Source organism: Hibiscus syriacus, unplaced genomic scaffold (genome assembly GCF_006381635.1).
Source record: "Hibiscus syriacus cultivar Baekdansim isolate YM2019G1 unplaced genomic scaffold, ASM638163v2 tig00110864_pilon, whole genome shotgun sequence".
Lineage (NCBI taxonomy): Eukaryota > Viridiplantae > Streptophyta > Magnoliopsida > Malvales > Malvaceae > Hibiscus > Hibiscus syriacus.
Window position 1 is genome coordinate 1049455 of NW_024062893.1, and position 72089 is coordinate 1121543.

Sequence of the window (72089 nt, forward strand, 5' to 3'; positions counted from 1 at the left end):
GAGCACTTCTTAAGTTTGTGACAACATAAAGAGAATTCCTCCAGTTACTGTTGTTTATTGACAATAGAATGAGAGTATTCAAGATAAACAGATTTATGTTATCTCGAAAGCCATTTCAGACAGAAATGATCCATGTAGGGCATTCTTGGAAGCTCATCTCAGCAAGAAGTAATGCTGAACGCATTTTTTAACATATGTATCAGCAAATGTTGGGGCATTTTAAAGGTTATTTCAGACAGATCCATGTGGAACATTTAAAGGATCAGCAAGAAGCAAATGCTAGGGCATGTTGAAAGCCCATTTCAATCAGAATCATGAATGTTGATGTATTTTGAATGTATGTATCAGCAAATGTTGGGGCATGCTAAAGGCTAATATCATCTTGTGTCAAGATTATTGCCTTGAACAAATATTTCCGATAAGATATAAAGGTGTGAAAAATGAAAATGGTGAAACAGTGACAGTCGAGCTGACTATACATAATTGCTTCGTTCATCAAGCAGTTACATATTGATCATGTTGTTGAACAAATATCTACTCAGCAAGTATGGTTTCAAATACCCAATCTTCTTAACATATGTCACATGACAGTGTATTCTTTGTTAAGCTACATCACATTTGCATGAATAAGGATGGTCCCTAGGCAAACCATTCGATCCAAGGTTCAATTCCTCAAGATCTCGGCTTTGAATTTGGTCTTTTGTATGACAATAATGATTGAACATATTTCTTTGAGATTTCTGGCAGTTAGTTTCAACCGTGTTGTTGACACCACGAAGCTGTTTTTCAAATCAGTGTTTGTTTACTTGATGATATTAAATGAAGAGGCTCAGCTTATGTTATTCTTATTCCCGTTGTTACCAGGGTTATCATTACCAGCCAGGGTGAACTGAGTTTTCATTTATTCTATTTATCCTGTGTGTTTCATCCCCAGCAGTGAGAATTCCATAAACCTCATTTTGTACATGGATCCTATAGCTGAAGTGTTTCTACTTTCTATAATGCTCATTTCGAAAGAAAACGTGATCGATATCACACTTGCCCTTTCTCAAGATGATATCAAGATCAGTTGGCATCTCTTATTCAACTCAGCACTAGCATATATCATGAATTTGATCAACTTTTTGGTCATACCAACATCTCACTTGTATCCCCATTGAGTTTTGTTCGCAAGTGGTCTTGTGACATCATACAAAAGCTTTGAACACTATGCAAAGAGCTTCATTTGATTGAGAAATTTGAGCATAAACCACAGGAAATGACGAATGTATTGTTAAATGTTTACGAAACATCTGTGCAGAAATCACAAGAAATGATGAACGTGTTGTCAAAGGTTTTACAACAAGAAACTAGTGGAGCCAACTAAAGTTGAATGACAAGTTGCCTTGTTCGAGATCCAATTAGATGTGGAGACATGAAAGGAATCAGGATACATCATCCTTATAATGTGTTGCAAGAGTCAAATTAGAACATACATTATTCTCCTAATTAATCCCTGCTGAGTATGACATATCTACATTTACACTTTTCAAAGATGATAGACTATTTCTTCAAAGATGATAGCATATCTCTTTAAAGATGATATATTCTCTTTTCAAAGATGAAAGCTTTATTGGGTTTCTACACAAGTCCATACAAAGAAAGTCTGTTTTATCCAGACAAAATGGGGCATAAAGATCATAATTCTGATTACGGCAAGAGTTCCGTAAATGAAACATTTCTTCTTAGATTTTAATACAAGCAAAGAAGATACAAAGATACAAAATTGCTCAGATGGTTCTTCAACTTTATGGCATAGGTTGCTATACTGATATCCAAATATAACCCTGTCAATAAATGATGAAGTAAAAGAAGACCAAGTTCACCACTTTGAAGTCAAATGAAGATTGCACCAACATTCATGCATTCATAAGAACATCATTTACACAATAGACAATGCATTACATCGATACATCTGAGTGCATTCAAACATGAAATTTTACAGATCTTCGTATGAACAAGAAGATTCATGGTGAAAAATACCTTACAAGAAGAAGGTAGAATTCAAAACCTTAAATGCAGGATTCACGCAAACATCTGAAGAATAGATGGACGCAATTCACAAGAATGAGCATTATCTTTATTTTGGGGCATGTTACCCAATCAACAAATTATTTCAATGAGAAAACACTTTCCAAAGTTTTTCATTTAATCTTTCCTGAAAATAAAATTGTTAAATAGTAAGAAAACAATCTCTATAGTTTCTTACTTAGTAAACTATTTCCCACATCTGTAAGCCCTTCAGTGCTTGATGTTTTCAAAACCTTCGGGCTATCTGTAAGCCCTTCAGTGCATGATGCTTTCAAAACCTTCGGGTCATCCGTAAGCCCTTCAGTGCAGGATGTTTTCAAAAAGCCTTCGGGAGATTTTTGATATTTTCAAAACCTTCGGGTCATCTGTAAGCCCTTCAGTGCATGATGCTTTCAAAACCTTCGGGTTATCCGTAAGCCCTGCAGTGCAGGATGTTTTCAAAAAGCCTTCGGGAGCTTTTTGATATTTTCAAAACCTTCGGGTCATCTGTAAGCCCTTCAGTGCATGATGCTTTCAAAACCTTCGGGTCATCCGTAAGCCATGCAGTGCACGATGTTTTCAAAAAGCCTTCGGGAGCTTTTTGATATTTTCAAAACCTTCGGGTCATCTGTAAGCCCTTCAGTGCATGATGCTTTCAAAACCTTTGGATCATCCGTAAGCCCTGCAGTGCATGATGTTTTCAAAAAGCCTTCGGGAGCTTTTTGATATTTTCAAAGCCTTCGGGTCATCTGTAAGCCCTTCAGTGCATGATGCTTTCAAAACCTTCGGGTCATCCGTAAGCCCTGCAGTGCAGGATGTTTTCAAAAAGCCTTCGGGAGCTTTTTGATATTTTCAAAGCCTTCGGGTCATCTGTAAGCCCTTCAGTGCATGATGCTTTCAAAACCTTTGGGTCATCTGTAAGTCCTTCAGTGCATGATGTTTTCAAAAACCTTCGGGTCATCTGTAAGCCCTTCAGTGCATGATGTTTTCAACATTTCCATCCTGCTCAAAAGAAGCCAAATGAAAAAATTATTGTCTTTTTCATCTTTGCTCGATTCTTATTAACATAAGGATGAGCAAAGAGGGGCAGCTGTAGACATCAATTTTTTCATTTTAAATTTAAATTTAATATTATTATTAAAATTAAAATTATAATTATTATTATTAATATTATTATTATATTATTTATTAAATATTACAAAACCCAAAACTGAAGCCCGGATACAAATCCCGGAATCCAAATCACGGCCTATTTACAAACCAAAACCCTGATAGCCTAATTGTAACCCTAAACCTAATTAGGGTTTCTATCCCAACACCCAGCCACCGCAGATCCTCAATCGTTGGATCTAATCTGATCCAATGGACCTTATGCAGTCCAGCAAAGAAACCCTAGGGTGTCATAACCCTAGGGCCACGTCCCAGCCGCCGCTGCTTCCAGAAGACTCCAGCCGCCTCTCCAACTTCCAGATGCCACTGCCAGGTGCTCCACTCCGATGATGCCACCACGCTGCCGCCTCGCTAAATACTCCAGAAGCAACCCCACGTTGAAGCCCTATGGTGAGTCACCACCATAGCTTGGTGACTCACCGCCAAGAGCTCTATTATCCGGTCCAAGGCGAGCTCGGTGGTGGCTATAAAAGCCACCACACCTGCAAAACAAAAAGGGACACGGACAACAAGCAACAGAGACCAGAAACCAAAAGGAGAGGGAGATACGAGAGCAACAAAAAGGAAAAGAGCAACCAAACAACAAACAACCATTCGAAAAAGAAAAGGAAAAAGAGCTGCGTACCTTCGGAGAACCCAAACGCCGCCGGAAAACCTTATATAAATCGAGGTAAATCCTTCGGTTATAGCTTAGATCTATCGATTTTGAGAGGGTTTTAGGCTTAAAAGAGGTTAGATCTAGGTTTTGGTGGAAAAGAGAGAAATTTTGCGGTGGCCGGCCGAGACTGAGTTCTCTCCGGCGGGAGAAATGTAAAGAGAAGCCAAAGAGAACTCTGGTTCTCTCATTTTAGAGAGAGAAGAGGGAAAGAAGAGAATGAGGAGAATGACCCGATGGGCCAGTTTTTGGGCTTCAAAACCCCTCCCCGAATGACGTTGATTTGGGGGAGGGGTATGTCCGTAATTTCACCACTGGACAAACCCTTTCCGCGGCCCTTCAGGTTTTGTAAACAATTAATTTTAGTCACTGAAATTGACTTTTATGCCTTTTAATTTGTTATTTAAATTTTGTGTTTATAATTTAGTCACTACAATAAACTTCCATATATTTTAATTCAGTCTTCGAATTTTATTTTATTATGTTTTAGTCCATACCAGTGTATAAATATATATTAGGGTAAGTACCCATTTTAGTCCTTCATAATTTAATTAATATTTATTTTAATCACCTATTAATTAAAGGTCAAAACTATTAATACATATTTTTAATAATTCTAATTAGGTCTGCGAATTTTAATATTTTACATTTAATAACTGATGTTTTTATATAATTTTATTTTAGTCCCTAAATTAATAAATTGATAAAATAGCATATCTAATCCCTGTAGTTTTAACTAATTAATTATAAATTAGGTATTTAATTTTATTTGATTATAATTTAGTCCCTAAGATTAATATTTTCATTTATTTTACAAGCTTTATTACTTTTTACATTTTAATACTATGTTTTAATTTTATTAATCATATTTTACTTTCATATATTTATGATTATATATATATTTATCATTAGTATTAGTATTACTATTTATTATTTATGTCAATATATATATATAAATAATATTTATCTAACTCTTATAAATATATTTATCAATATTAAGAAAGGACAGTATTAAAGCAACTGAATGTCCATTTTCTGATATTTTTAAATAAAAAAATAATAAATATTTGTAATATATAAATCTATTTTTATATTTTTATTAATATTAAAAAATGAGCTGTCTTAAAGCACATAGAAGCCATTTTCTGATATTTCTAAATAAATAAATATCTTTTTTAATAAAATATATATATTAATATATTATCTTAAAATTATATTAATAAACTTAACAGAATTATGAATTAAATATATTTTTGAACTTTTAAATTTCCAATAATAGAGACAATTTATAATTAATAAGTACCGATTTTGGGCGTTGTAGGGGGTGCTAATCCTTCCCTAAACGTAACCGACCACGAATCCCTTTTTATTTCTAAAAAGAACGAATTTTTTGGTTAAACGCAGATCAATTTATCTTTTAACTGATGTTTTCTTAAAAACTCTTTTAAAAGATAATTTTTAGGTATTCGACCTACCTGACCCAAAAGGCTGATGGCGACTCCCAGAACATTTTTTTTTTCAAAATCATTTTTTATCCACTTTATTTTTCCCGCCAAATAAATATTTCGTGCCCGGGCAAAAACCGATTACGACATAGTCTATTTTTTACACTGTTAATCTTTTGGTTAAATGTTTGATTTCACTTATTAATTTGCGATGTGTTTATTTTATTCCTTGCATTTAGTTTTAATTTTTCATACTTTGATCTGCCATGTTTGATGTTTGTTTATTTAGGCCATAATACTAAATTATAATGCGTATGCTTGCTAGGTGTAAATATAGTTACATTAGTGCATGGATCATGTTCGTATCTATTAAACTTCCCATTTTTATTCTATTCATGTTTTCCATATATATATATATATATATAAATGTATGTGCATTGTGATTTATTTACTTTACTTTTCCAATTAAATTCCTATTTTACAAATTATATATGATGTATTTTGGACTTATTTTTTTATGTATATAAGTGTTATTTTAATTGTATTTATGTGTGTATTTTTGTGTGGAGCCCACCTTTGTGCCTTAGATACATACATTTGCTTTTCATCCATGATTTATACTCATATTAATTGATCTTGTGTCAGCACTTTATGTATCTCTCGCATTCGGTTAAATATTTTATAACTAATTTGAACATTTTCAAGAACAACGACTCGTAGAATGATCGTGGAAAGCATTGCTTGATCGAAGTAGTGCGATCCGATGCGACATTCGAAGGAAATGTGTACTTGAAATAAATTGATTTTATTTTGCTAATTAATTCATTTTTTATTTTATTTTATGTTAAACAATGCAAAGTATGTTTTGTTAAATAGCAATTTATTTTATTGCAAAATGTCGATGTACAAATTATATTCGATTTGCATTTTTTAAATCAATGAGGAGGGAATATTATTTTACAGATAAGAAATAGACGAGACAACTTTCCTATGGAGGATTGTTAATCTTGAGATTTCTTTTCCAGTTAAATAATTTTCCCTGATAATAATAAATTCGAAGCAAATTAATTAACTTTAATAAATGGATCATACTTTAATTATCGATGCAAATTCACAATTTTCACCATTTACAACAAAGTGTAAGCAACACAGTACCAATTTTGGACGCTGTGGGGGTGCTTACCCTTTCCCACTCGTAACCGACTCCCGAACCCTTAAAAATGAATTTTTGATAAACGCAGACCAAATTTTGTCTTAAAAACGATTTTTTTCTTAAAATTGTTTAAAAAGATGTTTTTAGGTATTCGACCTACCTAATCCAAAGGTCGATGCCGACTCTGATCCAATTTAATCCAAATCAATTTATAAATCCCCAATTTTTCAAATAAAAATCATAATTGTTTTATAAAATAATATTGAATTATTTAAAAAAATGATTATGACACTTGTCATTAAAAATTAATAGAATTGTTGACATGATACTTTTTGTTTTATTTTTCAATCATGATGTGATATTATCTTTTGAATCATAAACTAAACATTATGTATGCTTTTAAAAAAAAGATAAAGTTTTATTACCGAAATAAAATAAAACTAATAGTTTAGTTACTAAATTTATAGTTTTACCCTACAAATTACAGAGCAATAAGCTGTAAAATCTTCGTACTTTCAACATAAAATATTGCGACGAAACCATAACTTCACAACAAAAGTAAGTTAGTTCTACTATGATTGTCAAAAAATTATTAAAGTGATCCAACTTCAATTGAGTGTCAATTTTTAAAGGCAAGCAATTAAGCAATAGTTGTTTGATCTTATATTTAATTTTAGTATATTTAACACAATATTATTTGCGGATGTATTTTGAGATTTGAAAGAGTAACATATTTATTATAATTATGTAATAATTATATATTTGACACTTTTTAAAATCGTATTTTTTATTATTTAATTTAATTTCTAATTTTTTATTTGTTATTTGATAAAAATACTAGAACTAATATGCATATTTAATGTTATAATTTATATATTTTTAAAATAAATAAATAATAAAAATTATATATAAAACTTAAACTCGATCTCTGTTTGTTTAGCTGTAATTGGTTTTCCAAAAAATGAATTACTGGAATTTGAATTACTGGAATTTGAATTACTGGAAAATGAATTACTGGAATTTGAATTCTGGAAAATGAATTACATTTCTGTAAAATGAATTACATTTCTGGAAAATGAATTACATTTCTGGAAAACATCTAGAAAACGTTTTATGATGTTTGGAAGATGTTATTTAAACATTTTTTTGGTATATTTTAGTGAAATAAAATTTTATAAATTATATTAATTATTTATTAAAGTAATAGTACTATATTATATTTTAAAATATTATTAGTATATTTTAATATCTTTACTAAAATATTATTGAAATATAAATAATATTATTCATTATTAAATATAAAAAAATTTATTATATATTATTAAAATAAAAATATAATATCTTATATTATTATATAATTGATTATTTTATATATATTAAAAATATAATATTATATTATTATAAATATTAATAAATATTTTAATATTTTAATAATTAATATTTTGATGAAATGATATTAAAATATTTTATTAATATTAAATTCATAAAATAAAATTATTTTGAGTATTTTTGCTTTGAAGTGAAAAGTTCGGAAAATGACTTACGGAAAATGAATCCGTAAGTTATTTTACAGAAAACACAAAGGAAATTCTGTTACTAGGAAAATGAATTACATTCCGGAAAACGAATTACGTGAAACAAACACGGGAAAACGTTTTCCGGAAAACGAATTACGTGAAACAAACACGGGAAAACATTTTCCGTAAAACGAATTACGTGAAACAAACACTGAAATTCGGGGAAAACCAATTTCGTAATTCGAATTACGGGAAACAAACAGACCCTAAATTCGGACTCCGTCCATGATTACATGCATCGGATGATATTTAATTTTTTTAAATAGTATCTGAATTACTTATAAGCTCGAAATCTTTAAATTTAATGTTATTTGCTATCTAAGTAAACTATGACCCACTGTCTACTTCATGTTATCGTAACAGTAAAAATTGAGTTAAGATACAATCATCATGATTTTAAATATTACGAGTACTATTAAGGGAAAAATAATTTTAATTTAAAGAATCCTAATTCAGTTTTTTACTTATTTAATATGATATTCTATAAAAAAAATCAGTCTATTAAAAGTTTTTGAACTATATCAATAAATTTATTTTAATTTCTCTATTAATATAAAAAGAGATTTTGGTTTATATATTTTGGTCTAAAACGTTCAACTATATTTAATCAGTATATATTTTTTATTTAATTATTTTTAAGCCCATATTACTTTTAAATTAAATTAAACCATATTTAAAAAAATCTAGTTTAATTACACTTTAGGCCCTTTTAGTTTTTCATTATTATTTTTATTTATAAATAATCTATTTTTTAAACTTGAGTCTAATATATAATCAAACTTTTAATGTCAATACTAATTATTTATATATTATTTACATCTATTTATTAATAATTAATATTCATATATTTATATTTTTATAAGTTAAAAAATAAACTATAATTAATATAAATTTCAAACAGGAAAATATTAAAACAACAAAGTCAATTAATAAATATTTGATCTCTTTACATTTGATCCTAGCTCTTTCATACACTTATAAATTAATAAATTAATGGTAAAGAAATCCAGTATTCAAACAAAAGTTACAATAATTTACTATTAGTTTATGTGTTAAATCTTAGAAAAGATTTTAAACAATTTTAAAAATGAATTTAATATAAATTTAAAGAATAATTTCAGCGAATAAGTATAATATAATTTTTAGATAACTTGAGTTTGAATGGTTTAATCTACAAAAGTATGTGAATTTATCTGAACATAAAATTAGGTACAAATATTTTATAATTTAATTAATTGATATAATTATTATTAAAATATCTAAAAAATATAAATTCAAATACATATTGTTATTCAATTTTAATATTTTTAAAGGATTCTGCCTGTTTAATGGCAAAATATCAAACTGTAAAATTTAGTAAAAAGAAAAAAAAAAGATTAAGTACTAATTCTATTTTATTGAAAATTATAATAATAATAAGGGTAAAGTACACAAATGATCCTCTAACTATAGGATATTACTTTGTTAAGTCATTTAATTATTAAAAGTTATAAAATAGTCCTTCAATTATATAATATTATTTTGTTTAGTCATTATGGTATTAAAAGTTATAAAACAATCACTCGATTATACATATTTTACAAACTCATCCTTTTCACTAAAAAAATTTACAGTCGCCTAAGGTGGAGTTATGAAATAGTCACTCGATTATACATATGATAAAATTTAATCTCAGAATCGTTTGAACTGTATAGTTGTATAAAATTTTAAGATCAAATTTATTATATCCCAGTTAGAAGATTAACATCCAACACAAAGAGTCGTCAATTTTTTAATAAAAAGGATATATGTGGAATATATGAATAATTAGTTAATCATTTTATAACTTTTAAAAATTGAGAGACTCAATAAAATAACAATCTATAATTAAAAGATTATTTTATAATTAGTAATAAATATAACACTCAACAAAATAGTACATTATAATTAAGGATCATTCGTGTACTTGCAGTGGAGATAGAAGCGTCCATCAGTTCAGCAACGACAGCCCATCTTTGGATTCTCTCTCTCTGACAAAGAGAAAAGAAACCAAAACAAAATCCGTAGCAAAACTTAAATTATTAGCAATAAAATATAGAAAGTTTGAGAAAGGAAAGTGAAAATCCGAAAGGGTCTTCTTTTTAAGAGCGATCTGAGCGGTTAGACGCTACAAATGGGGACTCTTCACACATGGAGAAAAGCGTATGGCGCTCTTAAGGATTCCACCAAAGTCGGTCTCGCTCATGTCAATAGCGATTACGCTGTAATGTTTCACAGATCTCTTCTCTTTCCCCTATATTTAGCATGTGGAATTTTATTGGATTTGATTTTGTTTTTTTTGTGAAATGTTTATAATTAGGATTTGGATGTGGCTATAGTTAAAGCTACTAACCATGTCGAGTGTCCTCCTAAAGAAAGGCATCTTAGAAGTGAGTTCTTTTGGATTTTTTGAATTGCTATTTTACGGATCCAATATAATTTTCTGGGGTTTTCAATTTCTGGGATCGGATATGTATGTATTTTGTTTTTCTTTGTAGAAATCTTGTTAGCCACATCAGCGGTTCGGCCTCGAGCAGATGTTGCTTATTGCATTCATGCGCTTTCCCGCCGATTGGCCAAGACTCATAATTGGACGGTATTATTTCCTTGATATTTTTTGTTTTTGTAATTATGATAAGGAAATATTAGGACTTCTTGCCTTTAAAATTGATATGAAATCAATGTTCATCTGGATGATGGTGTTTCTGCTTTGAAATGAAGTGGGGGTCTACAATTGCTATTTTAATGTGCATTCAACACTAATGTTTCCAGAGTTAAGTTATTTGTTTTTTTTATTGCTTTGTCAACTGGCATGTTTATGTATTAGAATTTTTTACCATCAATTATACCTGGTACCACTGTGCATCATAGCATATGTTTTGCTGTAATACTTACGGAAGAGTGCAACATTCAAAATGTATACTATGATGAGAGTTCATTTCAGTATCTTCCATTCGTACCTTTTCCCTTCGGCTGATCTTCATTATTCTAATTATGCATGCATTTTGGGTGGTTGTTTGGACTAGTTTCTAGTTGCATATGTGTTTCTAGACACTCTGAAATGATATTGACTACAAATACTGTTTTAGGTTTTTATGTAATATTTTCGATTTTAGCTTTGACATGATCAGTGAATCTTTGGTTTTTGGTGAATGATTAATTAATCTTCTTGGGCATGAGATTTACCCTGAAAGATGGTTTATTCATGATTTGGATTCTTTAAGTCTTTGAATGCATCATAATTATCATTAATGACTTAACAAATTACTTTGTACTGATGTTTTATGATATGTCAACATCTAGCTATTGTTTTGATATAGGTAAATGAACATGTATTGTAATTTTTCCTCTTCCTTTATTTTATAGGTTGCATTGAAAACTCTTATAGTTATCCATAGGGCTCTGAGGGAGGGTGATCCTACTTTCAGAGAAGAACTTCTAAACTTCTCTCAAAGAGCACACATTCTTCAACTTTCTAATTTCAAGGATGATTCTAGCCCTATCGGTGAGCCTTTAATCTCTCTCTACTCTTTTGCCTATTGGTCCATGCATTTGTCTCCGTCTTCTGTACATGTCTTCTTGTCATGAGCAAAAACTTCTGATTTTTTTGCGTATTCATCCTTGCCCCCCCTTTTTGTATATGCTCTATAGCATGGGATTGCTCTGCTTGGGTGCGTACATATGCATTATTTTTGGAAGAAAGACTTGAATGCTTTAGGATTCTGAAGTATGACATTGAAGCTGAGCGTCTCCCAAGGCCTTCCCAGGGGGAGGACAAGGTATCATTCTTTTGGGAATATTTGTTCCGTAGCATTACATAGGTATTTGATTGTACCATTTTGGGTTCTTGGTCTGCTGCAATTTTGGTTCTTCTAAATTGGCAGGGTTACAGCAGAACAAGGGAATTGGGCAGTGAAGAATTGTTGGAGCAGTTGCCTGTTCTGCAGCAATTGCTTTATCGTCTCATTGGTTGCCGGGTATTATTATATTTTAATCTTGTCTAATATGAGTTTTGTTTCATCAACTGTTCAGATTTTGTTATTTTTATTTATCTGGAAAGTTAATGGGCTTCTTTGCTATCCTTGCAGCCAGAAGGTGCTGCTGTGGTAAACTACGTTATACAGTATGCCTTGGCTCTGGTACGTTCAATTTCTTAGTCTCTCTTTGTTTTCTGTTCGTGTCATTTTATTTAGTCCTGAAATCTTATTTTGAATCATCACTAGTGGCATCTTGATGTTTTCCTGGCATCTTGATGTTTTCCTGGCTTTCATGCAGTATGTCTTCTTTTTGATAGAAAATTAGGCCTCATTAAAAACCCCCTTCATACCCTCCATGTTACAACAGTAACATGAAGGACATTGGAAGGAGGAAAAGAGTGTCTATGAATTTTATTAATCAGAACAATAATACACAACCAGTACCAAACAACCTACTGTTACATCATAACACTAATTACATAACACTGAAACCAAAACACCCTTCAGTAATACAAACATTTCACAACACCTTAACAACCCAAACACAGAGCCTATTAATCAATCTATACCATCTTTAGCTAACTTATCAGCTTCCCAATTCGCAGCTCTCAGGATATGCCTTATAATAATATCATGTCCTTCCACACGAGTAGCTACATCTTTCACCAAGGACTGAAACATAGGGGTACATATATTCGGGTTTTTAATCCACTTCAATGTAGTACTAGAATCCGATTCTAGAATAATCCTTTAACTTGGGACAGATCCTGATTCTTCAATAAGAAGCAACCCTCTTTTGATCGCCAATATCTCTGCAAGTATAGGAGGACCACCCCCAACCTTCTCTAAAAATGAACCGAGCATCATACCTCTACTATCCTAAATCAGTCCACCTATTCCTCCTTTATCCCATCCCTTTACCATCACACCATCAACATTAAGTTTTATGAACTCATCCAGAGGAGGTACCCACCAAGATGAAGGAGAACAACCCTTTTTCTGTCTTCCCAAAAAATCTGCTGGTTTTATATAACCCACTAAGGAGTCAAAAGGAGTATGCACATCCTTAAATCTAGCACCAAACCAAGAAGCAATTCTAAATTGAACAAGAAAAAACAACGCAATATCCACCTTCCCTTTCTTAAAAATTATCTCATTCCTACACTTCCAAACCGACCACAGTCCACAACACTGCCCTTGGAATGAATTTCCAAATAATGGAGCTCGGAACAAGATCATCCCACAAAATTATGAAAGGAATCAAATTCTTTGGAACCACAAATGAAACAGTCTAATAATTCAAAAATCTAGACCACAAACCCCATACCACCTCACAATGCAAAAAAGATGTGAAACCGACTCCACAAACTTACCACACATCGGACATAAGGAATCATCAATCCCATCCACTTCTCGCTTCAACAGTTCCTCCTTAACCGCCACTCTTTAATGTGCAACTTGCCAAACAAAAGTTTCCACACGGGGTGGTGCTACCCCCTACCCATACATGCCTTTCCCAAATACCATCATTCCCCTCATTACCAACCCGATCAAAAAAATTCTTAATGCATGATTTAGCTGAAAAACAACCATCCATTCCCTAACCATATCCAGCAGTCTTCTTCTAATGATGTCGTTTTTCCTTAACCTTCGCCACTCCAAATAGTCGAGAGTGAGCATGTCTTTGCAGCTACGACTTCCATTCAGAACACCCTTCTATGACTCAACGACTTCTTTGACATTGAGTTTTGGGGTATGCTCTAATTTCCATCATCTTCCTGTTTAGGTTCTAAAAAAGGTTTCCGAGTTCTCATTGCTGGTGCCCCTTTGGGCTTGCCAGACCCTTAGTCTTAAATCTATTACAGGCTCATGTGGATTAAGTTAAACTCGAGAGAATACATTCCCTTATGCCCGCACGGAGAATAAATTCTCACGAAGACATAAAGTATATGAATCCGGAAGGCTACTTTCTAAGCTCGTACGAAGAATAAATTTTCACGAAGGGCTTCCCTTTCACCCCCACTTAAACAGTGTTCAGAGCTCGAGTATAGAGCCTTAGATGGAAAAACAAGTTTGATAAGCTGAAACCACTGAAAGAAACCGTCAGTACAACTATTTATTTGAAAAGATAATCAAAATTAAGTAATAAGGATCGAAAAAGTTACCTTAAAATTTAAACTTACAATTTTTATTAAAAAGACAACTGGAAATTAACATCAGCCTGACTTACAACAGGAGTTTATTCCCAAGCAGAGTCGCCAAGTTGTCGCGATCGTCTTTCAGATAGACTCAGAATTGGGCTCCGACTTAAGAAAATGGTTAGAGTCGCCACCGATAATTTATTTTAAACAAAAGAATGAGTTGATCGAATATCATGATTTCTTACCTGATCTGCGTCTTACCAAAGATATGTAAGATTCGGGAGTCGATAACAGTTAAGAAAGGATTAGCACCCTTAAACTGTCCTTTCGGTACTAATTAATTTTCAATTGTCTTAATTAAGAAAAATGTAATTTAAATTGAAAGATAAAAGTTCGATCTGAATTGCTCACTTTTAATAGATTTAAAAGCGTGCCCTTAAAAAAAGTCAAAAAAAATATTAGCTAAAGTAAAATGCAGAATCAATAAGACAATAACTATAAAAATGTCACGAAATAAAAAGAAAATAAATGCAAAATATATAAAAAAAGTAAAAACCAAATAAGTTAACTAAATTAAGAAAACAAATTAAATAAAATAAAAGAAATAAAAAGAAGAAAAATAAATAAATAAAAGGAAAAAAATAAAACTCGAGCCACATGCAAGCGGGAACCGAATCAATATAGGTAAAAAATACCTCTGTTATTTGCGTATTTACTTTCGAAGAGTATAACTTTGCTCCGATTTGCCTTATTTTTTTTGTATTTTCTCTTTGTATTTCTCTCGGGTATTCATATGTAATCTCTAGTGATCTTTGTATTTCTCTTTATATTTTTTAGAGACTCCTATTTGAACTAATATTGTTTGTTTGTTGGTTGTTCCCTGATGCCTTGAAAATCTGTCGTTGGAGGCGTGAGGAGTGGGGAGTCTGCGGCGGGTGCGGCGCTGGTGAGAAATGGCTAGAATGAAAGATAGGGTTAGGGTTTTGAAACCCTAACCAGTTCGGGTCGCTCCAGTGAACCGGGTCCCGGGTTGCTTAAGTGGACCGGGTTGCTGCTTGGGTCCACTATTGTAGTAGACTTTTGAGTTTGTAAACACTGGGCCTCTGGATTTGTTTGTATCAGTTTACCAGTTTTGTAATGGGCCTGATTCTGTAAACAAATGAAAATAAGTTAGTAATAATATAATATATGTTACATAATTATAATATAGTATGTATATATTATGTAATATAATACAGCTACACTATATACTATAAATAATAACACATAAATTAACACGTAAATGCCATATAATACGATCGGACGAAAATATGTGTCGACAAGTTAGAAGAAAGAGGAATGCTATGAATGCTCTAAAAGTCGAGGGAAAGATTATCCAAGACCTGACTGTTATCAAGGCCATTGTCAGGGATCATTTTTTAAAATCTTTAATGTTCGGTCTATCTTGGAAGTAGAAGATATAAGGTTGAATTTTTCTATAATTTCCTTGGAGCAAAGTCTATTTTTAGAAAAGGAATTTTCAGAAGAAAAATTTTGGGATACATTAAAGTTGTGTTATAGTGATAAAGCTTCGGGGCCAGATGGATTAAATTTGGGTTTTTTCAAAAGGTTATGGCATGTCCTTAAGGATGAAATTCTGAAATTTTTCCACAACTTCTATTTGGGGAAAGATTGGGAACATGGTATTAACCACACTTTCATTACTCTCATTCCAAAGGGCTCTAACATTGGTGATTTAGATGACTATAGACCTATAAGCTTAGTAGGAGGGGTATATAAGATCCTATCTAAGTGTCTTTCGAGGAGGTTAAGAAGTTGTATTAGAGACATCATCAGTCCGACACAATTTGCTTCAATCCCTGGTCGTCAAATATTGAACTGTTCTCGTATTGCTAATGAGGGAATTAATTTTTGGAGGAAAAACGGGCTCAAGGGTTGCTTTTTCAAGGTTGACTTCAAGAAGGCATATGATACAGTTGATTGACCTATTTTGTTCAAGGTAATGGAGAATATGGGCTTTGGATCCAGATGGAGTGGTTGGATAAGGAGATGTGTAACTACAACCTCTGTTTTAGTATTGTTCAATGGAGTTCCTTCTGAGGAATTCCCAATGGCAAAGGGTTTTCGCCAGGGTTGTTCTCTGTCTCCATTGTTGTAAAGTCAATTTCTGAGGGGTTATTTTCTAGAATAGTTATAGGAAGAGAGGAGGGGTCTTTTAATTTAACTCACTTGCAATTTGCTGATGATCTTATCATCTTTTGTGGAGCTTCGAAGATGCAAATTTTGAATGTGAAGAGGGTTCTTAGAGTGTTTGAAGTTATGTCTGGTCTTCAACTGAATCTAAAGAAAAGTAAATTGTTTGGAATTAACTCGACTCAAGAGGAAGTTCAGGAGTGGGCAAAGTCTATTGGTTGTTCCGTTGGGTGCTTTCCTTCAGATTACGTAAGACTTCTACTCGGTGCTAATAGGAATTCATCAGGTCTATAGGATCCGGTGGTTCAAAATTTCTACAAGAAACTTGCTGGTTGGAAGGCTTCTACTCTTTCATTAGCAGGGAGATTGGTATTGGTTAAGTCGGTCCTATGCTCACTTCCTACTTATTTTTTGTCGATGTTTAAGATTCCAGCCTCGGTTTTCAAAATCCTCAATTCAATCATATCTAAGTTCTTATTGGGAGAGAGCAATGGTAAAAACAAGATACATTGGGTTAATTGGTCCAATGTGTGTAAACCAAAGAATGAAGGAGGCCTGGGTGTACTGAATCTTAACAGTATGAACAAAGCTCTATTAGGGAAATGGTCATGGAGGTTTACTAATGACAGAAACTCTGTTTGGAGGAAAATTATTTGCAGTAAATACAATATTGATTCATCCTTATTATTGTTTGACAGAAAGGTTCCAGTTCAAGCTTCTTGGATTTAGAGATCAATGGTGAATAACCATTTCAAAGATGACCCTTTCGGTTATAAGTTTCGAAGCTTGTGTAGTTTCAAGTTGGTGATGGAAAGTTCATTCGGTTCTGGCAAGATATTTCGGCTATGTATTATCCGCTTTTGGTCATTTTCCTAGATTGTTTTCTATTTCATCAAACAAGATTGGCAAATTATGTGAGTTTGGTGAATATCGATCTATGGGCTGGATTTGGGATGTTCAATTGAGAAGAAATTTAAATGATTGGGAATTTGAACAATGGTCTAATTTGATGGATATCATTTCAAATTTCTCACTTTATAAAGAATCCAATGATGGTTTGATATGGAAAGGCAATGGGGACGGTGTGTATTCTGTTAGCTCTTGTGATAAGTTGTGTTCTTCAGGTTTAAAGGAGGTTCATTTCCGAAAAAATATAATTTGGAGGGGTCTGCTACCTCCAAGAGTGGAATCATGTGTGGCAAGGTGTTCTTCAGAAGCTAGCAGTTAAGACTGAACTGGTTAAAAGAGGAGTTCAGGGTATTGAAGATGTTTTAGAATTTTCCATCCCATTTTCCTCACTAACGCATGGCTCTCACCTTCCACTTTTGATTCCTGTAAAAATAAAATTAAAGGCTTCTTCTCATCAACAAACCTCCTTACAACTCGAGCTTTAACCCTCCTACCCAAACCCCTAACTTTCCAAGACATTATCGACCGCTCAACCATCATCATCGTACCATAACCTTATTAACCTTTTCCGATTATCTTCCTCCATACAAATCTCTCTCCTTAACCAAAGGAACCGCTTTGTCCATGAATGTTTTCTCACCTCCTCTAAACTTACACCCTACTAACATTCCAACATTTCAATGCCTCTGCCACTCCCTCTGCCTCATTCAAAGTAAAATAATCTGAACCTTTTTCAATACAGCTCTTAACTCCCCACCTCCTAGACCTTGAATAAACATTATTATAAAAACCCCTCTGCTTTACTAACCGACACACTTTTACCAGAATGTAGACTGTTCAACATTCTTCACTTATGCAGTATGTCTTCTTAGATTCCAAATTTTGCTTTCGAGCTCCCCTCTTGTTTATTTATGATTTTCATTCTACTTGATCTATTATATGTCTTCATCATGTCGTATGATGAATAAGAATGAACAATCTCAAAATAAATATCTTCTGCTCAGACCCTAGAAAAGGAATACATGTTGTATGGCTTAGAGCACTTGTAATCCACTAGTTCTCTTCTCTCTATCTTTTTACTGGTCTCCAGTCACTGAACTAATCTACCTTGGAAGTCTTTGACCGAATGGCACATGAAGAGTTGTGAATTGATTGAACTGTTGTGTGTTGTTATTAATAAGAGCCACATGTATGATTCTTATCTAGTCCCCAGTTCTTGTTTTGAGTTTTTGATTAGTGGAATCTGAGTTCTACTGTTAAAATCAAAGTTTAAACGTATCAGAGGCTTTTCTTTTCCATTTGCACAATGTACAAAGTTTACTAAATTATTTATCCATTGAAATAACAACTAACCAACTGGAGGAGGAATCCACTGAACAATCAGTCCTCTGACACGTTTACAGTTTGCAGATGATCTAATCTTATTTTGCAGAGATTCTCCAACACAGATCTTAAATATTAGGAGAGTTTTGAGGGTTTTCAGCTTAATGTCAGGGCTGCATTTAAATCTGTCTAAGAGCACTTTGTATGGGGTTAATATGGAAGATGACATGCTAAAAGATTGGGCAAAGGAAGCGGGCTGTGGAGTGGGGTATTTTCCTATGACATATCTTGGTTTACCGCTTGGCTCAAAGAAGAATTCAGAGGTTATGTGGGAACCGGTAATCCAGAATTTTAATAAAAGATTAGCATGATGGAAAGCTAATTCTTTATCGATGGCTGGAAGACTTGTGTTGGTTAAATCAATGTTGTCCTCCTTGCCGATGTTTTACCTCTCTATTTTCAAAATTCCATACAAGGTAACTCAGAAGTTAAATTCTCTGATGGCTAAGTTTCTTTGGGGAGAAGATCAAGCTAAGAAACGAATTCACTGGGTGAATTGGAAATCGGTTTGTCAACCATTTGAAGAGGGTGGGTTGGGAATCTTAGATCTGAGTTTGATGAATAGAGTCTTGCTTGGGAAATGGGTTTGGAAATTCGCAAATGAAAAAAACAGTCAGTGGAAAAAGATGATCTGCTGTAAAAATAACGTTAGTAACTTGTATCTTTCAATATCAAAGGTTGTTTCTCCACTAGATTCATGGATATGGAGTGGTATTCTGAACAATTATGTGAAAAGGGATCAGATTGGAGACTTTTTGAGAGCTAATACAAAGTTCCAAGTAGGGAATGGTCGGTCGATAGAATTCTGGAATGATGTTTGGGTTAATAATTTGACCTTAAAAACTCAATTCCCTAGAATATTTGCTCTATCGACTAATAAATGGAGGAAATTAGCTGAGTTTGGTGGTTTTGAAAATAATGTATGGGTTTGGAATATTCAGTTAAGAAGAAATTTATGCGATTGGGAATTGGATCAGTGGATTGCCTTAATGTCCTTGATTGATAATATAGTTTTGTCCGATTCAGTGGATGACTTTCTTGCTTGGTCGGGAAAGGGGGATAAACTGCTCTCGGTCAAGTCTTGTAGATTGACGTTATCCTGCGGTTCTGAAGGAAGGTTTGAGTGGAATAAGTGGGTATGGTCTGGATTGGCTCCTCCTAGAGTTGAAACATTTATTTGGCAGATTTGTCATCGTAAATTGGCAGTTAGAGGGGAGTTGAAGAAGAGAGGGATTCCTTTGGAAGATGTGCTTTGTCCTTTATGCCATATTCATGAAGAAACAATAGAACACCTGTTCTTCTCTTGTTTTGTTGCAAGAGAGATTTATAATAAATTTCTAAGGTTATGTGATATTTCTACTGCTTTGCCTCAAGACCCCATTTCCCTTCTTTGTTCTTGGTCGTATCTAAGGAAAAATTCTCCTATTTGGAGTTTTATCCCGGGTGTTGTTTTCTGGTCAATTTGGAAGGTTAGGAATCTGGTGGTGTTTGAGATCGGGAAATTTGATTGTTCTGCTCTATTCTTCATCGCCAGGTTTAGGTTGGCTAAATGGTATTTAGCTAAATACCCTACTGTTCGTATTCAGACAGATTTACTAGTAGGAGATCCTTCGCTGGCAGATAAGTTTCATAATTCTCCTTTCGCAAAGAAGGTTAATTGTTGGATTCCACCTCCACCGGATGTGTTTAAATTCAATGTTGATGGGGCAGTAAGAGGAGATGAGTTGCAGGGTGGAATTGAAGGTATTTTAAAAGATTCAAACTGTTATACTTTAGCCACTTTCTCGACTGCTGTAGGGCCTGGTCCTCCTACTTTGGAAGAATTGAAAGCTATTAAGGAAGGAATTGATGTTTTCTATTCCTCTGTATGGGCTAAGAAGGGAAGACTTATTATTGAGACTGATTGTAAAAATGCAGTGGAATGGATTTCAAAGCCGCACTCTGCCCCTACATTTTTCAGTGCTTTGGTGGAGGAAATTGGGGGCTTCAATTTCTGATAAGGATATCTTTCTTAGATTGATTCCTAGGAGTTGTAACATGGAGGCCGACAAGTTAGCTAAGGAGGGGATTGGCTGATTGTTACAGGCTTATTGTTTAAATGTTTTGTGTTCTTCTTTGGCCTTTGTATAGGCTTAAAGTTTGTAAGTGTTACTAGGGTGGTAACAGGTCAAACAAATAGAGGTTGTTGCCTTAGCTAAGTTGGATTAGGCTAAGTTAGTTTGTTGTATTTGGTTGTTTACGGGTGTTTTTTGGTTTTCTGATTTTGATGGGGTGGTTTTATCTGGATGTATCTTATGTTATTTCATGTTGAATGAAATCCTAAGGCACTCTTTTCCTTCTTTCACTGATTAAGGAGCTTACTTACAAGCTCCATTAATCAAGAAGGGGTTTTTTAACGAGGCCTTCAATTCTTATAAAAAAAAAATCAGTCCTCTGAACTTCGCAGCCTGTCTCAAAACCATTTTAGAGATAAATTGCACCAATCCATAACATTTCTCATCGAACTTTGAGTCCCTTGATTTTATGAACCCGAACTGTTTACCTCTTATTTTAATTGACTAAACTTCTTGAAAATTTCACTGTTTTAATTTGGCTGAATTTCTTAGAAGATCATGGCCAAAATCAACAAATTCTTTATAATTTAATTCTAGCGAGTACATGGGTCACATTTGAATTCCTAAAACGGGTTACGAGCAGGAACATGTCTGCTAAATTTTGCTACCCATAGAATCATGTTAAGCTGCCTCCTGAAATGGAGGGATAGGAGCGGAGATGTTTGATTTACAGACGATGGGTTCCAGTTTTGAGTTTAAAAGTTATGCTTCCTGCATGTAAATCAATGACTGATGTTAATAGAAGTCCTATCATTAAAAAATTGATTGTGTCATCTATGGATGTTCAAAATTTTAGATTTAGATTAAGATTTTTAGACCCTGTTATGCATCTGCACCTTTGTTTTTACTATAAAGATCGTAAGAGATTTTCCTGTGTTAAAAAAAATACTGGAAATCTATTTTTGTACTTCTCTTAGGAATTCCTTTACCTTATCATATGAATTATTAAGATTAGAAGTATCTGACAATGGAAATACTTTGCTTTTGAAACTACATTAACCTCACAATGCTGCACTTTTCAGGTATTAAAAGAGAGCTTCAAAATATATTGTGTTATTAATAATGGAATTATCAATCTTGTTGACAAGGTGATGTGTTTTTTATTGTTTAGAAAATAATTTCCTGGTTTCAGGTTGATACTTTTTTTAATTATTTTATCCCCCCTTTTCACAATAGCTTGATTTGTGATTTCATTGCAGTTTTTTGAGATGCCTAGACATGAAGCTGTCAAAGCACTTGATGTATACAAGCGAGCTGGTCAACAGGTGAAGATATAATTTCTTAATAGTTACATTTGTATCAAATATTTAGCCAAGTAGTTACTTTTCTGGTTATTGAATTACATTGTTATTTGGTTAGTAGTTGTGGTTGGTTTGGTAAAGATATAATTAATTCTATGATGCAGGCTAATAGTCTTTCTGATTTTTACGAAGTTTGCAAAGGATTGGAACTTGCTAGGAACTTCCAGTTTCCTGTTCTCCGGGAGGTATGGATTCTATGGAGGTGAATTTTTGTTTAAGTTCTCTTATGTGATTTTTTTTGTTCAATCCTTTGATGTTAACTAATCATTATCATTGTTCCAGCCTCCACAATCTTTTCTTGCTACCATGGAAGAGTATATTAGAGAGGCACCACGTGTGGTTTCTGTCCCAACGGAACCGTTGGTTAGTACTCTTTCAACTATATTCCTGATAAGTGATAACACACACAAATATGCATGCGTACATGCATGCTACATATAATAGAGATTTATTCACACTAGTGTAAAACTAGTTAACTTACACGCCCTGTCAATTTTTTTTATATGTTTTATATATTTTTTAATCTAATGGTTGTATTTCATGTCTAATTCGTGCAGGTTATGCATGCTATTTGTTCAACTGTTAAATATATATGACAAAAATTGTATTGTCTATCAATATGATAGGGATTTCGGGTTGTTTTTAAACTTTATTTGCATGATGTGTTAGATTATATTGTTAAATCTAACAATTAACTGGACATGAATTAAAATGAACTCTGGGAAATATGAGGAATGTTGCTAGAGATTGTTTTTCATTACGAAAATGTCGAAACCAAAGATGAAAATAATGTTATAGAAAGTGCTATCAAGACTAGAGGAAGCTAGAATCAAATATAAGCTGAGATGGTAAGACCAAACATGATTGATTGCTATTGCAAATGTAATGGCAAAAGTTTACTATATAACTTGGTTCTGGATATTAGGATCCTTAAGATGAATGACCTTTTAAGTTGTAATTTTTTCCTTTTTTCTCGCCTTTGTGTTTAATATAGAATTCTCAAATTGCCTTGGAATTTAGAATTATTTTGATCTGATATATGCTAAAGAACTAATGGTGTCAATTATTACAGCTTCAATTAACATACAGACCTGAGGAAGGTCCTTCTGAAGATAAAATATCATCCAATGATGAACCTGAACCATCTGCACCTGCTGATGATGTTCCTGTTTCCAGTGTCGAGACTGCTCCCCCTCTAGCACCTCAGACCAACTTGGACACTGACGATTTACTGGTATGTTTCTTTTCGAGTTTCATAGCCTTATCCTATTTGTCTATTTCTTTGTTTTGTTGACTGCATTTTGTTGGGTTCAGGGATTGAATGATTCTGCACCTAATGCCTCAGCAATTGAGGAAAGTAATGCTTTAGCACTAGCCATTGTTCCAACAGAATCTGGTAAACTATGTTTCTTAGTCCCTTGCCTTTGCCCCCCTTCCATTATTTGATGGCTAATATAATCTTTTTGGCGTTGCAATGCTAAGAAGGTGCACTTTTTATTATTTTTTTGCAGATCCTGCTTTCACATTTAATTCTAGTGCCGGGCAACCAAAAGAATTCGATCCTAATGGATGGGAACTTGCCCTCGTCACAACACCAAGCACTGATATTTCTGCACCAACTGAAAGGCAATTGGTATGCCCTTTCTGTGCTTTCACTTCTCATGCCCGAAACATATAATAATAAAAAGAACATTTTTTTAAACATACCTGTGTAAGACATTTCCAGATCCTTCTCTCACCTAATTTTGAGTAACACACGTCTGTGTGAAATATGACTTAGTATTGGAAAACACTTGAGATCATTAAATTAGTGTACTTGTATGAAATAAATATATGCTAATTCTAGACTTGTGTATTTCGGAACAACGGCTTCTTAGTTCTGGTTTTAGTTTGTAGTAAGTTTTTTTATCAAGTGTCATTCTTCTTGCATTCAGTTTAGATTTCATTCCTTGTGCCATTTTAATGATGTCATGCATGCAACTGAGACAGTTCAAAGTCTCTGAATGAGAATACACTGGGGACCCGAGTCAGTAGAATAATGCTAATTATCTGACCGATTTTTTTATTGATGATTTCCAGGCTGGTGGATTGGACTCGCTCACTCTCAACGGTCTATACGACTCAGCTGTATATACAGCTTCCCAGCAGCCTGTATGTGGGAGTGCAGCACCAAATCCGTTTGAGGTACAGGATCCATTTGCTGTGTCAAATAACGTTGCTCCCCCTACAGCAGTTCAAATGGAAGCAATGGCTCAACAGCAAAACAAATCCTTTTGGTTCTTACCAACCAACTACCTATCCGTTGCCACAACAGCAGCAGCAGCAGCAACATTTGATGATGGGCCCATCAAATCCTTTTGGTGATGCAGGTTTAGGGGCATTTCCAGTGAACCAAATGGTCCCTTATGGTGAACCACATGCAAACAATCCATTTGGTGGGAGCACAGGCCTCTTGTAGTGTTAAATATGAATAGTCAATCTGTGTGTTTTTGGTTGGTGCCATCGGTTTCGATGTTGTTCGAAGATGAGAAGCATGTGCAAAGGATGAATGGGTTTCATCATCAGTGTTCTGCATTTGTATGGGTTATTTAAGTCCAATGTTGAACGCACGAATTTTTTTTTTCAGCCAGTGAATATTAAAAGATGTAATAATATTAACTTGGTGGTACCACTTCATTAATGCCACAAAATTATGTTGAGCTATCACTTTTGCACTGAATCTCAAGTGCATAGACTTGGATCAACTCAGAAATGTCATTTTTCATTCATTTGCATCGAATAGCCTTTTAAATTTTATCTTTTAAATAACATGATGAGTTCTTTTATTTTTTAATATATATATATATATAAGATCTTTTATTTTATTTTTGAAAGAAAAAGGTAACATCCAAACATTAAACATATTTCATTGCTAATTTTTCATGAATATTCAACTTTTGACATTATTGCTTTCTTTTAATTAATGAATTAAAAATGGTTAAAAGTAGCGAAGTATTCTATGAATGACATTTGTTTCCTAACCGGACCTTGTTCGGTAGATTTTGTAGGCGTATAAGCTTTACAAAAAAGGGCATGGTCTTGGAGGTTGCCACAGAACCACCTGCTATCTGCATGATACCAAGTTGCGACCAAACGGAACAAGCAGAGCTATCTGCATGATCCCAAATTGCGACCAAACATGCACCGGATCGTTAATATGCTGTCAAGGAAACCTGAACATCTAGATGAGCCAACGAGACCTGGAATTCCAGGTACGTGATACATAAAGATCCCGCCTGCCTCCTGGATCGACATTGACTGCCGGAGATTCTCATTTATCTGAATCAACCTTTAATATCAATACTAATACTGCATCTGCTTCAAAATCGGCCAATGAAGCTCCTCAAACTCGGTTCCCATGGGGAGCACCAGATGAAGAGTTAATTTTGCGGGGAAGTTTTTATGCTATGGCTCAGCATTATTTTTTTTTTCTCCTAGCGGTCTAAGAAGAGTTTTCCACATACGTTCAATATGTTTATGGTCATGTTGCAGTATGCGTATAAATTAATTCTGTGTCTACCCAACTCTCAAAGATTAAACTTGAAGTCACGGTTCATCCAAACTGTCTATTCCATTCGTTCGTTGAGGCACTTGGCATGAAATTAGACAATTAGAATTGCCGTTGGTATCAATAATTATCTTACAAAAAGTTATGACCGATAATTAGTCCATCACACTAATTTATATGCCCAAAAACTTTCATTTCCTTTTCAAGGTTAGATTAATGCTTTAAAGTTCGATGTACATTCCAACTCACCCAATAGTATAACGTCCCATAGTTTTGCCTAGAAGTTTTAGGTAAAGTGCACAAACCAAGCAACCTAGTGGTTAAAGAGATTATTGTTATTTCTAGATGTATCGAATTCAAACAGGGTGCCTATAGGAATGTTTGAGCGTTCATTGTCAAATGGTTGAAAGTCTTTCGAACAGATGCTACCTTATAATCGCCCCAAACTAATAAAAACATTTCAAGGTGAAGTCATTGTTAACACACCCAAACTACCCCACTTTCCATCTGATATGAGATTGTCGATCATTTATAGTTTTTTAGAGCGTTCGGTATGACACATGAGCAAAGCTACGGATGCAACTAGTTTTTATCACCCTGTTTGAAGATTCAATACCCCTCTACGACTTTAAAACAAAAATGTACACATTCTGAAACTTCTGAAAGCAATAGACATAAAAACAAGATATGCAAGGCAAATATCCCTATAGAGTATAGAATAAAACGGTTTTCTTTGTACATGCCTAGTTATATCCAAAATCAATTTATTTGTACATTAGCTAATCCTTATTTTATACAAAACAAAAAAAACCGATGTGGTTTTCAATAAAAAAAATGACTCAACCACATGGGTGTATCATTTTCATAAAGGAGGGAGAAAAAAAAAGAGATTGAATACTTGGAACCCCCACGAGCTTATATTTAAAAGCCAATTTTCACCATCCCAGCCTCCACGGGTTTCAATATAGAAACAAACTACTATAGATATAAAATTTTACAAACTATATACCTAATATTGCCTGTGGCTTGAGTACGATTGAACTAGAACTATTGATTGGCAGCAATGACAGCAGTTAAATCTGCAACTGCCCCGGCCCTCTCCTAGATGATCTTGAAGGAGGCTTGTTTCTCTCTAATGTTGGAGATTGTTGGGGCTCTACTTTTGGGCCCCTCCTGGATGTAGAAGAGAGATGATACGTTGATAAGAATATACTGGAAAACCAAAAAAATATTTGGCAAACTGTGTTAAACTATGTTACTCCGACTCTTCATTGTCTTAAGTATCTTCCCATGTCTGATACATGGGGGAGAGTATGGTCCTTCAAGTGTATAGAACTTCTAAAGTTTAGAGCATACTCATGTCAGGCATATACACGTATCCAAAACTCACTTGAAGGAAACATACTCATATTGACATTCACCTTCAAATCAGAGTAACATATATGAACGTACAAAGGTGAAACATAACGACGATAAAAGTTTGAAGCCAACTCTCATACAGGAAAGGCATTGTCTTTACCTAATTGACAATATATGCACTTATGTCTAACAAAATATTTAAAAAAAAATGATGCCTGACAATGAAAACAAGACTCTGAACAAGCAGGTCACACACCTTCAATACTGAAGTGGAACTGTTTCGTAATTGTGCTCGTGATTTTGCTAGCATATGGTGTTGCTGCATTTTCTTAAACTGTTGCAGTGTAGCAAAGTCAATTCCGTTCTGTAAATTCCCATTATCTTGGTCCATATCAACATCCTCAGTAATTTTTGATCCACTATGATGTAAAATTTGGGAGTAAGGGTTGCCTGATGATGCTCGTTTGAGTTGATCACCATTGAAAGAGTTTGATGGCACAGTTTTTAGACGTCTTCGCAAAATATTGAATGCAGCAATTTGCTGCAGTTAAACAAAAATGTCAGTATAATTTAACAAATGAAAAAATAATGCACATCTGTGCATCTATCAGTTTGTGACAGGTGCAAACATAGAATAGATGTTCCCTTCAGACCATTAATCCGTCTCAAACCCAGCACTGGGAGACAAAATATTGACCTGTTTCGATGACATTAAGTTCACAATGCCCATCATTGGAAAAACATCCCATCATAAAATGGTTAAGGAAAATTTAGACATCATCATGTAAGTAAACATCTATATTATAGCAAACAACATAAAAATAGTCATTGCTTAAAATGATGGGAGTAACCTTTAGGGGAGGGAAGAACGCTTTTGCCAAGAAGTTTTCGGAAATGATTAAAAGCAGGAGCGAGGAGGGTGGGAATTAATCTCATAGCTCTGGATAAGGTGTAAGTCTTTTTGTATAATGGTTGGGTTCTCGTGTGTAACTTGGAACATCAAGGGGTTGGGAAGTAAGGAAAAGGTAAGGGCGGTAAGGATTGTGGTTATGAACCGGAAACTTTCTGTCTTATTCTTGCAAGAAACTAAAGTAGAGTTGGTGAGACCGTCTACGTTGAAAAATTTAGGGGGAAAGAATCTTAGCGGGTTTGTTGTGTCTCCGTCAGAAAGGGCGTCTGGAGGAATCCTAAGTTTATAGGATGAAAACTGGTTCATATCGCAGGTGCAGCAAATTTCTACAAGGTTCGTGGCAATTAAGGGAATGATCAAGGAAAGCAAAAAGGAGTGTTGTTTTTTAAATGTGTATGGTCCTACCGTTGAGTAGGAGAAGGAGGCTTTTTTGAGGAACTGCTTAGTTTCATTGGTACAGTGGATTGCCCTTTGTGTGTAGGAGGCGACTTCAACTCATATTTGTCTCGGGATGAGAAAATTGGAAAAACTCAGAATTCACATTCTATAAGGCTATTCAGGGAGTTCATCTTCCAAGCTAAATTGGTGGAGTTACCGTTGGTTGGAGGGAGCTTCACGTGGTGAAATAATAGGGAAGTTCATTCTTTTGTTAGACTAGATCGGTTTTTTGTGAATGCTAATTTTTTTCTGTTGTTTTCTGGCATTGTTCAGGTCTTACTGCCAAAGTTAATTTCGGATCACAATGCAGTGGTGTTGGAAAGAAGTCAGGTTAATTGGAGTCTGAAACCTTTCAAACTTTTTAATTACCTTATGAATGAGGTGGGATTTCAAGACATGTTGAAAGTGAAAATCAAAGAGTTGAAGAGGGGAAAGAGGAGAGGAATTGAAAGCATCTTAAAAGAATTAAAGGAAGCAATTAAAAGCTGGTCTAACAACAATCGAGTGCAGTTGCCGAGAATGATTGTGAATCTGGAGAAGTCCATTTCTGAACGGGAGGCAGAAATACAACAGGGGTATACTTGGGCTTCGATGGAGTCCATTGCGAGAGATAAGAAGGAGTTACTGTCTTTTTATAAAAAAGACGAACAAATTTGGTTTCAAAAATCTAGGGCGAAGTGGATACAAGATGGCGATAAAAATTCAAGATACTTTCGCCAGTACGCTTCACATAGGGGAAGGGTCAATGCCCTGAAGTTTTTGGAAGTGAATGGTAAGTTGGTTTCGGACCCGGAACAGATAAAATCTAGTATTCTTGAATATTTCAAGAAAACTTACAACTTGAAGACAACACTGGAGGTGGAGCATATGGACCTGCATTTTAATAGGCTTTATGAGGAGCAATGTTTCGTTCTGGAAAGGAGTTTCTTGGAGGATGAAATTTGGGAGGTAATTGCTTCGTCAGATAGTAACAAGGCACCTGGACCGGATGGATTGAACATGGGTTTCTTTAAAAGATTTTGGCCATTCTTGAAGGAGGACATTTTCAAATTTTTCAATGATTTCTACTCCGAAAAAAACTAGGAAAAGGTGTGAATCATTCATTTATCACGTTGATTTCGAATAAGTTGAATCCGGTTGGTATAAATGAGTATAGGCCCATTAGCCATGCGACCATAATCTACAGACTTCAAGAGTAGCACTGCTCAAGTCAGAAAATTTACAAATGAACAAAAGATTTTCTTTTTATGAGAAACTTTGGAAATTATACACAATAAGCCATAAATTTCTTTACTAAATAAGTTATCAATCATATTATCAATCATGTCATTCTAGGGTTTGGAGGTACTTTGAGTCATTTTATACTTCATGGTTATTTCGTTCAATCTAGTATTTCTATTTAATTCAATTTTCCTTAATAATTCAAACATAAATAATACTTTCAGTGTTTTAGCCTTTAGATATTTGCTGATAAATCAATAATCTAAGTCTTGTACCTTCTCAGATGTTAAGATCTGATTATCAGTGACTTTCCGAACAGATCATGAATATAACAGATGAATCAATAGTTTATCGGATTAAATACGAATTCTCACGATACTTCCACTATTAGGGTCAATTCGAACCATTTTTACCTAATAGGGGTAATTTCGTAATTTCTTAACCATATGATTCTGATATTAAAACTTTTAATGAAAATAATTAGAATTTAAAGATTCTGAGGTTGATTGTTTTATCGGTTAATCACTGAACTTGAAATTATTTCTTATCAGTCTTCTAGTATCTTATACGTGTAATTTGAGTCTTATTCAGTTTAATTAATTTTCATCGCATTTGGATCGAGTTTAGAAATATATTAATTACACACATGTATCCAAACATATTCGTCTATGCATTAACCAATGCCAACATGTTCTATAAAGCATACATAAGGTAGTAATGTATTACCTCGATTTTTGAGCCATAAAAGTTAACCAATTTAACTCCATTTGATTGCCCTCAAACTTTAATTCCACGTCTCATAATATCTCAGATACATGGTAATACCAATTACATTAAAAACGGAACTTAAACATGAAAATTTATATTGTATCAAGAGATAAAATGCCAAAAAATAGCTTACTGGGATTGAATTTGGCGAAATGGGCGTTGGATTTGGACTTAGGATGTTGAAAAACATAAAATATGATTTTTCAAAAATTTTGACTTTTTGATCAAAGTCAACGGTAAACGGTCAAATTGGTCAAAGTCAAAGTCAACAGGCATGTTAAAGTCAACAGTTTGGGTCAAGGTCAACAGGTCAAACCGATTCGAGTTGACTCAGGGCGGTTTTGGTTGACTCGGTTCAGTACGAGTTGACTCAGATAGGTTCAAGTCAACTCGAACCGGTTCTAGAATGTTCTAAGGTTGGGGGAGGAGCCCCACTCGCACGTGACGATGCATGGTAACGACGACAGGGTCGGGGACGGTGACCTAGTACTTCACGATCAACCGAACATCAAATCCAAGCAACAACAACGCTCAATTTTAGTTAAAACCATCTGAAACAAAAGAAAATGGTTGAAACGCTTACCAATGTTAGCAACGAGGAAAACGACAACAAAACCTGATCCACCGGTCAGGTTTTGAGCGGACGGAGGTGGGGAGTACGGAGGTAGTGGTGATGCAGCCAACCGATAGCTAGAACGGCCGGAATTGAGAGAAAGAGTGGTGGCGGCGCAAGGTTTCCTCCCTCGATTTACAACGATCGGAGATCGATTGAGATGATCTACGAGTCAGGGTTGAGTCACCGGAGGACATTGAAGCTGACGACGACAATGATGCACGCTTCTATCCATCAGTGGTGACTGAACGACGACGAGGTAATTTGATTTGTGGTTCAATATTTCACAAAGAAAATGAGGTTTTTGGTTCACCATCGGGAGGGTGAATTTGAAAATGGGATCATCACCCAACCCAAATTATTATAAATTATATTTATTAAATAAAACACTAATAACAACTTAGCCTAATGGGTTCAAGTCCCCTCAGCCATAAAATCCCAATTTTTTATTTTTCAACAAACCAGAAAATGGGATAACTCAAGGGTAGGTCCCTGAACTTTCCAAAATTTTGAAACTAGCCCACAAAATTCCAAAAGCTTACACTTTAATCCTTAAAATCAAACAATTTATTTAATAAATTTTAATTTGAAAATTGGGGGTGTGATATGAGGAGCCACCGGAACAGACTAGTAGAAAACAGAATCACCCCCGCACTCTAGACAACAACATCAACAAGGATAAAAAATGAAAATGTTACCAATAAGAAAATCGAAGCATAAAAGCTCAAGGAAAAAATTGAAATATAAGACAACAGTGAAGGGTTAGAGAAAATATTAGAAATGGAGATAGGAGATCAAGGTCACTTACTCTTACATCGTAGACCAATCCTCAAGATAACAGTGTTGAAAATTTGGTCTTCGACACAAAGCTTATTATTAAAGAAAATTCCATTTCGAAATAGCCAAATTGACCACGCTAAACCAGAAAACGCTAACCGCCAATGGCAATTTAGAAGAATATTTAATCGGTGCACCCTCTCACACAATTAGGAATGATATAGAACTTCCTGGAATGACCATACTAACATTCCAAAATGAATACCATCTTTGTAAATTCTCTACGAGGTATCGTGTAACACCCCCAACCCGTACCCGACCCGGATAGGAGTCAGAGATATTACATTAACTTTTAAAACACGACTCTTAACCAATAATAGCAAAATATTTGAACTTATATTAAGAAAATACAATAATATACATATTGTAATATAAGTTTATCAAAATGTTCAGAGCATACACAACTTAACCCTTTAATTACATGCCAACTGCCATTTGCATAACAAAATGACCTACTGATTAAGTTGCTTCTGATCTGGTGGTTGCAGGAGTAATGCTGTCAAGCTGCTTCACCTGTCTCGTCTATTTTCTCAGATCCTATTTGTGAAACACTCACACGCTAAGTCATCGACTTAGTGAGGCAGTAATAATAACAAGGCAATGTAATGAAAATGTCATGATCATATGAGATGAGATGCAAACATGTACTTAATCAATGTAGTATACATCATCAATATCCATACCTGTAAGCGTATGACTGTAACATTCATGAATCTGTATTAATAAGTTTATTGGCCCATGATAGCATATTGAGAACCTAAGGTATCTGGGTAATGTGAGGTTGTGCACTATGCTGTCACCACAGCTCGTATAAATGCACCGAAGTGCCGCGTAGAATTGCACTGTAGTGCCATGTAATGATGTCCATAAGGACCACATATAATTCCTTAAGAATCATATACATATACTAAGGATCAAGTATGTGTCTTTCCAAGACTTCACACATGTTCCACAGAATATATATATATCCCGAAGGACCGCGTAGAATTGCACCGTAGTGCCATATAATGATGTCCATAAGGACCACATAGAATTCCTTAAGAATCATATACATATACTAAGGATCAAGCATGTGTCTTTCAAGACTTCACACATGTTCCAAAGAATATACATATGTCCCGAAGGACCGCGTAGACCCTCTACCCTTGGCATGCCAACTATACCTATAGTTCTCATCTACATAACATGGGCTTTTACATTTCACGTAGTCTATATCGCGTAGACATGTAATTTCTTACCTTTTCACATAGCTCATAACTTTTCCCACATATTCATGTCATATAATGCATTTTATATGAACTCATGTCATGTCTCATAATACAGAATATGCTCATGTACCAAGATATAAAATCTAGACTTATCACAAGTCTAGAATGAAGTATATTTCTATAATCATGCTATGCATATGCACTCACCTATACTTCTTTGCCTTTTCCTCGATCGATCCTACTTGTAGATTGTTCCCGAACTCGTGTAGGCTCGGTATCTACATAAACAAAATTTTCAAGATGATCATCAGATGTCTATGTCTTGAAATTAAGCTTTAATAGCTTACTAATTTAAGAAATTAATAGCTTAGTCTTTCTTTCTTTTCTTCTTTTTTTTTCATGGGGGAATCGGTTCCCCCCCTGGGGGTATCGATTCCCCTCTAGCATTCTGGAAATTCATATTCATTGAGGGGGTATCGGTTCCCCTTGAATGGGTACCGATTCCCCTAGCCCGAAAATCCTATTTTGAGCTCGAAAATCCTTTCCTTTCAGCTCAAATATACATATTTCACTCCCTTTAATACTCTTAGCTTTCATACACTTACTTAAACTAATTATTATCCATTCAATACCTCTAAAACTAAGAAAACTACTCATCCATATAGAATTGAAGAATCTTACTCCAATTCCAACTTGTTCTAATTTCAATTCTATTACTTTATACTTCTTAATTAACTTATTGACAAGTCAAAAATCTTATTCAAACATCAAAAACTCATCCATATCAAAATTTCATCTAAAAACTCATTTTCCAAATCTATCTCTAAAACACTTATCTTGTTGTCTTAATGTCATATAAGCTTTCCTTTAGCTTATATAACATCCAAACTTCCATTTCCAATCTTAAAAATCAGAGAAACTACCAAGGTTCAGATTCTTACCTTTACTTGCAAGCTTCACGTTTGGAGAAGGAAGAGAAGAAGATAAGAAAGAAGGAAGAAGAAATGAGAGGATTCTGGAAACCTTTGTTTCCTCCAAAAGCCCCACGTGGGTTCTAATATAACCCCATAACATTTTTTTTAATTATAATTTTTCCTTACAAATGACCTTTTTGTCCTTACATACATTTCATATTTACTAACCATTATTTTTTTAACTATATAATTATTCTACTTTAATCACCAATTGTTGAAACTTTGCAAATTAATCACTAACCCGGCATGGAGGATGTTACAAATCTCCCTCCCTTAAGAAAATTCGTCCTCGAATTTTCAATAAGAAAAGAGATGGGGATACTGATTCCTCATATCCTCCTCACGCTCCCACGTTGCTTCTTCTACTTTGTGGTTTCTCCACAACACTTTGACCAAAGGAATAGTCTTGTTCCTCAATTGCTTAACCTCATGAGCTAAAATTTGAATCGGTTCTTCCTCATAAGTCATATCCGGTTGTACCTCGATCTCTTCTGGATTTACGATATGGGAGGGATCCGATCGATATCTTCGAAGCATTGAAACGTGAAAGACATCATGTATCTTTTCCATCTCAAGTGGTAAAGCTAGCTGATATGCTACAGGTCCTACTCTCTTTACAATCTCATATGGTCCAATAAACCGAGGACTCAATTTTCCTTTTCGACCAAATCTCAACACCTTCTTCCATGGGGACACTTTTAAAAACACTTTATCTCCAACTTGAAATTCAATTTCTTTCCTTTTTAGATCTGCATATGATTTCTGTCTGTCTGCTGCAGCTTTGAGATTACTCTGAATTATCTGGACCTTTTCTTCTACTTCCTGAATCAACTCAGGACCAAGCACTTCTTTATCTTTGAGCTCGTACCAGTTCAAAGGCGTACGACATTTCCTTCCATAAAGAGCTTCATAGGGAGCCATTTTAATACTCGACTGATAGCTATTGTTGTAAGCGAACTCTGCCAGCGGTAAATACTTTTCCCATGATCCTTTAAATTCCATTACGCATGCTCTCAACATATCTTCTAATATCTGAATAGTTCTCTCTGATTTCCCATCAGTCTGAGGATGAAAAGCCGTACTAAAGTTTAAACGAGTTCCCAACGCTCCATGTAAAGATTTCCAGAATCTAGAAGTAAATCGAGGGTCTCGATCAGAGACTATGGAAACAGGTACTCCATGCAATCTAATAACTTCTCTAATATACAGCTCTGCATACTTTTCCATAGAGAAATCCGTTCTAACCGGAAGGAAATGCGCTGACTTAGTTAATCGATCAACAATTACCCAGATTGATTCTCTTTTGTTCGGGGTCAAGGGTAACCCCGAAACAAAATCCATCGTAACATTTTACCATTTCCATTGAGGAATGAAAAGCGGTTGCAATAATCCTGATGGAACTTGATGCTCGGCTTTGACTTGTTGACATATCAAACACTTAGACACAAATTCGGTGATGCTTCGTTTCATCCCTGACCACCAAAATCGATTCTTCAAATCCATATACATCTTGGTTCCACCCGGGTGCATCGTTAACGGACTGCAATGAGCCTCTGATAAAATTTCTTTCTTCAAGTCGTCATTGTCGGGTATTACAATTCTTCCTTTACAATATAGATTTCCATCTGACTTAATCTCAAAGTTTTTAATCTCTTTGTTCTTTACTTGTTCAATTCTTTTCAAACACATTTCATCTTTACTTTGTAATTCTCCTATCCGTTCCAACCATACTGGTTTAAGGGTTAATTCTGCACAAAGACCACCGTCTCCCGTTAAAGATAATCTTGCATCCATAGCTCGTAAGGCTGCAAACGTCTTTCTACTCAGAGCATCTGCTACCACATTAGCCTTTCCGGGATGATAGTCAATTATCACATCATAATCCTTTAAAAACTCTACCCATCTACGTTGCCTCAAATTTAATTCTTTTTGAGTCATCAGATACTTCAGGCTCTTATGATCCGTATATAAGTAACAACGCTCCCCATAAAGATAATGACGCCAAATCCTGAGAGCGAATACTACAGCAGCCATTTCTAAATCATGAGTGGGGTAATTCCTTTCATGTGGTTTCAATTGTCTCGATGCATACGCTACCACCTTTCCTTCTTGCATTAATACACACCCCAACCCGTTATGGGATGCGTCACTGTATACTACAAAATTCTTGCCAGATTCCGGTTGAACCAATATCGGAGTTTCCGTCAGAATTCTCTTTAAAGCTTCGAAGCTTTCTTGACATTCAGAAGTCCAAACAAATGGTACGTTCTTTCTCATTAGCTTTGTTAGAGGCAGCACAATCATCGAAAAATTCTTAACGAATCTTCGATAGTAACCGGCAAGTCCAAGAAAACTCCGAACTTCAGACACATTCTTAGGAACTTCCCAATCCATTATAGCTTTAACCTTCTGAGGGTCTACTCTAATCCCAACTGCCGAGATCACATGCCCCAAGAAAATTACTTCCTTTAACCAGAACTCACATTTGGACAATTTCGCATAGAGATTTTTATTCCTGAGAATTTGCAAAACTAGCCTCAAATGTGTGCTGTGCTCTTCATGGGATTTCGAGTACACCAGTATGTCATCAATAAAGACAACAACAAACTGGTCCAGATAGGGCTGAAAAATCCTGTTCATGAGATCCATGAAAGCAGCAGGTACATTCGTTACTCCGAATGGCATTACGATGAATTCATAATGACCATATCTCGTTCTGAAAGCTGTCTTCGGAATATCTTTCTCCTGGATCTTCAATTGATGATAACCCGAACGTAGATCGATCTTCGAAAATACCGAAGCTCCTTTTAGTTGATCAAACAAGTCATCAATGCGCGGAAGGGGATACTTGTTCTTAATAGTCACCTTATTAAGCTGTCGATAATCAATACAAAGACGCATTGATCCATCATTCTTTTTAACAAATAACACCGGAGCTCCCCAAGGTGACACACTTGGTCGAATAAATCCTTTTTCTAACAAATCTTGCAATTGATTCTTTAACTCTTGCAATTCTTTTGGAGCCATTCTATAAGGTGCCATTGCAATTGGAGCGGTTCCTGGCATTACTTCAATTTGAAATTCTACCTCTCTATCCGGAGGTAATCCTGGCAATTCAGCAGGAAAAACATCAGGGAACTCTCGAACTATTGGAATTTCCTCTAACCTTTTCTCTTGAGCTCTTGAATCAATCACATTTGCAAGAAAACCCTGACATCCTTGTAGCAATAATTTCTTGGCAGATATCACTGATATTACATTTGCTAAAGGATTACACATTTCACTGATCACATTAACTTCTATTCCTTCTGGACTCTTCAGGGTTACCTTTTTCAATCTACAGTCGACATTCCCATAATAATGAAACAACCAATCCATTCCCAGAATCACTTCAAACTCGTCAAAGGGTAATTCCATCAGATTAGCAGGGAATTCAATTCCCTGAACCTTTATGGGATACCCCTTACAGACTTTGTCCACCTGAGTACTATGCCCTAACGGATTAGTTACTATCATCACATTACTTGTAGCTTCTATAGGAATCCTCAACTCCTTTACTAACTTACTGGTAATATAAGAATAATTAGAACCCGGATCAATCAGCACCAATACTAATTTATCATACAACTGAAAAGTACCTGCTATAACATCAGGGTCATCACGGTCTTCACTTGTCTTTAGATTGTATACTCGAGCAGTGGATCGAACTTCAGGTTGGGCAGAGAATTCAGACGGGTTCATTCCTCTGCCTTTTCCTCGTCCTCTTTGTGAGGAAGAACCAACTCTTCCAGATGGTGCAGGCTCACCAACAATCAAAGGGCAATCCCGAATAAAATGTCCGGCATCTCCGCATCGAAAACAAGTCCCAGCAGCCATACGAAAAGCCCCATAATGGTTTTTCCCACAGTGCTGACACTGTCTCCCTTGACTCGGAGTAGATCTCCCAGCACCAGATTCCACTGACTGCGTCTGTCTAGGTCTTGCCTGACTTGCTCCCCTAGCAAACGATGCAACTGATTCTGATCTAGTTTGCAATCGAAATCCCGAGTCTCTTCCCCTTTTTGTTGGTACTGAGCTAGAAGAAGTAGTCGTCCTCTTTGATGTCTGAACTCTTGAGTCCCCAAATCGTTCATTCTGAGCCCTTTCAAGAGCTTTTGCACGATTGATCACCTCCTGGAACGAGGACAAGTTTAATACTATCAACATTTCTTTAAGTCTAGGGCGCAAGCCCTCCACGAACCATTCGCAAGCATCTTTTTCAGTAGGCACAAGCTCAACTGCAAACATGCTCAGCTTATTAAACTCACATTCGTACTCATATACAGAACGGCTCATCTGCTTCAAATTCATAAACTCCTGCTTCATTTGTCGGATAAACTGATCTCCAATATATTTGTTTTTAAATTCTTCTAAAAACAAAGACCAAGTCAACTGGTCGGTTGACATCCTCATGGTGACGTTCGTCCACCATATCCTCGCCTGACCCCTCAATAAAGACACAGCTCCATCTAATTTCTCCACTTCGGAACAGTGGAGACCATCTAACATGATTTTCAAATCATTCAACCAAAGATCCGCTGACACTGGACCTTCCTCAGCTTCTCCCTTAAATTCGGGAGCTCCTAAACCTCTCAACTCTTTTGCTACATTAATTCTTTGAGTTAGTGGAGCAGAAGGTTGAAGACGCGTCAGAATAGCGTCTAACGTTCTGAAGAACGTATCTTGATCTTGCACAGGCACTCCTTGAGATGCATGTTCTTCACCTTGCCTGGCCAGGGCAGGTGAATTACTGCTTTCAGCATGCCTATCTTCTCCCGCTTCACTTCGGGAGCTATTATGTTCGGACATCTAATAAAAATAAACACATTGTTCTATTAGCAAAACAACATACTCATACTATACCAGATCAGAAGTTCTCACTATTTGTTGGCATGTATTCCATTTAAAGACTCTATAGACTCTGGTTTATGCCTAGAATCGGCTAAACCATAGCTCTGATACCATTAAATGTAACACCCTCAACCCGTACCCGACCCGGATAGGAGTCAGAGATATTACATTAACTTTTAAAACACGACTCTTAACCAATAATAGCAAAATATTTGAACTTATATTAAGAAAATACAATAATATACATATTGTAATATAAGTTTATCAAAATGTTCAGAGCATACACAACTTAACCCTTTAATTACATACCAACTGCCATTTACATAACAAAATGACCTACTGATTAAGTTGCTTCTGATCTGGTGGTTGCAGGAGTAATGCTGTCAAGCTGCTTCACCTGTCTCGTCTATTTTCTCGGATCCTACGTGTGAAACACTCACACGCTAAGTCATCGACTTAGTGAGGCAGTAATAATAACAAGGCAATGTAATGAAAATGTCATGATCATATGAGATGAGATGCAAACATGTACTTAATCAATGTAGTATACATCATCAATATCCATACCTGTAAGCGTATGACTGTAACATTCATGAATCTGTATTAATAAGTTTATTGGCCCATGATAGCATATTGAGAACCTAAGGTATCTGAGTAATGTGAGGTTGTGCACTATACTGTCACCACAGCTCGTATAAATGCACCGAAGTGCCGCGTAGAATTGCACCGTAGTGCCATGTAATGATGTCCATAAGGACCACATATAATTCCTTAAGAATCATATACATATACTAAGGATCAAGTATGTGTCTTTCCAAGACTTCACACATGTTCCACAGAATATATATATATCCCGAAGGACCGCGTAGAATTGCACCGTAGTGCCATATAATGATGTCCATAAGGACCACATAGAATTCCTTAAGAATCATATACATATACTAAGGATCAAGCATGTGTCTTTCAAGACTTCACACATGTTCCAAAGAATATACATATGTCCCGAAGGACCGCGTAGACCCTCTACCCTTGGCATGCCAACTATACTTATAGTTCTCATCTACATAACATGGGCTTTTACATTTCACGTAGTCTATATCGCGTAGACATGTAATTTCTTACCTTTTCACATAGCTCATAACTTTTCCCACATATTCATGTCATATAATGCATTTTATATGAACTCATGTCATGTCTCATAATACAGAATATGCTCATGTACAAAGATATAAAATCTAGACTTATCACAAGTCTAGAATGAAGTATATTTCTATAATCATGCTATGCATATGCACTCACCTATACTTGTTTTCCTTTTCCTCGATCGATCCTACTTGTAGATTGTTCCCGAACTCGTGTAGGCTCGGTATCTACATAAACAAAATTTTTTAAGATGATCATCAGATGTCTATGTCTTGAAATTAAGCTTTAATAGCTTACTAATTTTAGAAATTAATAGCTTAGTCTTTCTTTCTTTTCTTCTTTTTTTTTCATGGGGGAATCGGTTCCCCCCCCTGGGGGTATCGATTCCCCTCTAGCATTCTGGAAATTCATATTCGTTGAGGGGGTATCGGTTCCCCTTGAATGGGTACCGATTCCCCTAGCCCGAAAATCCTATTTTGAGCTCGAAAATCCTTTCCTTTCAGCTCAAATATACATATTTCACTCCCTTTAATACTCTTAGCTTTCATACACTTACTTAAACTAATTATTATCCATTCAATACCTCTAAAACTAAGAAAACTACTCATCCATATAGAATTGAAGAATCTTACTCCAATTCCAACTTGTTCTAATTTCAATTCTATTACTTCATACTTCTTAATTAACTTATTGACAAGTCAAAAATCTTATTCAAACATCAAAAACTCATCCATATCAAAATTTCATCTAAAAACTCATTTTCCAAATCTATCTCTAAAACACTTATCTTGTTGTCTTAATGCCATATAAGCTTTCCTTTAGCTTATATAACATCCAAACTTCCATTTTCAATCTTAAAAATCAGAGAAACTACCAAGGTTCAGATTCTTACCTTTACTTGCAAGCTTCACGTTTGGAGAAGGAAGAGAAGAAGATAAGAAAGAAGGAAGAAGAAATGAGAGGATTCTGGAAACCTTTGTTTCCTCCACAAGCCCCACGTGGGTTCTAATATAACCCCATAACATTTTTTTAATTATAATTTTTCCTTACAAATGACCATTTTGTCCTTACATACATTTCATATTTACTAACCATTATTTTTTTTAACTATATAATTATTCTACTTTAATCACCAATTGTTGAAACTTTGCAAATTAATCACTAACCCGGCATGGAGGATGTTACATATCGCACTGAAACAAAAAAATGATTCACTGATTGATCCTCCCTATTGCACAAGAGGCACAAGAAAGAATCCAAAGCAACCCTGCGCATACGAATTTCAATCCGAGTAGCTATTCGTTCTTGGACAGCTTGACAAATAAAAACATCTACCTTAGGAGGAACCAAATAAACCAATTTCCAAAATGACATTTCCTCGGAACAACCATCGACACTTAAATCATAAAATGCTTTGGAAGAGTACTGACCATTAGAGAAACAAACCCAACTAATTCGAGGTAAGGGAGCTTCTTCTTATACTACCAAAATCTTCCAAAAACTTTTCCTACACCTCGATTTCCTAGTCAAAAAGACTTTTGCGAAGGTTGATCTGCCACAACCAGACAGAGTTTAGTTTCACACCAAATTCACATGTTTTAACACCCCATATCACGTTACAAAGAATAAATTGGATACATGAGTATACATTAGATTCCGAACTTCTCGAATAGAATAAAAACCCTAAACATGCATACTATGCAAAAACATTTAAATTTAAAACATATATAATGTAATAAATGACAGCGGATAACAAATAACAATTTAAGCAACATTCGAAACTCGATGCATTACAAGATAGACACAATTAGCTATATAGGGGTAAAATAATCTTTTCACATCATCAAATAATTCTAACTAGAAATACCAATTTGAGTTTACCAATATTCATTATTAATCATTAATTAGTTAATGGAAATTTTCATATTAATCGGACACCAAACAGAGACCAAATTGAACATATTTCTCTAAGAACTAAAACATAAACAATTCGAAAGTCATATAAGAACGACAAATATGCAATTGACTCCTTTATTATGAAATTCAGTATATTAAAGTGTGACATAAGAAGCCTCATCAAATTCCAAGTTAAGGTCTAATATTAATTAGCAATTCAATTTTTGGACGATTTTAAACTTATATAATCTTCCTATGGTCAAATTAAGACTTAGGGACACTTAGGACCTTAAATGAATGCAATTTTATCACTTTTCATTGAACACACAATGAAGGGATCGATCCTTTGCAAAATAATAGGTTTGGGGTCAATCCTTTAAAGCAAGAGGTCGATCATTTTTGGGAAGGGATCGATCCTTTCCCCTAAGGAATCAATATTGTTTCTAGAAAAGTGCAAAATTCGCAAGAAGATGCATAAATAGGCCACCAAATTTTCATATAATCAATCATATGGACTAAATACATGCTTGGACACCTTCATACCACATCATACATGTCATAATACACTTGTAGCATGCTTTATAACACAAATCAAATCATCATACAAGGATCTAGCATCTAAAGTCAAACATTGCATAAAAGTTCACTTTTTGGCATAAATTACCTAGTCCAATTATGCATTTTGGGACATTTCATGCATCCTATGAGTCTAACATATTTAGTACACTTAGTGCCACTTGTCTAAGCATACCAACCACTTCTTAAAGGCATAATTCAACATTTGGTCAATTTGATATTCAAACAACACATTCATATGAATTCAACATCCTCGAACAACAACATCAAATCAACATCATGCTTCATTTCAAATCTATGAATACAACTAACATGCCATATTATTACAAGTTCAACGTCTCAAAGGTCATCTAAGTCCTAATGGCTCCCCACGTTATCATTTTATAGAAACAAACCACATACACTTTATTTAATATTACCTTGCTCGATCACACCGGATAGTGAAGCTGTTCCACCAATCCTCACACATTCATAAATAGACATTTTGCAAAATACACTTTCAAAACCACTATGCATCACTTGCAACACATTCAATACACATGACAATATTCATATTTCATATCACATTACGTATCAATCATATGTATAAATTTAAGTTCACTTATCCTAGAGTCCAAGCTAAAAGAATTACTTTAAGCTACACTTCCATTTACCCTTGAACATGTTCATCCTCTTAGAATAGAAGTCACTCACCTTTGTTGTCCACTAACCGAAATCGCTTCCAAATATTTAGCAAATGACCACAAAAACACGATGCAACAATTTTTCTCACCTTTCAACACATCAAACACCTTGGAAATTAAAACAACAGATCAAGAACATATCCAAAACATAGTATAATTTTCCATTTCGAAAACAGAGCGAAAGAACCAAAATGACCAAAAATCTTACCGAAACAACTCTCTAGGCCTCCGATCTAATTGACACTACTTCTCCTCAATAAGAGCTAATCAAGAACAACTAATAGAAATACCTAAAATCAAATAAAAAAATCACAAATGACATTAATTAACATTAACTCTTAGATTTCTAAAAAAATATCAAAATCAAGCTTGTTTTGAAGAATTCCTCGAAATCAAATGCAATTGAAAAACTGATTTGATATGATAATAATATCATCATAAAATATCTCAATCATCACAAGAAAACCTTGAAAAGATATCAAGAAAAGTAGCACATTAAACGTCTCTGAAAATAAGTTTATTTTCACAAACTCCTCTTTAAAATAAATGATTAATTAAAATCATCAAAAATTAGATCATTAATCGTTGAAACACAAAAAAGAACCAAGGAAAGAGAATTACCTTGTTGGAAAAAGAAGATGAAGAGATGAAGAAGATCAACAATGGCAACACCAAGAAACAAAGGAGATTAGCGGCACAAAGAAGAAGAATGAAGCAATCTTGATCGAAGAGAAAATATCAAGATAAAAGGAGTAAGAATTAACAAAAAAAATGAATAGAAAAAATGAAGAAGAAGAGTTTAGGCCATGGGATATCTTTTGAGTAGAATACAATGATATTTGGATGAGAGAATGAAAAGAACAATTAATAAAATTAGGAATGAAAATGAGAATGAATTTAAGAGAATGAATTTATCAAGGAAATTGGCACAAAGGAAATGAGAATTACGATTAGAGTTGGAAAAGTAAATCCTAAAAATCATCCAATTACCATCCCGAACTACTAATCCAGATTTTGGGACGTTACACATATCTTACCAGATTTTTTACCTTAAGAGAAAATATTCTTGCAAAAGAAACATCAAGAGGGCGATTGCTAATCCAAAGATCAGACCATAAGTTTATACATTGACCATCTCCGATAACGGAACGAATATTTTTGCTAGAGATTAGCCCTATTAATCAAGGGGATCAATAAAATTTTCCATAACCAAGAAGCATATCTAGCCGGAGTGAGCGGCGTACTGAGATTCGAAGAACCCCCCACAACATATTTTGCGTCAATGACTTTCCTCCACAAACTATTGGGATAGCTACCATACCGCAAAAGCCATTTATTAAGTAATGCTCTGTTCTTTAAGCTCAGATCAACAAATCCCAAACCCCCAAACTCTTTTGGTTTACACAACTTATCCCACTTGATCCAATGGATCGATCTACCTTCATTAGCACCCCATAAAAACCTTGCAATTACACTATTCAAAGAAGAAGCATCAGAAGCAGGCATTTTAAGTAACGATATGAAGAAAATCGACACGTTTAATTGCACAGACATGACGAGGGTACTACTACCTCCAAAAGACAAAAAGTTCCCTTTTCACCCCTCAAGACGGGAATTAAACTTATCGATAATAGGATACCATATTACAAGAGAGTTCCAACTCTGACCAAGAGGGAGCCCAAGGTATGTCGAAGGGAATTGGTCGAAACCACAGCGAATCAAATCTGTCCAATCTCTGACGAGCGAATTAACAACATTAATCCCATACAGCTTGGGCTTCCTCGGATTGAGTTTGAGGCCAAAAGCAATCTCAAAAAGTGAGAGAACTCTCTTGATATTGCTAACGTGGCTCTAAATGTAAAATTTAGAAAAAAAATATATAAAATAATTCTTTGAACTTTCTTATTAATATTTTTAATTTAATATTAAATGTTAAATATAATTAAAAATTAGTCACACAATTAATTTATATAATTATTAGATAATTTCAAATCTCATCAGCCAAATCCCTTAATCTTACATTCAGATAAATTAAGTTAGATAAAATAATATAACTTTTTTAGTAATGTGAAAATAATCTTTCTTTTATTAATCTAAGAGTAATTAAAATATAATATATGTTTGAAAGAACTCTCAATCAATTTGACAATGAATTTTCAAACACCTCAGACATATGATGTGCTCGAACACGAGACCTTTAGGGATAACACATCCTTTTAACCAGTAAGGCAGTTTGATTCGTGCATAATCTTAAATTATATTTTTAAAAGTAATTTTAATATTCAAATAAAATTATTTATATTGTCTTATTTAATAATTGTATAAAAATATAAACACAAAAACACTCTTATAATAATATTTTCCTAAAATATTTGAAGGTCAATGTTAAATGGATGAGAGTTATCTTTAAACAGACATTGTCACGTACTTACTCATATTAATAAAAATAAACTCTAACAACAATATTTTTCTAAAATAATAATTTTATAATGAAATTAATGTAGGATTAATTTATTACATCAAAATTTTAATGTTATAAACTAATCTCTTAAAACAATTTAGTATGAAATTTCCTTTTTTTTCTTTTGAATAATTGAATGATGACAATATGATGTATATTCAGAATATTTTTTTAATTATTAACCATGTAAGTATATTTTATGAATATAACTATTTAAATTTAAAATTTTAAAAATATTATTTTTTAATCATTAAAATTATTTAATGAATTCTTCCATATCTTCGAAATGGGATTTCTAATTCCTTAGTACCCTCCATGGGAAGCCGACAAGTTGTTTAGTAGGTACAACACAAGTGTCGGTCTCTGAAAAGGCAAAATGTGCATTCGGTAAATTTATAAAAGAGAAAATAACCTCAGTGATCAAAAATGCCTTATAATATACGATTTTAACTAATTTTTTTTGGATTTGCCAAAATGACCAACTAAATCGCAATGCGATCGATAATTCGTAACGCGATCTCCGGTATCGTAAATCAGTTTCCAGATTCGCAACGCGATTCTGACTATCGCATTGCGATTTTCCAAATTCGCGTTGTGATTTTCCGACTATCGCAACGCGATTATGACTATCGCAACGAGATTCTGACTATCGCAACGCGATGCTGACTATCGCAATGCGATTTTCAAAGCGCCATTATTATCGCAACGCATATTTTTTTTTCAAATTCCAAACACGAATATTAATATATCGGAACACTGAACCGTCCACAGTATATCCCGTAATCGCAACTCATAACCTAAAACCCTAAATCACAACTCAGTCCCATCTCCATCTCTCACTCTCTAAGGTGACATCCGTCCCCATCTCCGACGAAATTCGTCTATCTCCATCTCTCAGAGCCACCCTCACAATCATTCACGGTCAGAAATAGAAAATCAACCAAATCAACCACCGAGGGTTAGTTTTTTTAATTATTTTTATTTTGAAATTTTTGCATTATTATTAGGTTTTTCATATTGAAATTGATGATAAGTTTACTGGTAATTTCAATAATAGATTAACCATTTCATTTAGATTGCTTATTAAATTCATTCTATTGCTGCCAATACTGCTAAACTGTTTAGTCATTAAACCCTGTGAATTTAGTATTTGTCTTTGTTTTGTCTTTTGGTTGAAGTAATGCAATCCATTCAAGTTTCAATTTTAGTATTTGAAACCGAGAATCGCAACACGAAATGAAAATCACAACGACAGAATCGCAATGCGATTTTAGTTTCGCGTTGCGATAGTCAAATTCGCGTTGCGATAGTCATTTTCGTGTTGCGATTTTCATTTTCGTGTTGCGATTTTAAGTTTCAGAAACTATTCTTCTTCTTCAAATTGAAACTTGAATGAATTGCATTACTTCAACAAAAAAAACAAAGACAAATACTAAATTCACAGTGTTGCAAATTTAAGTTTGAAGAATAAACTACTACTCTTTATGTTTATTGTTCTTGGTATATCTTCACAGTGTAGTTTTTGATATATCTAACTTGGTATGTTTATTGTTTTTGTAGAACTTTTATTTGGCTCAATTGACCTTAAGAAATAAAGTAAGCCTGGCCAAAACAATTGCGTCGAAGCTTTCACCTGCACAAAAAAAAATATTTGAGGATACTTGCTTCGGGCCATGGACTATACAACGTCGTGATGAAGAGATATGGTTTGATTTTCCACCGGCGTATACGTGTTTTGGGCGGGAGGAGTTTTGCTTAATCACCGGTCTACGCTTCGGACACGATGATGTAGGTCGGTACACTAGACATATTACCCGCCTATCATGGTTATCCTGGGTTTTTCCTGAGCTGTCAATGGAGAAGCCGAATTTACACGTAGAAGACTTGACGAGATTATTGAATAAGAAAGATGGTTTTACTCGGATGTATGACGTCGATGTTGTCCGAGTATGCCTTCTAATACTTTTGCATGCCGACTTTTTAGGCAGAGAGGCCAGACAACCTATTCCTAATGATCTAATTAAATTGGTAGAGGACCTAAATGCATGGAACCTATTTCCGTGGGGTTCGTATCTATGGAAAGCTACATGGAATAAGTTGTCGTCTGCCTTTGATGATCGAAAACGTTTGCGTGGCGATGGTTCCAAATACAATTTGTCAGGCTTTATTTGGGCATTTAAGGTAAGAATTTTTATATAATGTTTCCAAAATTATAATTAATTATTTAACAATTACTAATGTTTGTTATTATATTGTTTGTAGATTTGGATATTTGATGCCTTTCCCGCCATGCAGACATATGCATTAAAAACTTCTAATGATATTCCTAGGGCTATTTCCTGGAAGAGGAAACGGACCTTGCAGCAATGGGAGGATTTACTACCGTATACGACAATAAATAATGTAAGTTAACACAAATACTACCATATGTTTATAAACAAGTTATTACTAGTACACGTTTAACTTTGTTTGAGCTTTTATATTGTTAGGAGGCCAACACTCCATTATAGAGGCTGACACCCACGGAAGCTGAGCTTGCCACTGATTGGTGGCAAGCTAGTAAGCGTTTTTTGATGGCACGGATGATGAACAACCTCCACTTCAAGAGCCATCACCTCACCCAGAGCCATCACCTGATCGACCCGACTATACACCTCCACAACAAGAGCCATCACCTATTCTGTCACATCATCGAGCCTCTTCTCCACCATCACCTCATGAGGCGACTGGCAAAGATGCCACGACGTTTATCTCCCTGTTCTCCACCTCCACCTCCACGTGGTGAGGTAGCCACTCTACGTGAGATGGTAGCATCATTGCAGAATGAGGTTCATACTCTACGCAACGAGGTATGTTTAATATTTTTCATATTTAACTTGATGATAAATTTACTCGTAATTTCACTTAGATTAACCATTTCACTTAGATTAACCATTTCACTTAGATTGCTTAGTAAATTCATTCGGTTGCTGCCAATACTGCTAAACTGTTTATTATTTAACCCTGTGAAGTTAGTATTTGTTTTTTGTTGTCTTTTGGTTGAAGTAATGCAATCCATTCAAGTTTCAATTTTCAGAAGAAGAATAGTTTACTTTCACAACGCGAAAATGACTATCGCAACGCGAATTTGACTATCGCAACGAAAAATCGCAATGTGAAATGAAAATCGTATTGTGATTCTCTCATTGCGATAGTCAAATTCGCGTTGCGATAGTCATTCGTGTTGTGATTTTAAGTTTCAGATTCTATTCTTCTTCTGCAAATTGGAACTTGAATGAATTGCATTACTTCAACCAAAAGACAAAGACAAATACTAACTTCACAGTGTTGAAAATTTAAGTTTCAAGAATAAACTACTACTCTTTATGTTGTCATTGAACCTGCACTAAACCTATATGTTTTCCTTTTAAATGTTTATATAAGTGATTACTTCTGGAATGTTATCTGATGCATTTTGTGAACAATGATAGAATAATGACTTGGGTGAATACCGTGCAGGTTTGAAATATATTTGTCTTTGTTTTCACTGTTTAATATCATGTCTGTTTATTTATTGATTTATGTATTAATTTATTTTTAGCGGCCCGCTAAGGTGGATGCTCTACGTCGAGTTTTTCTTACAAGACGGAGTTCACGCATCAGACGACATGCACGTGCCATTACATCTCCGTTCACCCCAATAGTGCGAAGAATCCGTAAGAAAAAGCCCGACTTACCTGTCATCGTTCAAGAGGCCTCCCCTATCGTTCAAGAGGCCCCTATCATCCCTCAAGAGTCCCCTCCCACCGTTCAAGAGGCCACTGTCATCGTTGAAGAGGTCACTCCCAACATTCTAGAGCCCGATTCACACGGTGTAATATATCGAATTATTGAGAAACCCCCTCACGTACCGGACATGATGGATGACTGTTGGCTTTCGTATAAGTTACTGGCCAGTACTATTCCAGCAGATAAAGTGGAGAGGAAACAACTACCGGAAACAATTCTGGATAATACCCTTTGGGCTAAGACCGCAATTGATTTTTATCTACATGAGTGGAGCCAAGGGTTTTACGCTGACATATACAAACTCAACGATGATATGCATTTGTAAATTGAATGGTCTTGGTGGGGTGTGTTATTAGGGGTTGAAGACAATGTCTATTTCGATGGGGGGGTAAGTCTTATATTTCTTCTTATATTTCATTTTGATTAATTTTTTTTAAATTTATGTAATTCACTAATATATGTCTTTTTTTTGTAAAACAACATATTGATGCATGGGTGTCACGTCTTCTAATAGTAAGGAAATTGAAGAAAAATAAAAAAATACGCGATATACAATTATGTCGACGTCTTTTCACGTAGTTCACTTGAAGAATCAACGACAGGAATCATATGTGTTGGCTAATGGACAAGCTAAACTTTATCCTGCATGGTGGGAGGTCGATAAGGTTAGTATTTATTTGTTTAAATATTTTAAAGGTGTTCATAAATAAGTGTGCAATTTGAATTATTACATTTCGATGCAGGTGTTTATCCCTATTTTGGAACGTACTCATTGGCTTCTCGTCGAGCTTCATCTCCCATCCCTAAAGACAATAGTATATGACAACATGATAAATTATATATCATTGTCTGATTTGAGAGATATTATTAAGGGATGGAGCTCTCATTTGGCTAAATTCTTGGATGAGATTAATTATTGGACTTATTCTAGAAACAAGAAGCCAAAGAAGTTCAATGTTACAGTTATCAGAGACGAGACCGTGCCACAACAAACGTTGGAAGCCAGAGGGGATTGTGGTCCTCTCGTATGCATGTGCTTGGAGCGTTTGACGACAGGAAGTACACAGTTTCTACCTCCCATCGATAGAGATAGAGGTGTAGTAGGCTTGTGGTTTCGGCATTTTATGGCTAGAGCGATATATGCGAGACGCTGCCTACCTACATCCGCGTTATGAAAGTGTCCATAAACAATTTTTAAGTCAAATGCAAGTGTTGTTAAGTACCTAGAATTCAATAATAATTTGCTGTTTGTTGGTTTTAGATGTGTAGAAAGTGTTATTTGAGCAAATGTTTGGTTTCTACAGGTTAATCCTGAAGTGAGTTGCGTGAAATTGATGTATGGGTGCGTAACAACTGTCTGGGGTACACTTTTTTTGATTGTTTAATTGATTCTTAAAAGTATGATTTGTTTAATTGATGAGGAAAATAAGAATTATTATCATTTTTTGCTTGTTTAATTGATTTATAAAAATTGATTTGTAAAAGTTGATTTGTTTAATATTGATGTGTAAATAATTCTTATTTGTGCTTGTTTAATTGATTGAAATGTAAAAGTTGATTTATTGATTTCAATCTGCATCATATTGAAGGCAAAAGACCTGTTGAAGGTACACTTTCGCAACGCTAAACTCAAAATCGCAATGCGAAAGCCAAAAGCGCAACGCGAAAGTCAATTCACATTGCGATAGTCTAATATGCTTTGCGATTTTTTCGTTTTAATAGTCAAATACTCGTTGCGATAATCAAATTCGCGTTGCGATAGTCAAATTCGCGTTGCGATAGTCAAATTCACGTTGCGATAGTCAAATTCGCGTTGCGATTTTCTCGTTGCGATAGTCAAATACCCGTTGCGATAATCAAATTCGCGTTGCGATAGTCAAATTCGCGTTGCGATAGACAAATTCGCGTTGTGATTTTTGCGTTGCGATAGTCATATTCGTGTTGCGATAGTCAAATTTGCGTTGCGATTTTTGAGTTGCGATAATCAAATTCGTGTTGCGATAGTCAAATTCGCGTTGCGATATTCAAATGAATGTGTAAAAAGTGATAACAACTGAACATATCATAGCAATATTCAAACTCAAGTTACTAATACATGCCTAACTGAAAATGTTAAAAGTTTACACATAAAATACACATAATAGTCAAATTCGCGTTGCGATATTCAAATGAATGTGTAATAAGTGATAACAACTGAACAGATCATAGCAATGTTCAAACTCAAGTTACTAATACATGCCTAGCTGAAAATGTTAAAAGTTTACACATAATACAACGTTTGCATTTAAAAATCACCTAAGTTAATAGTCCCAAAAGGTGAAGCCGGTTGTGATTGGGATTTTGATTTTGATTGCGATTTTGATTGCCTTTTTCTTGACACCATATAAGCTTTAGATTTTGATGAGGATCCATATTTTGGTAGAGGAAAAGATGATTGTGATGGCACTGGTGATCCACATGTCAACCTTGTATGACCATTTTCCTTGCACCGATTACATGTTGATCTCTTTTTCTCTTCACCCTTAGACGGTATACGATCGTGACTTTTTAGTCGGCCAGGTAGCCTTCTGTCCATGGCTGGTGGCAAAACTGTTTGTAAGTCATCTGGTATGTCCCACTCAGAAGGATGTGGAATAGGGTAGATAATCTCGGCATAAGTCTGTCGATATACTTCTGTAGTGTAGCAATCCATAGCGTATGCGCTTGAATCATCTTGGTTTAGATGAAGAGCAACTTTTATAACATGCCCACACGGATAACCAGATGTTTGCCATTTCATACAACTACACGTCTTTGCATTTAGATCGACAAGCCCATTTAAGTTATTATCCAGTACTTCAAACAAAGTGTTTGAACATGGTTTAACTCTCCATGACGTTGACTTCACAACACGTTTCATTATCTTTTTTTCAGTCCATGGTGTAACACGATGCTCCAATGTTCCTGTAAATTTAAATAAATAATACTTAGTAAAATATATGATAAGTTACGAATTTAAAGAAATAATACATGCATGGTTTCTTTTCTTGTAGTACCACTGTTGAATAGAGGCTCGAAAAAACTCCATTAACATAGTAATGGGTAATTTCCGGGAATGACGACTTAGAGCGTTGATTGATTCTGCACTATTAGACATCATGAAACCATATCTTACTCCAAGTTGATGTACTCTTGACCATCTTTCAAACCCGACATCTTCTAGTGTTTGAGAACACTGAGGCAAAACAAGTCTTAAACAATTTATATGCTTATTAAAATCCACTTCCCGACAAGCTTTTACAGCCTTCCAGTATGTCCATTTGTGATTTTTTATACCAGCAGACCTTGATTTTAGATTTCTATATAAATGAACACCACAAAGTCCATAAAAAGCATCTGGGAAACACCTTCTAACAGCGTTGTCAATTGAGTTTGCCCTATCGGATATGATTGTCAGATTGCTAATAGGACCTATGCAATCCCTAAGATGCCCCATAAACCATATCCATGAATCAGAGGTTTCAGATTTGCCAACCCCGTAAGCTATTGGCAGTATCCCATTGTTAGCATCCATGGCTACTGCTAATAAGTTTACTCCAAGGTATCGACCTTTTAAATGTGCTCCGTCAACTGTAATAACTGGGCGAATGCAAGTAATAAACGAACGAATCTACAAAATCATATACACAAGAAATATAATCATTTAAATGTGAAATGCATGTAACTAACAAAAATGAGTCAACAAAATTATATTGATTTACTAACCACAGCACCAATGGTGATAAACAGCAACTCAAAGCGTCCATCTCTATCTGTTTTGATATGAGTTACCGACCCAGGATTTTTCAGCTTTAAATTGTGACAATAAGCCGGCAGTTGGGCAAACGATACTTCTGGCGACCCGCTCAACAATTCCAAGGCATAACATTTGGTTATCCAAGCTTGAGAATATGAGATACTAATCTTGAACCGAGCATTCATGTCATTCATAATTTTATGACCCCGATATACCCTGCCATTCAAAAACATTAACTCAGCCAGAAAACCACCCAACACCTTTTTGTTTGCCTGTATATGGTGAGGAAAAACTTGGGTTCTTGAACATGTATGTTTATCAATAAAAGTCCTAACTTGAAACATTTCGCAATCTTTTATCCTCTTTGCAATCATACGCCACGTACAGTTTTTGTCAATCATACACCTTGTTTCGAAACGATCTTTGCTTGATTTGTTAACTTTCAGTTGATAGCCATCTTCCACACATTTCGTATACAAAGCTATATTCAAGTCTTCCTTTATATCAAAACAATCATCTTTCTTGATACGAATAATTTTTGTGTAATAATCAACTGTTATTTTTACTAACTCTTCTTCCGGTATCTGAAGTAATTCTGGCATATTCCAGTTATACTCCCGTGGCATTTTCTTTGGGGACTTTTCTTCGGGGATTTCTTCTTCTTCTTTTTCTTCTTCAGGGTTATATGAATTACAGAATGGATGTTCAACGTGTTCATTCACAGTCGTAACTTCCTCCTCATTATCATCAACATCTTCCTCGGTAGCGGCTGTTTCATCATCAAAATTTGGGTATTGACCAATATCAAAATCATTACACGCAGGGTTTGTTTCTTCTTCTGAAACATCATCAAAATCTGAGTATTGACCAAGATCAAAGTCCGGGTATTGACCAAGATCAAATTTTGAATACCGACTAGTACTCACAATTTTTTCTGTTGGCTCATCATCGTCTAACTGGTTAATACGAAAATCAGAATTTGGTGCTGAAAGTTGATTGGGATTTGGATTAGGGAAAGGTTGTGGGTTTTGAGATTATGTTTGGTATTGGAAATGTGGTGAAACAAAATTTGCTTGGTGATGAAATTGTGGTGGAACTATTAAATTTTGAGCACCATAAACTGGGGTTGAAAAACTTAGTTGATTACTACCCGCTACTGACCCAACTTCACTACTTCTAGGTTCAACAACATACAATGTAACATCATCTTACGAAACACTAATGTAAGCAATGAATCGTTCAACATCTTCATTGTCGGTTAACAAATAAACTTTACATTTTCTCTGATAAGATAGCCTAAATCCACTTAAGGGCTCTAAATTCAATTTATTTGCAACACGTAACATTAGAGTTTCATAAGTTAACTTTTTTAATGACAGTTTTAGTTGAAGATTCATGGGTAAAGGAATATATTGTAAAACACCATGAACATTCTCCCATGACCCTCCAAAACACAAATCTATCCAAAAATGATCAACATTAGATGATTTCATTATTGTAAATTAATTTACTAAACAAACGAGCTGCGAAACTAAAACCTGTTGCCGGATGGGGAAGGATGTCGTTGGATATAGGAACGGATGTCGCCAGAGAGAGTGATAGATGGAGATGGAATGAGTTGCGATTTAGGGATTTAGGTTATGAGTTGCTTCTGTTGCGTAGTTATATACCCAAAACATTTGTGTTGCGAAACTAAAACCTGTTGTGAATTTGAAATTCAGTGTTGCGACAGTCAGAATCGCGTTGCGATAGTCAAAATCTCGTTGCGATAGTCAGAATCGTGTTGCGATGTCACAATCGCATTGCGATTGTTAGAATCACATTGCGATAGTCATACTCGCATTGCGATTTATATATTCGCATTGCGATTTACATATTCGCATTGAGATTTACATATGCGCATTGCGAATTCGGAAAATCGCAACGCGAATTTGGAAAATCGCAATGCAATAGTCAGAATCGCGTTGCGAATCTGGAAACTGATTTGCGATACCGGAGATCGCATTGCGAATTATCGATCGCATTGCGATTTAGTTGGTCATTTTGGCAAATCCAAAAACAATTGGTTAAAATCGTATATTATAAGGCATTTTTGGTCACTGATGTTATTTTCTCTTTATAAAATTCGTAGGAAAAAATCACCCAAAAGTTAAAACAATGTAAATTATAAATACTAACTTTTTAACCAAAAATAAATATAACGACGGACAAAATTGTTGGGGACTTAACTCGGGAAATGATCACGTGCGACAATTTTAATATAAAATTAAAAAAGATATTTTTTTTAAATAATAACAAATCCGTTAACGTCTTTTTTAGTTGTATATTAAGGATACCGTATTGTAGAATTTCCCGCTTGACTCACTCACCACAAAAGTTTACTAAAACCCCGACTGCTTTTTGGGTCAACAACACAAATGGTTATTAAAGTTCTAATAAGTTTTCATTTTCTCTATAAATGTTTTAAATTAATCAGTAATAATATTGATTTATAATAAATGAGTCACTCGTCATTAACTGCCAGGAACGTGGGTGATGAAATGATAATGTGGCATTATTGTCCTGATACAACTTTGGTTGAATGAAACACTCCTAAGCTTACCATTATTGTTCCACTATTCGTGCAATAGTTTTTTTTATTGCAAATCTTTAATCATGTGTTTTGAAAAAAATATTCAACTAGATGAATTAAAGTTCAATATAGAAACAAGGGTTCAACTCGAAAGCAATAGAAGAATATCTTTTTTATACTATAGAGTTTCACTATCATGCATGAGGTTTCATCTAAAGGATGATGTCAACTGTACTGGTATGATTGAGACATACTTCTATCATTTTTTGTCTAATGTCGATTTGTTTGTAGAGTTCGTTGATCTCGACCTTGCTCGTTCAGTTGAGGATGTTGCTTCCAGCTCGAACATCCCACCAACTCAGACAAATGACGAAGAAAAAAAACATAAATTATGGAGAACCAGAAGCAAGGTTCCAATTTATACGTGAACGAAAACAAGAAAAGCATCGAGAATTGAGGAACTTAATATTACTTCTGACGAGTCTACTGATTACGAAGATTAAAGCATCATAACAAATACAACTATGTTTATGATTTTATTTACTATTTAAGGTGTGTATAAGGTTAGTTTTATTTACGTCCTTAACGTAATGTATTAAGTCTGTTATTTTTTCTTCATAATTTCATGTTCACGGTTAATTGTTTTTGTCTCCATAATGTAATGTTTAATGGGTTAATTTAACGTTTATAATTCGTTGTTCTTTTAAACAAAATGTATTATAATCTGCTTAACTTTTCAGTCATATATCAGTATGATCGTTCAAATTTCTCACATCAAAAATATAAAAACAACAACAACATTTTAGGCTACAACAACTCGTCACCTCGAGGTGATGAGTTCCAAAGATTTTTTTCCTATTTTTCTATTTAAAGTAAATAGTCGTAAAAATAATATTATTTAATAGAACTCATGGTGACGAGTTCCTTAGAAATTAATTAAATAATAATCACATAATATAAAAATAATATCCTTCAAAACTCGTCACCTCAATGTGACGAGTCGTAGATCCTAAAATAATTTTCTAGCAGCCCTATATCCCAATTTATTTTTCTTAGTTGGCCTATTGGGCCAAAAAAAACAATGAAACCTCTATTCTTCATTTCTGGTCCCTTGGGTTAATCATTCCCTTTAAAGATCCTTCCATTGTTCGTAAGAATTTTAGGTCATGATATCAATGAAAATTTCTAAGGGCAAACTATACAAATGATCCTCTGATTATAGGGCTATTAATTGTTGATCTCCCGACTATTAAAAATTATAAAATGATCTTTTGATTATCGGACATTGTTTTGTTGGGTTTCCCAACTTTTAAAAGTTAGAAAATAGTCATCCAACTATTCATATGTTCCAAACTCAACTTTTTTCTATTAGAAGATTAACAGTCGCTTGATCTGGACGTTAACATTCTGATTAGAATATGATAAAATCATATTTTAATCATGTCCACTGACACCGTCGTTGCTTTCAAGCACTGACTGGATAATGTAATGTTTTAAGCACTAACTCGACGTGTGTAATGTAAATGAAGAGTTTAATACACAAAATACAACTCAAACGATTTTGAGATAATATTTTATCATATCTCAATCAACATGTTAACGTTCACTTTAGATGATCACTAATTTTCTACTGGAAAAGGACGAGTTTGAAACATATGAATAATAAGTGATCATTTAATAACTTTTAATAGATGAATGACTCAACAAAATAACGTCATATAGTCGAAAGATCATTTTATAATTTTTAATTATCGAGCAACTCAACAAAGTAAAATCATATCATACTTTGCCTAATTTTTAAACAAATGTAGAGGAAACGGCTAATGAGTCCCAAGTTTAAAGTGTCCTTTTGTTGTATTAGCGATCTTGGCTGCTTTTATTAATATGGAGTGTTTAAAAATAGAAAAGGCTGTAGAGTATATATATATATATATGGGGGCGTCTGTAAATTGGTGGACAATCCTAAATGCATGGGATAAGGAACCTTTGTTCACCTTCTTCTTATTCCATATCCACCTTCACCTTCAACTTTCTTCCTGTTTCCTGTTGATTTCCGAGACGACGAGAAATGGCGACGGTGACAGTACCTCCGGTGCCACCTTCCACCCGTGAAGATGCCATGCAAATCTTCCGCGCCTTCAAAGGTAACGTTTTCTTCTACATTTCTTCATATCCTTTTCTTCTTGTCACGGGTTACAATTTCGATTAGTTGATCCGTGCGATCTAAATGCTTTCTCCGTTCCATTTTCAGGAATAGGATGCGATGCGGGAGCGATCGTGGATATTCTGGCTCACAGAGATGCCACACAACGCTCCCTCATCGAACAAGAATATGAATCCGCATACGGTCATGAACTTGGGAAACGTTTAAGATCCGAGCTCAACGGCCATCTCAAGGTAATTAATTAATAATATTTCGGTTTCAATCTACAAAAATGGGAAAGCGGAACTGATATCTGGGGGGAAAAACTGTGTATTAGAAAGCAGTATTGCTATGGATGCACGAACCAGGAGAACGAGATTCTTTCATTTTGAAGAAAGCTTTGAGAGGAGCCCTGAAAGATCAAAAGGCAGTGACTGAAATCATATGTTCTCGAACTCCGTCGCAAATCGGACAACTTAAGCGAGCTTATTTCACAAACGTCGGAACTAATCTCGAAGACCACGTTGAAGATGAATTATCCGGTGACCATAAAAAGGTCTTGTTTTTACAAGCTATCTTTGTTATATCGAGATCATTATCGTGCTTTATTTAACTGGGATTTTACAGTTACTGCTTGCGTTTTTAACGACGTCACGCTACGAAGGGCCCGAGTACGATGAAAAGTTGGTAGAGGAAGACGCGAAAGCACTGCACAAGGCGGCTAAGAAATTTAGTCTGTCGGGGAAGACATTCATACAGGTTTTCAGTGAAAGAAGTAGGGCACACCTTTGCGCTGTTAGTGACGTCTACAAAAGCATGTTCAAGAAAACATTGGAGAAGACCATCAGAGATGAAACTCACAGGAACTTTGAATATGCCCTTAAAACAATTTTAAGATGTGCTGAAAGTCAACCAAGGTTCTATGCAAAGGTAAGGCCAAAAACTTCAATTCTTCTATTTGATTCCAATCAAATTTTATGTTTATAAATTATAATATTGTAGATGGAACAAGATGATTATGATGTCAGCAGTCGGTTCACCTTTTTTTCTAGTTTGAGTTGGTTGATGTTTCCATATTTTATCTTTATAAAGAGGTAGAAGAGAAGAAAAGCTTTCAGATTTTTTTTACCTTCTCAGGTAGATAAAAGATTAAAACACTGACCAACTATTGTTTGATCATCGATTGTATCTCTTTATCTAAATCAAAAAGGGTAAACCGCCTACAAACACCGTAACTATCATCTTTTATTAGTTTCCAATCAATTTTTTTATAGTGTTGTTGATAGGAACAAGATGATCAAGCTAACCGTAAGTAATTTATTTCTTTTTATTTAGATAGACTGTTAGTAATTGTTCATAAAAGCTAAAAGAGAGATAAATAAAGAAAAAAAAATTAAGATCTCTATTTTACCTCCTCCTGAAAGTAAAAGATCAAATCTCCGTCTAAATCAGAAACACCCATCATCATCGTAACCCCCTTGTTAAATCAACTGGTAGAAAAACGAATAATTTATTTATAAAAACATTTGCTGAAACAACAGGCGTTGCGGAAGGCAATGAAAGGTCTTGGAACAGATGACACTGCACTAGTAAGGATTGTGGTTACCAGAGCTGAGATTGACATGCAATACATAAAGCTCGAGTATAGTAAAAAGTATGGCAAGACCTTGAATGATGCTGTCCATTCCGACACATCAGGACACTACAGAGCTTTTTTGCTAGCCCTTTTAGGTCCCAATAATTAGGTCTATCCTACTAGCCGGGATGCAAACGTAAAACATATAATGGGTAGGGACTCGAGCTTTAAACGCTGCATGAATTTGAGGTTGGAGATTGAACATTCATAACTTGTACATGATGGGAAGAATATAGATGCTATCACAAACAACTTATATAACCTTTATGTTGTACATACTTGCTATTAGAAATGCAAATCCTGTTCGGTATTGATCGAAGATTTTATTGGATTTTATTGAAAATATTGATATATATATATCGAGTGAACGTGTTTATTATTAAGTAGACAACTTATATATGATTAAATGTTACTATGTAGATCATTAAATTGATCTTACTTTTTCCAACTCTTACTAAGAAAAAACTTATTAGAGCACTTCAAGATAATTACATCTTGTCTTCAAACTACGACTTCATTTTAAATTAGTCTTTAAATTTTTTAATATTTTAATTTTATCTCTAAATTATGACTCACATTTTAAATTAGCTCATAAATTTGTGAACATTTCAATTTCATCCCTAAACTATATTCCTCTTTCTAAATTAGTCCCAAAACTTTTAAACATTCCAATTTCATCATCAAATTCATCCAAATATCTAATTAGTTTCAACCATAGTTTAATCTAAATTTTATTTTTTTTCAAATATATAATAGTATAATTTGGCGTACAGATTTTATTAACAAGCCATGCGACTAATATATATGTATAGTTTGTGATAAAATTAAAATGTTTAAAAAGTTTGGTGACCAATTTAAAATGAAGGTCATAGTTTGAGGATGAAATTGAAATATTCAAAAGTTTAAGGATTAATTTAGAGTCATAGTTTAGGGATGAAATTGAAACATTTAAAAGTTTAAGATCAATTTAAAATGTGAGTCATACTTTGAGGATATATAATGCAATATGGTGCAATTGACATTTTAACCCCAACTTAACTTTTCGCTAGTCGCGTATAATCGCTTATACAATCTTCTAACCTAATTCTCCCAATCATTTCTCATTGAATGCATGATTACAAGTACCATAGTCTATAGAAACAATAAGTACAAAATAAGATAGTCTTAAATTTGAATTTCAAGCTATAAGTATCTTCAACGATAATGTTTATAAATTCAAAAAAGCTTCTCGCTACTTTATTTTCATTTCTAGCAAATAGATGAATTGCAGAGATTTAATCTAGTCGGAGTGTCAGGCTACTTAAGCTATATAAGTTGAGGGATTTCTAGGTGAAACTCTTGTTTGATAAGACAATAATTAGGGACGTAAATAAGGTGAGACATTTCGTAATGTACTTGAGTTTAAATAGTTTAAAGTTTATTAATATTTGAATTGAATGGACTCAACTCATGCTCGAATTGTTAACGAGTCGAAACGAATTATTTGATACTCAACCCAAAAGGCTAACAAACAACTCTAGAAAATAATATATTAAATTTATAATTTTAAATTAATTATTAATAATATTAAATTTATTTGTTTTATAAATGCAATATAGGTTTTCAAGTACTTGAGTTCAAGCTTCAATCAAGTTAAGTCTAAGAATGTTTCGAGTTTAATTTTTTTTTGAGCTAGATTTGAGTTTTAAATTTTGATCTCGAGTTCAATTCGAGATTACCAATTTTAAGCTCACAATCTTTTGAGTCGAATCAATCTTGGTTTTGAACTTTTCAAGTTGAATCGAGGTCAACAATACTCTTGTTCAACTAGATTTATTTACAGGACTAAAGATAATTTAAATGATTAACATTAGATGGAAGTTTGATCTCAGCCGAAACTCGTGAGTTCAAAATGATGGATAATTTCGGCAAACAATAAAAGTTTTAGTTAGATTGAAATCCATTGATTTATCACTTGTTAAGAAGACAAATATGATTCAAAATGAATCCTTATATCGATCTTGAATTTTCGACAACTTTAGCAACTAAGGGTCAATGTTTCTACAATCTTCTTCGTGTAAGAATTGTGAGTTTATCTTAACTTTTTAATCTTTAAATTTTACTTTGAACAAATATGTCAATGTTAAGATAGCAATTAAACAAACTTATTGAATGAAAACAAATGATAAGCAAGAAAGGAAAGAGAATATCCAACACTACAAGAAAATTTTAAATTATCGATTGAATATTTCCGACGGATTTAAAATCTATCACAAATTACTAATGAAAATAAATGATTCCGTCACAAAATTATTAATTTTCGACCGAATTACTTTTTCAATCAGAAAGTCTATTCATTTAAGTAAAAAAATATTAATTTAATTTATGATGGGACAATGATTCCGTCGAAAATTGTGTTCAACTTTAATTAAAATATATCAATTTAATTTGTGATAGAATAATCATTTCGTCGGAAGTAAAAAATATCAATTTAATTTACGACAGTACAATGATTCCATCGGAATTTTTTTTTAATTAAAATATAGCAATTTAATTTGTAACGGAATAGCCATTCCGTCGGAAATAAAAAATATACATAGCTACCCGTTTCTTCTCAATTGTTTTAAAAAGTTCCTGTGTAATTAATACCCATTAAATGTTAGCTAGCTACCCGTTTCTTCCCAATTTTATTCCCCACATTGTGTATTCCCCCATTCTTCTCACCATCAATCTTCCATTTCTTCTCTGCATGCAGGACACCAAGCTTGATTGAAGGTATTTTCTATTTTTTATTTTATATTATCTTAAATATTTAATTTTTCATTTATATGTCCACTTGAAATTATAATATATTGATTTATGGATTTATCATTTATATTTTATTTATAAGCATTTATTTTTTTGTTTGATATTGTAATTTTAGCTTGGAGAATGTTGTTTATCTAAATGATTTAGATATTTGCTTTCGTGACTTATTTATAGCATACTCAATCATCTTGTTATAAAAAATAAAAATTTTCTCTACAAAGGTTATTGCTTTGCGTATGCTTAATGATAATATATATATATTGTAAATTGTTTCTTTTTTTTTTATAGTTAATGCAAGTTGCTTTTGATTAATTAATAAACTTCTTTTTAATGATATTGATAACATAGCTATTATTTTTTACATTTAAAAGAAAAAAGAAAATTCTAAATTTTATTTTTGGTTTTTTTGGAGAACTCTGAAATTTTCTACTGAATTTGTGAGCTAAGGTAAATTTTAATTTATTTTTTACAATATAATGCTATAAATTTATTAGTATTAACCTTTCAATTAAAAAGGTGAAAAATATATCAAAAAGTAGAGAAAATATTTTTGCATGTAACATAGTTTAACAATGTTTTTTTTGCATGTTAATAAAAATAACAATAAAAAGTTTTTTACATGTAATTTACAATAATAATATCATAAGTCCTATTTTTTTTATTTTTTTAGGAAATTTAAAAAATAAAAATAAAAATTATTAAATAAAATTTTACTAATTTAAGTATCTTAATTTAATATTACAATAGAAACAGGTTTTGGTATTCTGTATGGATAGATCTTTGATGTACAATATTGATAGGCTGATAAATGGTCACGTTATTAATCCTGATTTTGAGCTGCCACTGTTGGAGTTCATCACATTTGCGTTAAGTAAGCCTAGATTTGCGGATCGAGGAAATATTATGTGTCTATGTAATCGACCTAAATGCAGAAATAAAAGTTTTCGAGATCCAGAAACAGTTAAAATTCATGTGATCACTGAAGGGTTTGTTCCGCATTATCACAATTGGGTGCATCATGGAGAGCCACATTTTTCTTATACTGGTTACTATAACCATATGACGAATTTTAATACTCCAGCTCCATAGGATGCATACGATTTATGTTGTAGTAATCATGAATCCAATAATGACGTAGATGTTGCTGGTCCTGAATTAAATGCATATATGATAGAAGATTATCAACCACCAACTGCTTCGACACAGATGTTGTACAATAGACTTGGTGCTTCTTCCGAACCGATATGGGTTGTTATCAATCAATCTAAGTTATCAGTGGTTTCTGAATTAATACACTTAAAAGCACAATATCATATTCCTAATGCATGCTACGATGGCCTTTGTCGAATAATGCAGAGGTTAATTCCCGAAGATAATGTCATGCCCAAAAACATTTATGAGACGAAGAAGTTGGTTCATGATATTGGTTTTCCGGTTCAAAAAATACATTGTTGTAGAAATGGTTGCATGATTTACTGGGGTAGTGATTTTAAATTGAGTGAATGTAAGTTTTACGATCATCCTTGGTACAAGGATAATGCAGGTGAAGGATCTAGTAACAGAAAGGCGTACAAAAAATGTACTACTTCCCCTTAACTCCTCGGTTACAAAGGTTATATACCTCAGAAGTTACTGCTAAGCATATGAGGTGGCATGCTGAGCATCAAAATGATAAGGTCGATCTCACGTGTCATCCTTCTGATTCTCTTGCTTGGAAACATTTTGATAAGGAGCATCCAACATTTTCTTATGAGACTCGTAATGTCAGGCTTGGGTTATGCACAGACGATTTTCAACCTTTTGGTCAATCTGGACAATAATATTCTTTGTGGCCGGTTATAGAAACACCATACAATTTGCCTCCTTCTATGTGCATGAAGGACGAGTTTATGTTTTTGACAATATTTGTGCTAGGTCCTAAAAATCCAAAATATAATATAGATGTCTTCCTGCAACCCTTAATTATTGAGTTGATACATTTACAGGAAATAGGGGAGGTAATATATGATTTGTCAATGAAGCAAAATTTTCTGCTTCGTGTTGCCTTGTTATGGACTGTCAATGATTTTCATACGTATGGCATGATGTCTGGTTGGAGTACAACTGGAAGAATGGCATGTCCATATTGCATGGAGGAATCTGAAGCATTTACTCTTCAGCATGGTGAGAAATAATCTTGGTTTGATAATCATCGCATATTTTTACCTCATAATCATCATTGGGGTTTTGTAAAAGTGACTGAGTTGGACGTCGTCAAAGTAATGGCCAATTAGCTCAATTATGTGGTTGGAAAAAACGTAGCATCTTTTGGGATCTACCATATTGGTCTTCAAATTTGATCTATCATAACAATGATGTGATGCACGTGGAGAAAAATGTTTTTGAGAATATATTCAACACAATAATGAATGTTGAAGGTAAGACAAAGGATAATGCAAAATCTAGAGCATAATTACAGCTTTATTATGATCGTCCTGAGTTGGCAAATCAAGATGACTTTGGTAGATATCCAAAAGCATGTTACACACTAGACAAACAAAGGCAGAAAATGTTATGTGATTGGGGGAAAGATTTCAAATTCCCTGATGGCTGTGCATCCAATATTGGTCGATGTGTTGACATGAAAAAGTTAAAGTTATTTGGAATGAAAAGTCATGATTGCCATATTTTCATGAAAAGGTTAATTCCTATAGCTTTTCAAGAGCTATTACCGACGAATGTTTGGGAGGCATTGACAGAGCTGAGTCTTTTTTTCAAAGACTTAACATCATATGTAATCAAGGAGGTAGACATGAAAAGATTAGAAAAGGATATCCCAATCATTTTGTGCAAATTAGAGCGATTTTTTTCTCCTAGTTTTTTTGATTCAATGGAACATCTACCGATACACGTGGCATATGAAACAAGGATTGGTGGACCAATACATTATCGTTGGATGTATCCATTTGAAAGGTAATTTTTTATATAATTTAAAAGTATTGTTACAAAGTGAATAAGTGTTTTTATTTACATTACAATCTTTTGTTTCCTTTTAATTTAGGTTTTTTCGAAAGTTAAAAGGTTCTATCGGTAATAAAGCTCATGTTGAAGGTTCAATTTGCAATTCATATGAGATGGTAGAAGGTTCCAAATTCTTTCATTATTACTTTCCCAAGCTAGCAAATACTTATAGTGCACAACTCATGCCAAACAATCATGAAGAACATCCATAAATTCTTTCCATTTTTGTACAACATAGAGCAGAGACGATTGGGAAAGGGAATGAAAGATATCTTTCTAATGAAGAAATTGTAGCAGCACATACATACATATTGTTGAATTGCACAGAGGTAGAGCCATTTGTTGAGTATGTATCATAGTTACCATTATATTCCGACGTTGCTTAATTTTTTATTAATCATGATCCACCTTTAATTGAACATAATGTATAGGACCTACTACAGGTATTGTTAACCCCATTTGAGCGACACATAAATTGATGCTACACTTGATGTTGAATTCTCAAAATGGTTCAATAGATTTGTAAGTCAAGTTACATATTTTAGTTGAAAGGAGCTATAGAAATATGCCAAAAAGTTTAATTTTTGGTAACTTTTTATAGGTTCAAGAACTGATGAATAACATCACAAACATATTCTTAAAATCACTTGCCATGGGTCCTCTTCGGTTTGTGAAATACTTTCTCTTTGATTCTCTCTCAATTCTTGTTGATCAATGGCTTCAGAATTTGTTTAAATACACCTTGGATCACTTCTGAAAGTTAGAGATCATTGGTGAAGTCAATAGAGGCATTGTTGTATGTTTTCCATTTAAAATTCTGTTGGGAGAGTAGGGGTATCAGAATATCTTCAAAGGGTATCGGTACACCCAATGTAAATTTTAAATATTTCGACTGTTATTTGACCAAGTGTATCGGTACCTCCCAGGGGTATCGGTACACCTATGGCATTCAATGTTTCTCGGAGCCAATTTTGACATGGAGTGTATCGATACTTTCAGCTATGTATCGGTACCCTTATTTTATTCGAAATTGAGGGGTATCCGTATATCATAGGAGTGTATCGGTACCTCCCTTTATAAAACTTATTTTTGGCTCGATTATGGTTCGAAATACTTTCTAAAAAAATTTTCAAAAATATTTTAAGATTAAAACACAATTTTACACTTAAGTAAGGATTAAAACTGACATTTGAAAACTTGGAGTAATATTTTTGATATTTGAATAATTGAATCGAATATATATAATTTTTGAATAGAGTATAAAATCTTAAAATTCATTAATATTTTATTTGTTATATCGAAACATCAAAATGTTTTCAACATGTATCGATACCACTGAGTTTGCAACGGTCAAAATATTTGAATTTTATACAGGTAGTATCGACACTCCCTATGAAGGAGTACCAATATCCTTACGCTCCCAACAGCTTCCAGCAAAATTTTAATTGCCAATTCACCCCCTCTTGGCTATTTCATCATATCGATGAACTCAACATTTTCAACAAAAACTTTAAGTAATAATTGAATATATTCGAATAATTGAATCGAATATAATCTTAAAATTTATAAAATTTAATTAATAAACTTGTTTGGTATATCAAAAACAAATTTGTGACAGATTCACCTATTCCATCAGAAATTTCTGACGGGTCCACATGTTCCGTCGCAAAAATTTTATTTTTCACCCAACCCGCCGTTGTTTTTCAATTTCCCTCCAATTGAACCATCAAATTTAAAAACTTACTCGCTTTTTCCCCTTATTTTCTCCTATTTAAACATTTCTAAAGTCAATCTTCTCTCATTTCCTTCATTTCATTTCTTCTTAACTTTTTTTTCTCTCCAAAAGTTCTCTTAATTTCATCCTTTTTTATTATCATCAACTATCAATATTGATGTAAGTTCTAATTTTGTTTAATGTAATTTTTCTTAATACATGCTTTATTTATTGTATTATTTTTTTTATTCACTAACATCTTTCATTATATTTTGTAGATTCAAAACTTTTAAATGATAATAACTCTTTAGTGTACAAACTTTGTATTTTACTTTTTCTTTATTATTGAATATTTTATTTTTTATGTATAGTGTACAATCATATATTTATTTTTATTAGAAATATTGTATTGTGAAATATATGTTGTAAAGTCATGTTTATCTTAGTTAATATGATGAATTTAATTTTGTATCATATGCTATTATTTTCTTATTAAGGCATTATCAAAATACAATATGGACTTGTTAGTATTATTATTGGCTGATTCCACGGGGTAATGTTCTCGAATTTTTTTTTCACGAGATAATGCTTTGGACATATTATTTGCTGAGATAGGGTTAATTCTACAGTGACCAAGGAGGTCGCCATGCACTCCGGGTGACCAAGGAGGTCGCCATGCACACCCAACGACCTTATAGGTCACCATGCACACCCGGCGTCCTTATAGGTCGCCATGCACGCCCGACGTCCAACGTTCCTCGCGTGATTCTGTTGCTTTGCCCGGCTGCTGCTCTGCTTTGGTGCTATACATGGGCCATGCGGGGCATGGGATAGGTCGCCAAGCTTTGTTCACGTGGTCTGCTCTCGCTGCGCCTCTGCTCGCATGTAGCGTGAATTTAGCTGCATTATTGCAGCACTTATTGCTGCATTATTGCAGCCCTTATTGCTACATTATTGCAGTCCTTTAACTCACGTGAATGGCACATGCAAAGGTGAATAATTGAAGCAAACGGGGTGGTTGTATTTTATATTGGATGAGGTTAATGAGTGGAACATAAAAGAAAGAAAGGGAGAAGAGAGCAAGGGAAAAGAGGAAAAAGAAGAAAGGGAGAGCACAACATCGAGGTAAGCTTTATAATTATTTAAATTAGTTTATTATTTTAAATTATTAGTTTTTTAGTTTATGGTTTAAGGGTTTACAACATTTTAGTTAATTAGTTAGTTAGTTTAAGGTAAAACAAAATTTTAATTAATTAGTTTGCTTGATGGTTATATTATTGTTAGTTTAAGTTATATCATACATAAATATAAAATTATTTAATTAGTTTGTTTGATGGTTATATATTAAAAAAAATAATTAATTAGTGTGTTAGTTAGTCTAATTTTTAATTAGTTTGTAGTTAGTTAAATAGTTAAGTTATATTTTGGTTGTTGAATTTATATTATATAAAAAAATTAGTTAATTAGTTAGTTAGTTTAAGTTATATAAAAGAATAATTATTTAAATTAGTTTATTGGTATAAATTATTAGTTAATTAGTTTATTATTATAAATTAGGGTAAAACAAAAAAATTAGTTAATTAGTTTGTTAGTTTAAGTTATATTATTGTTAGTTTAAGTTATATCATATAGAAATAAAAAATTATTTAATTAGTATGTTTGATAGTTACATATTAATAAAAATAATTAGTTAGTTTGTTAGTCGTTAGTTATATATAAAAGAATATGTAATTTGTTTGTGTTAGTTAAATAGTTAAGTTATATTTGTTTGTTGAATTTATATTATATAAAAAAATTAGTTAATTAGGTTTTTAGTAGTACATTATAATTAAAAATCATTTATTAGTTTAAGTTATATTAAACAATAGCTTATTAGTTAACGTTATATTAAAGAATAGTTAAAGTTATATTAAAGAATAGTTTATTAGTTGTTTAAGGGAAAATTTACGTTTAACTTATATTTTAAAAAGTTTAGTTTGTTAGTTTATTAGTTTAATATATTATAAGTTATTATATTAAATGTTTTTGTTCTGTTGTAAAATAGTTAGTTAGTTAGATTATATTAGTTATATTAAATGAATTTTTAAATACTGTTGTTTACTTTTTTAACAGATTCATTCCAATGGCTGACCAAATTCCACTATTGAGACTTGACAATGAACATATTTCAAGTCATTTGGGAATAATGGTGAATAAAATATTTGTTTAATGAATTATAATTAATAAATATTTGAATATTATTTTATGATGATTGTGATAATTTTTTTGCATTATTTAATTGTAGGAGGACGAGCAGCGAGTCCTTCGTCTTCGGCTACATAAAGTGCCCAAGCCACACCCATTGATAGAAGAAAACTTGTAAGAGGCTGGATTTTGGTATGTAACATTTGTGCGAGATTACAAGTTGGTCCCAGGTTTGATCAGTGCGTTGATTGAACGTTGGAGACCAGAAACGTACATGTTTCATTTTCCGTGTGGCGAATGTACGATAACTTTGGAGGATGTGGCAATGCAACTCGGGGTCCAAACTAATGGGATGCTAGTGGTAATGTCACATGAGTTTAATAATGTGGCACAACTTTGCAACTTGTTTCTTGGGAAAGCGCCCGTACCACCAAAGTGTAGAGGGTGGCGAGTGAGGTTGTCATGGTTGAAGAATGAACTTCAACTTCAACCAAATAGTACGGAGCACGAAATTATATATGCAACACGAGCATATATATTACAGTTGATTGGGGAAATTTGATGCCTGATAAATCTGGTAGTTATGTTCACACTCAGTATCTTTTTTTTAACAAATTTTGAGAATTGTAGGCAATATAGCTGGGGTTCGACGATATTGGCGTTCTTGTATCGTGAGATGTGCAAGGCGTCATTAGTCGTGAATGATAATAATACATCAGAAATTGGTGGATGTCTTTTGCTGCTACAATCATGGGCTTGGCATAGACTTCCGTTTTTGACACCGATTAGTCGGACTGCGGTTGACTTTCCACTTGCCGGAAGGTAATATGAATCCTCTATTTTAATATAAAATATTAATTAGAAAATATTTATTTTGATTAAAATTATTGAACAAAATGTCTCTATTTTTGTTTTGATTGATATACAGATGGAGGCATAAAATTGAAGGTACGGGGTTGGTGTACAACAACATTAAAGAGTTCAGGCTGAATATCGACATTAAGGCCAAAAAGGAGGTATGTATAATATGTATTTTTTAATTATTATTTAAATTAACTATATTATTTGATTTAAATCAATTTTATTGTTTTTGTAATTTTACAGTTTAATTGGAGACCATACATGAATGAAGAATTATTTACGTTGATACCACACGATATTTTAGATGGGTTTCAATATTGGTGTGATGTTAAACCATTGATCAATTTTTCTTTTGTTGAGATCCAATTTGGGGATAGAGTGCTGAGGCAATTCCACTTCCACCAACCTATTCCGTGGAGTCCATGGGATCATGACCTCCTCCAAAACTTAGATGGTCGTCGTCCGGTGAATTGGGTTGAGACGCATGACGACCTGTACAGATTTGATGGTCGTCGTAAAGAAGGCGTTAATTGGGTTGAGAAGCATGCAACCTACATTAATGCTTGGAATAATAGGGCTTCATTCATGCCAACTCTTGACGCCATTCAAGATGACGACTTTAATTTTGAGACTTCGGCTTACCTTGCTTATTTTTGGGATAATGGAAAGTCGTTCCTCACAAAAATGGTAGAGAGGCGATAATTTTTGAGGTTTAAGAAAAGATTTGGTAAGCTGAATACTCTCTACCGAGTGGGAGTGGGAGTTCATCTCTACAACCTGAAGCGGAAATGACTGATGTGGATAATAGCGTACCACAACCGTTCGGCGATGCGGGATTATTGCATCACGCAGTTGATGATTCTACTATCCCGGCGTACATACCAGAGTTTGTGTAGCCCGAGGCACCCATTTATTCTCCTACGTTTTCGTCGACGTATGACTTTGAACACATGGCAGTTCAAATGCCCCCAATAAATGAAGAGGATGGGTACAATACTCCTGAGCAACCACAACGGCCACAACGTATCAGACGTCCACCCCGACATTATCATTCAACAGCACTCCGGCATCGACAACAATTGTAAACTCATTTGCTATTTATTACAAATTATATATTGAAATTAGACTAGTTTTTTTAACCTTAACAATGATTTTTAGTATCAAATCATTACTAGTATCATTAGTATCAAATAATTAAATATTTAGTAATTCGAATATTTTAAATCATTAGTATCAAATAATTAAATATTAATAATAAATCATTATTAATAATAATTAGTAAATCATTAGTATCAAATCATTAAATATTTAAAAATCATTAATAAAATCGACTATGTATAAATTTAAACTCGAGTAGTCCACACTTGTACACTCATTTGTTATTATTCTATAATTATTAATAATAATTATTAAATCATTAGTATTAAATCATTATTATAAAATCATTACTAAATAATTACTATTAAATCATTATTATCATTATTATTATTAAATCATTATTATCATTATTATTAAATCATTATTATAATGATTATTACTAAATCATTATTATAAGGATTATTATCAAATCATTACTAAATCATCAAATCATTAAATATTTAAATCATTATTATAATGATTATTACTAAATCATTATTATAATGATTATTATCAAATCATTACTATAATGATTATTATCAAATCATTATTAAATCATCAAATATTAAATTCATTATTAAATCAATATTTAAATTATTATTAAATTATTTTTATGGTTAATTGAACCACACGTCCGTTCAAATTTGTTCAAGTCCTCGAATTATAAATGTCATATCAATTAGGTCCCTCTATTTAAAAACTCCAGTCGAATATTTTATCGACAAAAATTATATAAATTTAACTTAAATGTGAAGATATAATAATTTATCACCCTATTAGTAAATCATTATTATTATAATTTCATTATTATTAATAATTACTAATCATTTCTATCAAATCATTAAATATTAATAATAATTTTATTATTACTAATCATTGCTATCAAATCATTAAATATTAAAA

At 33.8% G+C, this 72089-nt stretch overlaps 1 protein-coding gene, 1 long non-coding RNA gene and 1 pseudogene across 2 annotated transcripts; 2 read left to right on the forward strand and 1 right to left on the reverse strand.

Annotated features, from left to right (window-relative positions):
* The first annotated feature begins 10048 nt into the window (after window positions 1–10048).
* On the forward strand, window positions 10049–24782 carry LOC120143853 (annotated as a pseudogene).
* A 1811-nt stretch (window positions 24783–26593) lies between these two features.
* Window positions 26594–27549, reverse strand: LOC120143854. Its single transcript, XR_005517984.1, has 2 exons — window positions 27248–27549; window positions 26594–26805 (listed from the first exon to the last, which is right to left on the reverse strand). It is a non-coding gene; the product is annotated as an uncharacterized LOC120143854 (long non-coding RNA).
* Window positions 27550–57792: 30243 nt separating this feature from the next.
* On the forward strand, window positions 57793–59642 carry LOC120143869 (annexin D5-like). Its single transcript, XM_039158085.1, has 5 exons — window positions 57793–57868; window positions 57976–58121; window positions 58205–58423; window positions 58495–58797; window positions 59409–59642. The coding sequence occupies exons 1-5, from the start codon at window positions 57793–57795 to the stop codon at window positions 59610–59612; spliced, it is 948 nt and encodes a 315-aa protein (XP_039014016.1). The 3' UTR covers window positions 59613–59642.
* The last annotated feature ends 12447 nt before the right edge of the window (window positions 59643–72089 follow it).

Excerpts from the sequence above, each read along its gene's own strand:
- LOC120143869 (XM_039158085.1), top strand. The coding sequence starts at position 57,793 with ATGGCGACGGTGACAGTACCTCCGGTGCCACCTTCCACCCGTGAAGAT. Across the intron at positions 57,869-57,975 it reads AATCTTCCGCGCCTTCAAAG|GAATAGGATGCGATGCGGGA; the intron begins GTAACGTTTTCT and ends TTCCATTTTCAG. Across the intron at positions 58,798-59,408 it reads AACCAAGGTTCTATGCAAAG|GCGTTGCGGAAGGCAATGAA; the intron begins GTAAGGCCAAAA and ends CTGAAACAACAG.